The following is a 72,089-nucleotide window of genomic DNA, read 5'->3' on the forward strand; positions in this document are numbered from 1 at the left end:
TTCGCTACTAGTGGTGGAGCTGAAGTTAGAGTTAAAATAGCACACGGCCTTAGATAACCTCCAAATTTACTTGTAAACAGCAATTGAATGCTGTAATTGGAAAACTTAATCCACACAGAATAGACAAAAACTATTGAAATACGTGGCGCAGTAGAGGTCTAAAGCAGTGTGCATTGGAAATGTTTTACTTATCCATTTTAATCCTCCTGAATTTTTACTCTGATTCAATTGGCACTATTTTTTTTACCAGCAGGATGTAAAAATGTGCAGTCTTTTAAGATATGGATCATGCTTGCAATTTGGCTGGAGTTTAACAAGGTGTCACCCATGGGATAATCACACCATGGGCTGTTGTCCAGAAGCTGATCAGTTGGATATTTATATCATTGCAGAGTGTGTTGTTCATCATACTGAAGAGACACAGAGACACAGAGATTCGGCAACAATAACAGTATATCTCGAATGTTAAACAGACAAGCCTAACAGTAATGCCCTCTTTCCTTGGCTATAACTCTTTCCATAAACACTGCATAGCTCTCATTCCCCACAACTGGCCTCTCTGCAGCTAGTGAGGAAGTAGGAAATGAATAGCTAGGACCCTGCACACATACATGTTACCACCTGCAGCACACATGTCTGTGTGAAACCCCCAACACATTAAGATTTTACTTTCCTTTAGCTGCGAAAACTTTTCCAGTTCATTTACAAATGGTAGATGTCTTTATTTCTACCTGTGCATGTTTGCATCGCAGTCTTTCTTGGTTTTACTGAAAGAATAATCTAGTTTCCCTTCAAATCCATTTTTGTTGTTGTTGTTGTTGTTGTTTTTGTTGCTTCACATCTAATTTACATCTACAAATTTGTTTCATGTAACAAAATGTGGATTTGTTTTGTGTCTATACAATATCACAAATGGTCTGATTAAATTAAAGTGGGCAGAACCTGAAACACTGAATGAATTGTGTGATTCTGGCAGGGCTCTCCTCTGGTATTTCCTGTTCCCTGCTCCCAGGTGTAAATAATTTTAAGTTGAGTCAACTTAAAATCACATAATCTCCCTCTGCTGCTTTAAAATGTGACAACTAAACTAGCTCAGTAATTCATGGATTTTTTTTTTTTTACGAGTTTTCAGGTTCTTGAGAAAACAGTCTCTTTATGTGTGGATGGGGACGAATACTAAACTGTACGGTTCAATGTGTTTAATTACCATGGTCATAGAGAGAAATGTAGGTTACACAATCATTGGAAAAGGCATTTATGGTAGGCTACATGGTATATCCAGTTACTGTAAATTTGTATATAGCCTACTGTACAACTGTATAATGACATCTCCACTCTTTACGTTCCATGGATTTGAAAACTGTTTTGAATCCCAATTATTTGCACAACTGACGGTGGAATTTGTGCTCTTCAAAAGCAATCTGGCATCAAGTTTCTCTAAACCTCTACCCTGAAAATAGAAACCACTCCTTTAATGTGACATGAAGAAATCAGCTTATGGCAAATCAGCAAAATCCATTTTTTTTCTGTAACTTTTACACCTGTTGGATACTTTGGCCTATCACTGCTTAAGGCGTACTTTGTTCTTAATCATACTAACACAGCTTTATCAAATTGCATACTGTTTGAAATTCTCCATAATCACTACTTGGGGTTTAAGTGTTTTCCACACAGGTTTATATTCCCGTTTTTTACGACTAAAAATGTCATATTTAGTTAAATTTCTGGCATGGTGTCTCTGTATGTCTCTGTAACTTTGGTGCCATTACCTGTAATAATCATTCCGATTTTTTGGTGGTGAAATGAGAGTTACAGAGTTACATTACAAAAGATTATCATCAAATATTACCAGAACATGAGCCTGCCTTGTGTCTGTATAAAACACACCACTGGGTGGCAGCAAAACCTCACATAAAAACAAGGTTTTCACAAAGACTTTTTCAGACAATTTCAGTTCTTGATCAATCCACTCAGGGGCATGTTTTTCCAAAAAAAAAAAAAAAAAGAAAAGAAAAAAAACGATTACACCCATCCCTTTCTGGAGTTGTGATCGAAGTCCCTGTGATTAAAAGGAAATTCATAACATGATTTTGAGGCAGCTGAATAGGCTACACGGCTCTCCAGTGATTATTCAAGAGGAAATAAATGTGTATTTATTAGAGAACAAAAGAGAAAGGGAAGAACTGAATGTAAGGCATTGTTGTAGGTCTGTGTATCAGGATCAAATACTCCTTTTACCTTCATCTACGTAAGAAATTTCGAGCGTGTAAGATGAAACATATAATTAATCACTTCTTTGAGTACAGCCCTCTGTGTAACAAAACACCCTTTGCTTAAAAGGGCAGAGAGAGAAATGTAAATTAATACCAGGACTTGTGTTTCCTGGTTGCCTCAGCATAGTTATTTATGTTGTAGTGTTAGAGAAAGAAAGCAAATAATGTTATCACAAAAAGTCATTTTAAAGAAATTCATCTTAGCTTTAGGTTTCCAAAGAAACATCTCAGGATTTATGACAGCAAATACAAAAAGGTCATCAAAAGGGCTTCGTAATGTAGTAGCTGTGGTTGCTGCGGCCAGGCCATAGCAAACGGTGCAGACTGTCTGTTGAGCGGTTGAGAAGGTCTTTCAGTATTGCGCCTGGCTCAGCACTGAACCATATTGATCTAGGGTGATTTTCTTTTCCCCCGGGGACTGTTCAGAAACAGCTACTAGAGACTCTGCCAGAAGCCAATAGAAAGGATCTACAGATAAAGTGATTTCCACTGAGTGCATCGTAAATAGCTAATCAAAAATAGACCTATCTATCCAGGTACCTTATTAAGTTCAACAGGTTCAATATGCATTTCAATTCATATATGAAAATGAGAGAAAAAAAGACAAATTTAACACTGTACATGATTACTCCAAATTTACATTCACACATACATGTCGTATAGCCTTAAGCAAAGCAATTTGTCATCTTTATCAAATAATGTTTCTGATATTGTGCGATAAATTTTTGGCTAAAATTTCAGTAGTGGTCAGAAATGAATCAAAACACAGTTATATTTGTTAGTTATTTTGAACAGTTACTTTTTCCCCATATGCAATAATATTACCAATGCCAAAAATGTCAGTCTATCTGTTAAGGGTTAAAGATACAGGTGAAACTGTCACTGTGAAACAAACTCACCCACAACTTGTCACGTGTACTGATAAATCCTAAAAGATAAATGGCAGACAATGCTCCTCAGGCACAGGTTCATAGCTGGGGCTTAGCATCAGTTTCACTATCATAGGTGTTACATTCCTGGACACTGACTGGACTGTCACGTCTAGAGACAGATCTGCTTCTGGCAGATGACAGCAGCACAAGGCCAAATATGTCACCAAGCTAGTCTTAGGGGTGGCACATAAGGCTCCTTTAGGTGCTTCTTTGTTGGGATATTATATCCCTTTAGAAAGAGCAAACCATTGTTTCTTCAGTCACCTAACTCCCCTCTCCCCCAACAATCTTCATTTAAAAAACTGCAAATTGTAGAGAAAAGGTTCAATTACATGTAGATCACTGTTTGTGGTGATATATCATTATTTCTGATTGATGATAATAGTGGAGGTATGTACTCCAGCACAACACTGCAGGCTTTGTCACAGCACAAAGCATTTATTATCCTCATTGTGGAGAAGAGGGGAAATAGTGCTCATGCAGCCACTTTCCTGCTTATCTCAGACAAGGGGAAGGCGCTTTGTAATCACAAGGCGACTGGATGTAAGACCGCAGTAGGCTATCTGAAGTCCAAGCTCAAGACGCTGCACTAATCATCTCTGTCTCATTGTTTTCTCTCTCTGTCTCCATTTCAATCATTTGTGTGCAGGCATAAAAGTTTCACTAAATATTGCCAAATAAAAGTCATAAAAAAGTGCAACATCTCTCTTCCTGTTTTGATCTTTCCTTCAAATTTCAATGACTGTAACAGTGCTTTTGGATGTCAGTCTTTTCTACAGCAGTGACTACTTAACGTTTAGTTACTGTAGGTGTTTCCATTCCAAAACAAATTGATCTTTCCTTAGTCACACAGGTTATGTACAACTGGCCTTTAAGGTGGTTGTCATTACTTAAAAAGAAACCGCAGATAGATAATTACAGACTTCAACCTTCCATTCATCTGTAAGATCCTTGAGGTTGTCCTAGACCAGCTGGGCACCGGGCAGTAACAACCTTTTTGAGGCTTTCCAATCTGGATTTAGAGCACTGAAACAGCACTGGTAGAAGTCTCACAATCTCATGAGTCACAATCTAATAGCATCCGATAGGTCTTGTCTCTGTGCTCAGGTAACCCCATTTTTATGCTGCCATACGGTTAGACGGCTGGGGTGTGTGCAGGTTACAGGGAGCCTCCTCCCCTCTCTTCTGTCCTCATGCACATTTATGATGTGCCCATCATCAACATTTCCTTCTTTCATTGACTGATATGCTTCATTTGTGCATAAAGACAATGCAAGAACATTCACCTGCAGGACAACAAACAAAGTTAAAATAAAAATGTCCCCCGTTAATAACTTGAAGATGGTGAGCTTTAGACATAATCTGCCTTCATACACCAATCAAGGAAACTGCAGGAAAAGACAGAAAAAAATTACCACTGTAATTTGTACACAATTGTGATATCATTCATGGACATAGGCTATGAGGAAAAAAATGGTCAGTTGTCATTTTGATATAATTTTGTTGTCTCTTTGCAGAAGCTACAGTAGGCTACTTGGTGTCATTATAATGACTTAATGACTTAATGTTTTTTGTTTTTGTTTTAGTCATTGTGGATCTCTCAGTCAGCCTTTTTGTTTGGGGTTTCCTGAGAGTCACTACAGTATAGCCTATGTGGCTCTATAGGCTAATTTTATTTAAACTCCATGACATTCAAGCAGAAATAGCTAGGTGCAGTTGCCCATAAAGTTGGAATAAAAGTTTTTATTTTACTTAGGCTACTTTCTTTCTTTCTTCTTCTTCTTCTTCTTCTTCTTCTTCTTCTTCTTCTTCTTCTTCTTCTTCTTCTTCTTCTTCTTATTATTCATTTATACTTTCTTCTCGCTGCTCAGCCAGTATTCATCTGGCCCAATAATGTGGACGTTGTTATTTAACCACCACTTTAAGCAGTAAATGGTACAAATAGTACAAATTTTACTACTGTAGGCCTACTGCACTTTTAACATTCCTGGTTCCTCCAACCCAGTCATTTATACATGGAAGATTTATGATGTGATTGTGATTCATATTGCATCTTATCTTTGCCCCCACCCCTCCACCCCTCCACTCCTCCAGCTCAGACCACTAGTTATAGGCTATGGGTGTTGTAATGTAGCCTAAATTCTGTGAATAAAATCAAATCTTATTATTTTTTTTAAAAAAGTACCTTGAATTCATCGACAGTGCCAGACCAGTTATATAGATTATAACTTATCCCAATTTGAAGGTGAAACGTGCAGCACAGTAACATATGAGTGTGTCCGTGGTTTTACCTACCCTTCGCCTTTGTCCCTCGTCGCTTGCTGTGAGGTTGCCTGGAGACGGCGCACACGTCCGGGAGGCGCTGCAGCGATGGAGAAGTATGAAAAAATCAAAGTTGTTGGAAGAGGAGCTTTCGGGTAAACTCCGAGTTTATTTGGACTTCTTAGCTGCTCATCCTTTGTACACATCTGTTTGTTTGAAATGAGGGTGATGTCAGGCGTGTGCTCAGAAAGATAGAAGTTCGTAAAGGCCTTTTTCTCCAAAAAATGTAACGGGATGCGTCAAACGTGCGCCGCCCTTCTGAAGACTTAAAAAAAAAGTAACGGAGCTTTGAACAGAGTTTATATAAAGATTAGCCTACCACTCCTTGAAAAAATACATTAAGGCAGCTGTGTGACAAATCTTAACGCTAAAGTCCCTCTCGGTGTCTACTTTCTTGAACAGTTTAAAGCTATTATAAGAAACGCTTTAGTTGCCAGGTTATGGAAAACCCTCGTCCAGTAAGTTACCAAACTCTTATGGTCCACATTCATTGTTTCCTATTAGTGTTTTACCAACACTTTTTCTGGCTAATGTCATAGTAATAGTAAACGATGTCTGATGTCCAGTGGAAGAAATCAAGGTCACATAGTGTTGTTTCTCATTGTGTACGTTAGTATCAGAAGAAACAGGGGAGAACAGAAGCACACAAGTACCATCAAAGCACAGATTTTCTGTTGTTTTCATTAACTTTTCTATCATCATTTATTTAATTACCGGTAAGTCATATACATATTAAATTGTCCTAAACGAAACTAGTGATGTTGCTCAGTAACGCTGCACATCAGATCTAAGTTGCTAGAGCCCATCCTACTCTATTGTTTAAAGAACAAAATACATGTAATACATAGTTTTTTTTTTACTCCCCTCCCTTGTCAGGATCGTTCACCTGTGCCGCAGGCGCAGTGACGGGGCTTTTGTCATCCTGAAGGAGATCCCAGTGGAGCAGATGTCACGAGACGAACGTCTGGCAGCTCAGAATGAATGTCAGGTGCTGAAACTGCTCAACCACCCAAACATCATAGAGTACTATGAGAACTTCCTGGAAGACAAGGCTCTCATGATAGCTATGGAGTATGCACCAGGTAAGCTTACTGTAATATCTTATTACATCACCCCCTTTTGTTCATTGTACAGCAAATCACGTTTCCCATGGTTTAATGCTGTAGGGCGCCATACCACTTTTCATTCCCATGTCAGGACAGAAAACACTGCATGATAAAATCTGTCTACGGTATGTGGTGCTGTTCTAGGGGATAGAATGATTAGCTAAGTTTTAGGTTACATTAAACGGTTTGTGAGTCTAAATTCATACTTTTTTACTACCTCATAATAATCTCAAATAAGGTAGACAAGACTACACTAAACTATATATATATGTGTGTGTGTGTGTTTACTGGGGTAGATGATTATTTTTTTGATCCCTTTTCTCTTTTACCCTGACATCAACATTTTGCAGCAGCATACATCCACATCTTAATGGCTTTGACACCATCTCACAGCTGAACTGAACTGTTACTAATGTTAACATGTTTGCAGAGAATAGAAATCATCTTTACTGTGTATTTTCTCAATGTTTCCTTTATGCAGGTGGTACTCTGGCTGATTACATACAGAAGCGCTGCAACTCTCTTCTGGATGAGGACACCATCCTTCACTTCTTTGTGCAGATCTTACTTGCTTTGTACCATGTCCATAACAAACTCATTCTGCACAGGGACCTCAAGACACAGAATATTCTACTCGACAAGCACCAGATGATTGTCAAAATTGGTGACTTTGGCATCTCCAAAATCCTTGTGAGCAAAAGTAAAGCATATACGGTGAGCTAATTTACCTTTGCTTTGGAACTGTAAGTACTTCACCAATATACATACAGTACAGTATATTGAGTCTTGCTAACTTATCCACCTTTTTTTAACCATGCAGGTGGTTGGGACCCCATGCTACATCTCCCCAGAGCTGTGTGAAGGAAAGCCGTATAACCAGAAGAGTGACATCTGGGCTTTGGGCTGTGTGCTCTATGAGCTTGCGAGCCTTAAGAGAGCCTTCGAGGCTGCTGTACTGAAAACATTTTTTAACAAATACAATCCAATGTTTGTGGTAGCTTTTGCAGTGTTATTATACATATTCTGTGTGCAAAGGGAATTATATGCTATATTCACCATGGGAGATGTATTATTGTAATTTCTTTCTTTGCCCAGTGTCTTAACATCTTATTTATTCTCATTCATTTTGCTTACAGAATCTACCCGCCCTCGTTCTGAAGATCATGAGTGGTACATTTGCCCCAATTTCAGACCGGTACAGCCCAGAACTCCGACAGCTCATCCTCAACATGCTCAACCTGGATCCATCCAAACGACCCCAACTCAATGAAATAATGGCTCTCCCCATATGCATCAGGCCCCTGCTAAATCTCTACACGGACATAGGCAATGTCAAAATGCGCAGGTGAGACCTTATTGCAGAGGTAACGAGATGATAGAGCTTTTCAAGGGACATGGATGATTTGATTTGAGATTAAGATTTTAATATTTTGCATAATGTTTTTTTTTCTTTATTGAAATTGTATAAAAGTAAAGATCTTCTCTGGCTTTTTTCAGGATTGAGAAACCACTGTCAACTGTACAAACTCCTCAAGGGAGAGCAGGAGGCAGAGTTCCTACCAACAGGTCAAGAGGTGAGGCACATGATGCCATTATTTGACAACAGAACAAGATGTACCAAACAGATTTCAGTACAATTTCACAAACTCAATTGTTATTTCTTGGACTGAAACAGATGCATCAGTTGGTCTGGGGTCAGGGAAGGTGCACTCACTTCCCTTGTCCTCGGTATACACGTGGGGAAGTGGCATCTCAATGCCTCTTCGACTGCCAATGCTCAACACTGAGGTGCATCAGGTGTCTCTGGGCCGAACTCAGAAGATGGGGGTCACCAAGTCAGGCCGTCTAATTACATGGGAGGTCGGTGTAAACCCTTAAAGGATCAAAACAAAACAATGTTTCTTCATAAAAGTTTACAATTTTGGCTAAGCTATTGTGTAAGATTGCTGTAGATTGTGCTGATGTTTGTATGTACAACAGCAACATGATTCCTTTTGAAGCTGTTATCAATTGTAAAAACATGCTTTTGGTGTCAGCTTCTCTGAAAATGTCTTTGTAGACACTTAAATACCTCATTAGGGAGAAAAACAGTGGTAAGGAGGCAGAAATCCTAAACCAGCAGTTCTGTAATAGTGCAGACAGTCACCACCAGTGTGTTGAAAGTAACACATCATTATGCATTTTCAGGGCTCAAGGAAAATGTAGAAAATCAGTAACTGGTGTAAAATTAAATGAGGCAGGCTGGAGAACATGTTATTTGCATTCTCACTCTCCTGACATAAAACCTAATTATCTCTCTAATAACTATTAATTATTGCAGGCTCCATCGGTGGGGTCTGGTGAGGCCAGTCTGCCTGGTGTAGTGGAGCAGATGCAGCCCCAGTTCATTTCTCGCTTCCTAGAGGGTCAGTCTGGAGTCACCATCAAATCTGTGTCTTGTGGAGATCTTTTTACCACCTGCATGACAGGTTGGTGGACCATTCCTTTTTGGATCGCCGTAAGCAAGAGGCTCTGCTATAGGAAATCAATGTTTATTCTCTGTTTTCTTCCCTCACACACAGCTGTAAAAAAAACCATGGCAGCATTTCAGCATGCATGTGGACACAGTCAGCTCTTTCTCCAGACTTAAACAGATAGTGTGGGTCCATTGTCGAGTGAACCTCATCATTCCTACTTAGAAGTTTGGAAGTACAATTTTGTTTTAGCTTAAATTACGGTGCTGTGTTAGTGTTTTAGAAAGCGGTAGCCAGCATATGTGTCTCTGCAAAGCAGATAACACAGGATTAAAGACCCTTCTTCTCAGCTCAGTTTCCTCCCTTACATCACTTTTTGCTGTAGTGATGCCGATTAGCCTGTGTTAGATAGGGAATAGAAGCATTGTGTCGGCCCACACAATAGTACACCTATTCCCATCAACAGTACTTTTAATCCCTTCTTTTTAATTTCAATGTGCAGACAGGGGCATCATCATGACATTTGGAAGTGGGAGCAATGGCTGTCTAGGACATGGAAACTTCAATGATGTAACACAGGTACATGTTGAACTTTCAAAGGAAAGTATTTATAATTTACAATAATATAAAAAGTAATGCTCGTTAAATGTACAAATTCAGTCTAATACAACAGTTCTGCAATAAACTAAGAAACAGCACTACAAAATGCATCCTCCAGAAACACCATGAAGTTGAATCGATACCTCCCTCAAACTGTTTTAGCACAAAGTGATTATTAGTCTACAGGCTTCATGAAGCAGGATTTATTACGAAACTCTTGTATTTTACTGTATTAGTCTCAGCTAAGTGCCAAAACAGACCTTCAGTGCTTTGTGATTCCCAGTATGCTTTTGTTTTTCTCAGTCATACTGGCACATCCGTAAACATATTTTTTAGTGCATTACAATGTGCATACATACATCCATGTGTCATCCAAAGGATTTTTTGCTTGACACTGGTTGTGCTTATGAATCACAAATGATTAAACATTTGGGAATATTGGAAGACATGGAATCATGTTCATTAAAAATATTTTGGTCTCTTTACATTTTTAAGATATGAATTGAAAGAGGGCCATCGCAGTTATATTGTATACCAATTACACACAGGATGCTGTGTTGCTGCACAATTTAAAAAAAAAGATAGATATGCAGTATATCTGAAAAATAAAAATTACACTGATCTTTCTCTCTCTCGTTTTTTTTTTTTATTCAGCCCAAGATAGTTGAGGCCCTCCTTGGCTACGAGCTGGTTCAGGTCTCATGTGGTGCTTCCCACGTTCTCGCTGTGACCAATGAAAGAGAAGTATTTGCCTGGGGAAGAGGAGACAACGGTATAGTAAATATAATGGTTGTTTTCTAACTCACTCAATCTCTCATGGTATTCTCCTTTTGTTGTTTGTTTGTATGTGACTTGATTTATGACAGCGGCACATCAGCACGCAGATTGATTGCGGGGTCTCTGGCCTTGTTTGTGTTGCTCTTTCTGGAAGGACGCCTCGGGCTAGGCACCCAAGACACCCACAACTCTCCGCAGCAGGTGTGTCTCCCAGTGGAATTTGAGGCCCAGAGGGTTGTGTGTGGAGTTGACTGCTCCATGATCATCAGCACTCAGTACACAATTATGGCGTGTGGAAGCAACAGGTAATTGTTCAATATTTTGAGCATTTGTCACAGTAAACAGTTACTGACAGGTGCTAATTATCAGCAGTGAATCATGCCTCACTTTAATGTTTAATGAGTCCTTACTCCTGTATGTTTTTTCATAGAGACTCTTGTGATAGTGATCCTACGTAGTTACCACCCAGTAAAATGATACCTCCTATTTGCTCACTGTGTGCTATTTCATGTGCGCGGGGGTGTTTGTACATTATGGACAGAGAAATATGTTCCATGTGCGCAACCAGTGAGACAGCATTCTCCTTAAGTGACAAACACTTTTTTTTTCTCACATTGTGAATCCCTCGCTCTCAGAGAGGTTAAGCACAGGATGTGGAGCTGTGTGTAAGTACACATTTAAAACCGGCAGCTCAGCAGCTACCTCCATGAGAAAATAAAATGGGAACATATGCTCATGAGCTGATTATCTAAAACATTCTTGAGAAATATTGAACAAATGCTGTTATTCTGTGTCAGCAGACAAGTGTCTCTGTTATGAATACTGACAGGTTCAACAAGCTTGGTTTGGATAAGATAACAGCTGGAGAGGAACCAAATCCATCAAATCAGGTGGAAGAAGTTCATTCTTACACCCCTGTCCAATCAGACCCACTCAACAGTGAGAAGATACTTTACATTGATATTGGAACAGCCCACTCTGTCGCAGTTACAGGTAAAGAAACTCCTGAATATTGTTATCAAGGCACACATTTGTATCAGTACATTACATCTCTGATTGTCCCCATGATGGTGCGAAATAGGAGAAGGTCATGGTTTTGTTTAGTGCCAGACAAACTAGTTTTTAAGATTGTTCCAGTATCATATTTGTCATAAGATGTGCATTCACCACTTTCCTTCACATTGTGTTCTTAAGAAAGAGGTCAGTGTTTCACCTTTGGCAGTAACCAGCATGGCCAGATGGGCTGCAGTTCCCGTCGTAGCAGCCGCGTGCCCTACCTGGTACCCAGCCTGCTGGGTATCTCCATGGCTGCATGTGGAGATGCTTTCACCTTAGCTATTGGATCTGGTGAGTAGTTATATGTGACACTTTAACCTGCTCCACATGCCTTCTCAGGTGTTTTCAACCTCTTTTGGCTGATAAAACCTGATATGTCAATAACAGTGTTATTTGTCCAACCCTAACAAGTATCAGATATCAGTCAGGCACAGCCTTAACACACCTACACACAGACTTTTAGCCACAGTCAGACCAAAACTCAGACGATGGAATATGCTCATATGAAGAAACCAAAAACACCAGGGAGAGATGTACAGTAGTTAGGTAGGTTATACACATAAACCGCAGTTGCATGGTTAACAACAGCAATCCACGGAGATGTGATTCATGCAGAGTTTTATCAAAGATGTTACTGTCATTAACCTCATTACTCACTGCAGCCAAGCTGCTACCTGCATTGTGTCGCAATTTAAGTATAAAACAAGAACATAAGCAAACAGGTACTGTACCTCTGTGAGATGTTATTTAGTCACAATCAGGTGTTCTGTGAGAATAGCAGGCTTTAGTTTTTTGAAAATGCATATACTGTACAACAGAAAATGATAATCATGATCTCATAATTTCAACTGTTAGAGATAAGTCAGATTCAACAAAGTTGAAGATGAATAGAAAGCCAATTTTGGTCTGCCTGACTTTCAGAAAGGGACAAACCTTTTGTGTGTGTGTCTGTGTGTGGATCTCTCGCTGTAAAAAGGTTAGGGTTGTGTAGCAGACGCATGAGTAAACACCACAGGGTCCACCTCAGCTCTGAGTGGAGACAACATTTCTCAGATATCTGTGGTTAAGCTGCTTTGGAGGGAAAGAGGAGGATTCTGAGATACAGGCCGGGACACTGCATTTTTAACTACAGAATGTGATCACATGACTGTAATGTAACTTTGAGGTCAAAAACAGCAATTTAATGTTCACTGTGATGGGTTTTGTCACTCGTGCATGTTTCAAGGCTCTGGAAGTTTATTTTAATGTAAAACCAAGAGTTGAAAGTTTAAAACTAATGGTTACATGGAACATATGTTGTGCTTTGGAGGACCATTGGCAGACATGTAAACTATACAGGGGGTTCAGCTAATGGGCTAAAACCATTAGTATGGTCCTTTAAACACTAACAAACAGGTAACAGATGTGTGTGTGTGTGTGTGTGTGTGTGTGTGTGTGTGTGTGTGTTGTTCTTAAGGCTGATGCTAAACTGGAAAAATGTCATATTGTGCCAGTGCTTGACTCCCTGGGGTGAAAGCCAGCAGTGCCAGCCGTCCCTGTAGGTTCTCTTTGTTAGAGAAAAGCTTTGTTCAGCTTCCTATGGATGGGCCCATTATGTTGCCACCGCAGGAGAGACGGAGCCGTCACTTAAAGATTTGTGTGGATTAATGTTAAGAACCAGCGACCAGTTCTGCGTTCTCCTGTTTTTCTACAGAAGGGGAGGTGTACACCTGGGGAAAGGGGGCCCGCGGCCGCCTCGGTAGAAAAGAGGAGGATTCTGGGATACCGAAGTCTGTGCAGCTCGACGAGAGTCACCCGTTCACGGTGACATCAGTGGCTTGTTGTCATGGCAACACTCTGCTGGCAGTGAAACGTAATATTTAGCTTATTACCCTTTGTTAACAAACACTGTAAGATGTTAGGATGTGGTAAAATCTGTCAGAGAGGTTACTAATCCTCCAGATGAAAGACACAAGACAGGCTTCCCGCAGAGAAGCATGCTTTCTGTGGAGAACTGTGAAAACGTTCATTTGTAAATCTGAAAGCTCAGTGGCTAAAAACATCACTAGCTTTTGTTTCAGGTTGTCAGGCAGCTTGTTTACTTGTATTTCCTTTCAGTCATATAGAATCTGCATGCCAGAAGTAATAAGTCAGTCCAAAAATTAGCATTGAGGTTATTGATTTCAGACTGAACTGAATAATGCGGCCACAGGCCTCTTACTGAGACAACATTAATTCAGCAATTTGTGGCTCTTTCCCCCACAGTGATAGTTCACGAGCCAGAGATCCTGATATAAACTGAAAAACAGTGCAGGTTGGATTAAATCCTCCCTCTACACTCCAAATTGAAAATAGCTGCAGATTTAGAGATTAAACTGCACCACAATTTAATAAGTAATAGAGATGTTAATAATCCTTGCTACAGGCTACAGCGGCTGTTTGGCTGAGGTACCATCTTTAGATTCCTTGTTTTATCCAGCCACCAGTCCAAAACTCAAACTCAATTCAGTTCACTATTACAGTACATAACCTTTTGGCACTTTGCTGAAAGAAGACTGAAACATTTATCAAAATGGGTTCCAATTAATTCTCTGTCAATCAGCTTATTGATAAATCAGTTAGTAATTGTTTGTTTTTCTAGCCTTGTAATTTTCTCCCTCTTGTTTCAGCTTTGCTCGAGGAACCTGTCCCAAGATGATTTTGTCCAGAAGACAAACCCACACAGACTCAGCAGTCGTCGAGAAGCCCTGTGGTGGTGTGAGGTGAAGGGCAGCTTCCTCTGACCCCCCACCCGCCCCCCTTGAGGCCCATCTGCACTGCATTTGAAAGATTTCTTTTCATAGTGCAGCTGCGGATTCAGATTGTCACTTGGTCTTTCCTCTCTGCTCTGTTTTTTGTTCCTTTCAGGGATGAATGTTTGTTTCATTCTGCGACTTGATATCATAGAGCAAAGGTCACAACCCGGCTGTTTCCGCAGGTGTAGCTCACAACAGGTTGGTTAAAGGGATGTTGTAACACTTATTGAAACTGGATTGCAGGAAGTCATTAGGCAGCTTTCATGCGGTGAACTATTGTGCTCGTTCACGTGCAGGGTAAGCATGATAAACCATGAAAGGCCAGTGAAAGACAAACTGGTTTGAGCTCTCTTGAGCAACTGGTGAATGTGATGATACAATGCACAGAAACGACAAGAATGAAGCCACTTGAAAGTTCATCAGTCAGCTGAACCCAAACAGTGGTCACATTGTGCTTTATTGGATTAGTCCTCCAATACATTTGTAACTCTACAGCAGTATTCAGACCAGACAACGACGTGTTGTTCAAAGTTAGACTGGACCAAGACTTTAAGGTATTATAATGTTAAAGAGACTGTGACTGGGCTCTAAATCACTCCCTTGTCCACTCGTACACCCCTCCCTGCCTTATAGTTTTGTCAATAGTAAAGTAAATAGAGGATTTAAACATTAACCTGTATGAATCTTTATATTCTTCTATTTACATTTATCTATGAAATGTGACCACTTGGACTGTGGGATTGTTAGAAGCAAATGCTTTCTTCAGTCTGTTGTAGAAGTCTTTCAGGATATACTGAGTGTGAATGTCACACTGATAAATTGGGCTCTCACAAAAAATAGCAGTCACTATAGTGAGATTGCATATCATGCTGCAAACTGCAGTTATAGTGTGACCAAAGACAGAGAAAAGAAAACTGCCAGTTAAACTGCCCCAGTACAAACATATTAGCAGCAAAATATACTCACAGCCTTGCCTAAATTTAAAGTAGTTATATCATACTGTATATGTGTATGCATTACAAATGTTGCAGCCAGTAAAGGCAATGCTAATTTTAAGTGCTATCTTAATCTATATATTGTTATATTAATAGACTGTATCTGCAATTAAATTAAATAATTATTTTCCATTTGAATTGCAGAGAAGTATAGTGTACTAAAAATACTTCGGTAAAGTACAAAGACAGTACCTTCCACCAGCACTGGTGTGTAGTGAAGACTTTGCAGCATATGATGTATTTACATATTAGCATTTTTGATTGTTGTCTCCATGTGTTGTCATTTTCCAGTGTTATATGTTATATTATATGCTGCATGTTAGTGTGGTAGACAAGAGGATGGTTAAGGCATAAGCCTTAAATTAGAGATGATGTTGTCCTAAATAAGCCATCTCATAATTCATCATAATGAATGCCTTAAATTTCTCAGAGAACATCCAGAGACTTAGAGAATCTATATCTGAACTGAGAACTTCAACCTCATATATCACCACTTTAAAATTACGAGGTTAGTCTGACTGTCTGATTGTTTTATACTGCCTCCACAATCGTATTCATACATTAATGTCTTGATTCATTATGTAATTTATTTTATAATTAGATTAGAGTAATTGATTTAGCAGTTGGTATGTTTATTACCATTGTAATTATATATTCATTAATTTATATTAATGTACATTTGTCCTTTAATTGTATTTATGAAGGTTCTAGATGTCATTGCTTGTTTTTCCAACTGTAATCGCATTGCAACAGTAATTACTGCTTATTTAAGATGTGTTCACACCATTTCTGAGGTCATGGATTATTTATCATTGTTGTCTTGTATGATGATGTAATGATGATGTAATCTGGTGGCAATACAGCAGGTGAAAAGTGATCTAAATGTGAGGACCTGCTTTTAACAAGCATGCCCTTTTTGTTATTATTATGATTTATTTTCTTTTTTATCAGTGTTAAAGCCAGGGTTGGTTTTCTTCATTTATAGAGTCAACATTTCATCATGAAATACTGAGAAAATAAATTCTAGATTGCTTCATTGTGTGTGCTTTCTTAACCACCAGAGGGCATCCATCACCTCTCACTGCTCCAGGCTTCTGAATGAGGCTGATTTTCATTTATATTGTTTATTTATTTCATTTATTTGAAACCTTAACGGTTCAATGCTTTACTTCTGATTTCAGTAACCGAGACTTCATGCACATTTTTTTTTAACCATGTCCTTAAGTTAGGAGCAATTAATGTGTAGGTTTACTGAGAGAAACTGGGTTTTACTCGACAAATAGCCTACATGAGAAAATATTAAATGTAGGCTCAGGAGAAACAAACAGCGCATCTCATTAGAGACCACCAGCCAGACAAAGAGGCCAATTAAAGACCTATAAAGGGAGATCAGAGGGATAAAATGGTGTGAGCAGTGTTTCAGCTTCTTGACTCCTCCTGCGTGGTGGAGGAGGCGGGACTCGGTGCACCTAAACAGACGGAGGGGTTATGCATTGTGCTCAGTGTGTCAGTACTGCATCCACAGAGGAGGAGAGACGTAGAGGGCCACACAACAGCACCGCCGGCCAGAATAAAGCCTGACTTTGCAGAGAAAAGAGGGACGGACGCACGCACGCACACACACACACGGGATCAATCTGCGATCACCTCGGCACCGTTCATCTGGACTGTGTTTGTCTTGCGCATTGGCTGCCATCAGTCTCCGGGCTGCAGGAGGAGAAGCTCGGGGAGGACTCGCCTTCTCTGAATAGCCCGATCTGTCGCGGTGGCGGAAGGGACGTGATATGAACCCCTCGTCGGCTTAAAACGGCAGTGCAGCTGGATACCCCCCCGCTTCTGGAGGATCGGACAGACATTTAAATCCTTAAACCTGCAGCTGAAGGCCCGGTAATTACCCACAGAATCTGCAGCGATGCCCGGGTTTGACTACAAGTTTCTGGAAAAGCCAAAGAGACGGTTCCAGTGTCCGCTCTGCAGCAAGGCGATGCGGGAGCCGGTCCAAGTGTCTACCTGCGGACACCGATTCTGTGACACCTGTCTGCAAGAATTTCTAAGGTAGCCTACAATGTGTGTTTTTTTTGTGTGCATGGATGCGTGTGTGTGTTAATCAGTGTGTTTGTGTGTAGAAAGGGGGAAGATCCACCACCTCTCTGAGGGCGATACCGGAGTCTACAGCCTTGTGTAGTTTCGGTCGAGCAACAGTAAATAAAGGATGTGTAGGTGTGTCCTCTTCACCTTTCCACATTAGAGTCCCACAACACAGCACAATACAGTGCGGTTTGAGCCCCCTCCCCCTTAGGTTCAGGTGTGTGCTCTCCAAACATCCTCTCTCCTCATGTCAGACAAAAACAACAGTGGCCATGAGCCATGCAGGTCTTTGTTATTATGACAGGTATAGCCTAGGAGGGTTTTTTCTTGTTAGGACCAAATGGCGCACGATATTTGAAATTGTGCAAATGATCATTTAGGCTACTGTCTTTTTTTTCGTTTGTCTGTCATGCTGTGGTGTCTGTGTCCTGTAGAGGGCTCCTGCCTCCTCATCCTGTCTATGTTTTGGCTCAGGGGTGGCTGAGTTTGTATGGGTTGTGGGTGATGAGGTGTGTGTGTGTGTGTGTGTGTGTGTGTGTGTGTGCCTTGAGTCCAGGATTAGACCTTCATCAGTGTCAGTCAGATCGCTGGGGGGCCACTGAGGGACCTTTCACTCCGAGGTCACCTCCTAATCTGCAGAACACTGAAGTCTATGTTAAGACTTGTAGAAAGAAAGTCTTTGTTTTAACTTTGAGGATGACATCGTCTCAAAACAGTCACTAATTTTCACACACTAAAGAGAAAAGCATGCAATGTACAGAATTAAACTTTTCATACCAATGGCAATGCAGGCAATGCCCGCAAATCACCTGAGGTCACATAATTAACAGATTTTCCTGGCTTTTGCACTGTAAAGTATCAACTTGGGCTGGAGTAAACATGACAGTTTTTTCAGAAAAGTGGTCAAATTGTTTGCACTTTTGTTTAAAATACTTAAAGCTTCAAATTTTGTCATCAAAACGGCTGCCGAATCATTTTCTGTCAATTGACTAATCAGTCAGTCCTCTATTCATGTAAGTTCTAGTGTGCTGTGGTCTATGGGTCCCTTATTAAACTGTTGTTAACAATGGAGGTCAATAGGAGGCCTGATGACAGATTTTCGCCCTGTGGCACCAATAGGAGGTTAATCAGGACATGAATGGAGTCAAGAGCTTCATGTTGATTTATCTCTTCATGTGTTGTTAAATGGGACACATTTGCCAGGAGGAAACAAGCTCTGCTCTGTCTTTGAGGAGATGTACATACTGTTTTATATCAATTAGACTTTTATTGTCTCGTCAAAACGCCTGAACTAAGAACATATGTGCATCCAAAAAAAAAGTTTGTCTTTGAATTGTTTTGTAGAGTTAAAGATGTTGTCGATGTATATCAGTTCACACGTGTCTAGTTTACATATCCTCTCATTCTAGAATCTGGAATAAGCAAATATTTGACAGTTGAAATTTTCAATTTTCTCTTTACTGAAGCCTTGATTTGACAAGAAAATGTAGGACTCAAAATAGACACTGCCCTATTCCTGTACTGTACGAATGACACAGCAATAAAAGCTTCATTCATTTATTCATCTGTTATGAATGAATGTGGATATTCCTTATTCACACACACAAGCGTAGCAATGTTGTTATGGTTACTGAATCATGCATGTCTAGATAATTTACAGTAGGACAGCAGGCCCTGTGTAGTATTCACCAGTGTTGACATGTAGTGTGATATGTATCAGAGCTTACGAGATGACGTGGAGAAAGATGACTAGAGAAAGACAAAACAAAAACTGTTTGCTCACCTTTTGTAGATAAGGTGACTGTCTGCACTTCCTAAAGAAGCGTTTTGCATCACATTACTTCTCCTCAAAGCTTTAATGCTCCAGAATACAAGTTCAATATAGCATTTTTATTGTTAGATTCAGTTTTACGTGTCATGGAAATGCTGTGGTTATTTTTCTTTGCCGGATATCTACTTAGAAATCAGCTCAGTCTGAGTGGTCTGCAGTTGTTTGGAGTTTCATTTCATTTACAAAATTGATCTTGCTGCTGTTTAGCTAAAAGTGGCACTGAAAAAAAAGATATCGAATTATCTTCAGTTTCACTTGATGAAACTTGAATATACCCTGAGGGAAACTCAAATAAAGAAACCAACACTTGGCATCAGGAAAGTGGAATTTCTAATGAAAAATGATATCAACGTGTTTTGCTTGTCACGACCCTCTGTCAGGAAAACAGACAGGAGGGAGGTGGAGATGTGGACTACTGCTGTGTGAATACATTAACCACTCTGTCGTGAGTTGGTGGTTTGTAGCTTGAGTCATCAGGAAGCCTCCTCTGGTTTACTAAACAGCAGCAAATTGCATCTGGCTGAAAAGCTGAAATTTAGATGAATAAAACGAGCGAGGGAGGATCGGCGCTCACTGCTGATCAATGAGTTTGGCCTGACGCTTTGTCTTCCTCATCCTGCCCGCCTCCGTGCTCATCCTCCAGTTTATGCTCCTTTCTTTTTTGACTCCCACAGAGTCACTGAATTTTACCAAAGTTTCACAATTTATGAAAGTTTTTAGTTGAGTAATTGTGTGCTCCTGTTTTGCTGTCAGTGCAAATGTGATGATTCGTCCCTGTCTGTCTGAACTTCATGAACCCAAGACAGCTGCAGCAACACCTTGAAAAACAGCAATTATAGGTCATTAATAAGAAGTTTTGGGTTGCCAGGTAGTGAAAACCCTCATTCAGTTGTGACTGAGTGTGCAAAAGTCCATTTAACAATATAAAATGACAATAACACTCTTAATTAAGTACTATAATGTCTCTTGTGGACACCCATGTGTAAACAGCTGGATAAAGAGATAATAAATGACAAATGCAGTAACACACTCTGGTAATATAATTTTTTCACAAATATCGTGCATGTAAAAACACCTAAAATGTCCCTATGTTTGCACATAAGTACATTACAGTAAGAAAATATATAAATTCAGTGACGACTGTTTAAGGATTATTAACACTGAAGCAATGTCATGCAGCAGCATTCTTCTGTGGCTTGTTGCGACAGAGCGCTGAGTGAGCTCTGGAGACGGCGGCACAGCCATCAGTGTGAAAGCGGGCAGACTCAGCTGGCAAGCCTGGACTGGATGTTACACAGCCTTCAATAATTACAGCAAAAAATAAAAAAACCCAGTTGCACAATGGGCAAAGAATTAGCTAACGACTGTCTGTCAGCCTCAATAAACTTGAACTCCCATCACAAAAGACGCAGGCGCTCGTTGGCCAAGAGAGCTGAAAGTGGCCTCGGCTGGCACACTGCATCAATTAAAGAGAAGACATTAATTGGTCTGTATGACAGTGTGGCTGAGAGTAGAGGAGCTGTATCTACTGTAGTCACTTTTTTTGTATAAACTTTATTCTACCTCAGAGGTAAACCTGAAACTGAAACAAGTTGGCCTGTGACCTTCTGATCTTATTGATTAATAGCAAATCTGAAGTTACTGTATACATATAAAGTCATTAATAAAGATACATAAAGAATGTTTTATAATGTTCTTACATCTGTTTAAAACCGTAATACAAAGTTTGTCACTATACTGCCAACTGTTATCCTCTATATATCAGTTTCCACCAATGGGTATCCACAGGAGGAGTTATAGTTGTGGACAAGTGCATTAATAAACACTTACGCTCACAACTATATTATAGTCTTTTAAAAGCCAAAGAGTGTCCATATACAGTATGGCATATAAATGCTGGGTAGAGGGAGTATAAATACTTTCAGAAGAAGTCCATCCTGTATTTTTGCTTCAGAGAAAGTCCAAATAAAGTGAAGTATCCCTGAGAGGCTCCTGAGGAAACACATGAATTGCTCTTACTTCACTGTGTCAGAGCACTGAAAAGAGCTGGTGTGTGCTTCTGTGTCCACAGGCATGTTAGCATGTGATGCTAATGGGCTGTGTTCCCACCCTGGGGAGGAATGTCTAAATACTCTGCAGCGGCAGCAGCGGCAGCAGCAGTCCTGGAGGCTGCCCCCGCTCTGAGGGAGTCATGGGGTAAAAGCAGCCCGGCCCTGTAGCTTTAACACAATCTGCAATCACATATGAGTCACATGCTTTAACAATTGAGTGTGTGCTGAGCGGGGCGGGCCTTTGTTTTAACAACACTGCCTCTTTAATAAAGGAGAATAACACTTAATGGTATGTAACACAATTTCCTTCTCTGTGTGCGGGCTAAGTAGGGCTTATTGCCGTGCCACACATGCCAGGTCTCATGGCTCATCAGTCCTGGGTCTACTGAGCCAGAGTACTGACTCGCAATGTGACAGTGGTGTCTCTGTGGGGATGATGCAGTGCTGTGCCACGGCCTTGACAGGGGTGTAATTGGTTTGTTCGGCTCGGGAGCTTCTTCCTAGAGCCCTCCACGTAGTCGTATGTAGTGCAACTGCTGACTTACCCGGAGTCACGAGGAGCTCCGAAGTGGGCCAATATGAGAATTTTTCATGGCTCGATTATTCGTTGTCCAGAAGCCAGGGGAGTGTTTTTTGGAATGAGCAGTGATTCATTTTAACTTTAGTAGTTTTTTTTCTCTCCTCAGTGATGGAGGTGATACTCATTTCTTCTGCTGCGCTCTCCCACGTTTTTCTAGTCTGAATGCCCTGGCTCACAGTCAGCAGCATTGTGAGCACCACAGCTGAAAGCAGCCACCCCCCCCCCCCCACCTTCCCTCCTTACTCTTCTTCCAACAGCAGTTGTCTGTCATTTGAATATGTGTGGTTTGATGTAGTGGGAGAAAAAAATTATACTGGGTTTATAAGGTGAGACTAATGACTACAGAGTCTAGTGATTAGCTTCATTATTTATTTATCTACTGGTTGTTTCATCACTGAAATCCAGAAATCATAATTCCCTACATGGCTTCTTAGAATAGAAGTAAGTAAGTAATTGTCTTAAGTGAGATGCTCGAATCAGAGACTATTTTAAGTTGTTTCACTAATTTTGCTTCAAAAATTGTTAGGCTAATTAATCAATTACCAAAACAGTTTCAGGTAATTTTCTGACGATCATCTAGTCATTGCTGTTCTATTAATAGCTTCAGTTACACATAAATACTTGAGACACAGGGAAACAGCTTCCCCACTTCTGCACAAAGGTACAAAGGAAACAAAATCCACCTCCCAGTCTCAATGCTAAGCTGAGCTAAATGACTGCTGACTGCAGCTTCATATTAACAGACATGACCATCTCATTTAACTCTTGGTGAGAAAGTCTTTCCTTAAAATGTTGAAAAGACAGCACACAAGAATTTTTTTTACATTGTTCGGACTGAAGAGTTGTTCTTATTCATTGTATGTAACTGATCCATAAAGGATTAGTTAATTATTTATTCACCATTAAAGTTTAAAATAGAGGGAACCTTTACAAAGGCTGCTGTATTATACATGTGGCACCAAAAGAATCTAAGAACAGATGTGATTAGAGACGCGTTTAGTTGTCTATAGCCAGATTTATCTTCTCTAAACACATGATAAATCCACTTCTGTCCATTGTGCATGCAGCCGTGCAGAAGGACGTATAGAGAGCGACACTTCAGTCACTGTGATGGGGCGTTTCTTAAAGGGCTAAATGGAGCTGTGTTGCATTGGTGCCCAATGTTGTGTGTCAGCCTGGCACTTGAAGCAGCTGGGGCTTTGTGTCTCAGTGGGTATCTGTATCTGAATAGGACCAATGCCACGGATGGCTGATAAATGACTGTGTGTTCATTACCATCCCCGTCCCTCAGCCCCATCACAGAGACATTCACAGTCCCCCGCAGGTGTCCTAAAGGCTGCACAGGCGTCCTGGGTCCGGATCCGGAGAGTTCTGGGGGACCTCAGTGTCCCATCCTTCTCTGACGACAACGGCGGTCAGTGAGCTGCGCACAGAGAGATGCTGTGTTTAGCTGAGTGAAAGCCCTCAGGCCTCTCCGCTCTGCACTTTGAGCTCTGTGAAGGCCTCTTGGAGCTGTGCGCTGAGGCTGCTGTCAGCTGATGTACTTGGGGTGACAGAGTTGGAAACAGCTCAGTAAATTTTAACACATCAATGCATAGAAGGAGCCACTCACTTGGAGAAGGGAGGACAAAATAAAAGACGCCTGTGAGATACAGCAGCATTTGTGTGAAAGAAGAACAGTCAGTGCTCTATACTCTTGTCTAAACATCGCTACACTTCCATGATGCTCAGCACCTGTAAAGTCAAGGGACAAACATGCTGTGAAACTGTGCCGCCCACTCTTTTCTCTTTATCTACCTGAAGTGAAAAGCACGGAAGTTAGTCAGTGACTGAACGCTCCTGAACTTTACACGCCACCGCACTCCTGGACTTTGAAATGTATGATTATATGAGAAGTCACTGATCTTTAAAGTTTAACGTGGATGTGTTTACTTCCCCCTGCTTCAGACGTATTACTCTAATCTGAATTAGAAATTATAGATCTTGCAGGAAAGGCCCTTTAACACCAAACCTGATGGAGTTTTCTTTCAAAGTATGGACTGTGTGACTCATGATCTTTGGTTCAGGTTGGGTAGTATTAAAAGATATTCGACTTGAATCAAAGAGGACTAAGAAAAGCTGAAAAATATTTGCAACTGAGGAGCTGGAACCCAGAACCCAAAAAACTCAGTTTACCATGATATGAAAGTTAACAAATTCTAACACTCGAGAGAGTGAATATTGGACATGAAAAATGAACTGTGTGTCGTCCCTAGTAGGAATGATGGTATTTTAGCTTTGATGTGAATTAAACAAAATGGGCCCAAGTTGAGCCTGGGAATGTAATCCAAGCAAACAACAGGAAACGACCCCAAATCACAGTGTTTTATGGATGTAAGGAAATGGATGTTGACATCCGATAGCCAGTAATTACCCATGTTTGGAAGGCATATAAGCCAGCATGAAAACTGAACTAAAACAGCAGTTTTGACCCACAGCTGGTTTAGAATTGGTGTGTAAACACCAGAGAAATTATACAGACAGTCCAGTATTTCAGTCACTGACTAACTGTGTCAGCTCTTTTGTTTACATGCCCTGTTTCACCTGTAAACAAAGAGTCCACTTTTTCCCACTGTGATTTTAAGTAAAGAAAAGAAAAGAGAAACACTTTATTTTGTGGTCTGTAAATTACTAGAAAGAATCACAGAATTTGAACAGAATTACATTGAAATATAGAGTGATAAATCACTTTCACTTGTTACTGCACTAACTTTAAGCCTTTTCCTGTATGAAGAGGATCGCAGGTGATGTAAACTGGCATTGAAATTCATTTGGAAGATTACAAGAACACAACTAATTAAACAACTAATTTTTTAGACATTATCAAGACATTAACAGGAAATAATGGGCCTCTAAATGTGGTTTAAAGAAAACAAAGAATTATTGTGACTATACTGTACATTTGCAGAGGAAACTTGCTTTACTTTATGCACTTGTAGTTTGTGGATTTTCTGTGAAGCGTTTGTTCTCCTAAGCATTTCCACTGAGCTGTCCCTCCGTCCGCCCTCTGTCACCCCAGAGACGGACAGATACTGTAGATGTTAGCTGGTGTGCTTCAGGATAAGGTAATTGAGGCAGTCTCTGGGGAGGAAGCTGAGAGGCTTTAGAGATGCAGCTGTGGTGATGACATCGTTGGGAGAAAGTGTCCTGACCATTTCACACAGCTGCACACAAGATGTTATTGTTATTATCATGGATGTACAGAAAAAAAGGAGGGGCCCTTTAAATTCTCACGTGGCTTTCCACTAATTCATCTCTAAAATCAATTTAATGTGACAATCCCAAACGCTTCGTGGTTCCAGCTTTTCAAACGTGAGAAGTTTTCTTAATCATTTTCATAATTTTGACTGTTTAGCACAAACCAAAGAACCCATTCATAAAGAAAATAGTCAAGATAAATCCATAATAAAAGAAACATCAGTTGCAGCTCTAGTTCAACAAAATGCAGAAATGCTACATGTGACTAACTGCTTCTACACAATGTGCTATAGTATGTTTACTTGAGCAGGATATCCGAGTACTTCTTCCACCACTGATTCTTCTCATCGGTGTGACGGGGCGTCTCTCAGTGAGTCACTTTCAGGTCACATTTTCTGTTGGCTGAGAGGGAGTTTATTAGTGACAGCCCGTTCAGGCATAATTCTGCTTTTCAAAGACTTCTGAAAGTGATTTTATTTGATTCTTGAGCAAAACAGCCTTGAGACTTCAGCCAGTTGCAGCTTTACAGAAAAAAAAACATCGGAAACACTTGCATGTTTTACAAAGAACCCTTGTTGACTCCTACATGAACCGTGACTTTGTCTAAATCTGTGACCGCACGAAGTGTCATTTCACTTGCTATGTGGTTGACAAAGGTATGAAAGGCAATTTGTGGTTTCAGAGAAAGTCTCAAAGCTGTGACTCAGCTTCCACACACCTGAATCACTCGCAACTTCAAATTACCATTTGACCGCATGTTACTTGCAAAGAGCTGAAAATGACATCTCGGTGGTTTACAAGCTGGGTTACCAGTTGAGAAAAGCTCCCACAGGCCCCCCAGTGCCCTTAAACTCCCATGTTCACCAGGTGGCAATTTAAAATGTGGTAATGTAATGAATTGCATGTTTTGTTAACCAATGTTACTATATCAGGGCAGACCTGCAACTAATAAAGTAAATTTATATAGGCTACATATTCCTAAATGTAGTGGTGTTTTACCAAATTACCACCATAAGGGCAGAGTGTTACAAAATCAGTAACATGGCCATAGAGGTTTGGTTGTTGTGTATTTGGATTTTCAGTCTTACGTTCGGGTTAAAGTTTTAGGCTATTGATTTAAAACAAAACGTTTTAAATTTGCAATGTGGGCTCAGGGAGACCCTGATGGTTTTTGGTCGGTTTTTGTTCAGAGAAAATAATTAATCAACTAATGAACTGGAAATTGTCATCATTCCTGAAATGGAACGTGTAGAGGTAAACCCTACTCTTTATAGGTTTTAATTTTACTCATAATAATATCCATAAATAGGCTACACAATGTGCATTCAGGTGCCAATAAGAGCCAGTTATGGACATGCCCCAACTTGCCCTCCTCTATAAGAGCTGCTTTAAAATTAATCTCTCAGCCTTTTGGGCCAAACAAAGACGGAAAACATTCCAGCTATGCAGTGAAGCACCTTGCCCCTCACACAGCGAGCATGCTGGGACCCAGCCGCCAGACCCAGCCCTGCTGCTGGATCGCAGCCAGTTGGCCCAAATCTGAGAAGCATGGCTAGTGCTTACACGTGCCTGGGTATGCATGCTATGTGAAGCAGCTTAGATAAAGGTATGTTTATCATAACACATACTACATCCTCGCTGCCTGTTCCCACCGCAAAACCATGTGAGCCCCCTCCGGAGGTGTGTGAGGGGTGTTAATGACCATTTTAGGGTTCAGCAACCGATATTGGAAGGTATGAGGGTTCAAATCCATTTCAGTGCTTAGCGTGGTTATTTCTGCACTCTACTCGCTATTGTGTCAGTTGACCCCCCTCCAATCTGTTTGTCTTGTGAACAGGTCACTGAGCTGCAGAGAACAGACAGAAGCGGTGTGCACACATGTCCAGACTCCCACAGAAATTATTGCACCTTTTTGTTTTTTTGAATATAATTAATTTTGTCCCAAACTGAGGCTTCAGTGTTCATCAGGGCCAATAAATTAATTAAATCAACACCTAAACACAACCTACCTACTGTACACTTCTGAATTGCTCGGTTTTCTCACTTTTTCTTGTTTGATGTGACGATAATTTAAGTATCTTTGGCTGTTGATTGGGGAAAAAAAGCTATAGCAACAGCAACAAAATCTTCTTTGACCTGTTGTGTTATTATTGCATAGTAGGCCTACTGGAGAGATTTGTCAATGAATATGAGATTTATCATTTTTAAGTAAAATTGACAAATGTTTGTTTTCTTCCAGCCTCTCAAAAGTGAAAATTATCTTATTTTCTTTGTCATACACAGTAATAAACTAAATACAGTTGTATGGATTTGAATGATTCTCACATGAAACAGTTTCTCATTTAAAGAAATGGATGTTGAAATATAGATGTTCTGAGAAATGAGCAAGTTTATGAGGTCATTTCTCTTGAACTTGACTCAACTGATGATCCAAACAGAGGTGATGACTTCTTGTTATTCATATAGGAAGTGAAGTGTACACATCAGCTACTTCTATGGGAACTTGCCTGGGTTAATATATGGAAATTAACAATACCCAGTTTAACAGTAAACCATCTGATGCTGCATAATTCTACACCATGTGGACTGTGTCATGTGAAATGTTCCTGTGATGAGAGCCCCTGTTTGTATTGGGGAGTTGTCTTTAGGAGCGGTGGCCGCTGCAGTGGTTGCTGAGCGGACAGGAAGGCATGTGAGGAATCTGTGTCTGAGGTTTGAAAGGCGAGCAGCTGGGAGCGGAGCACGGAGCGAGGGGAAGTGGGCGTCTCGCTGCCGGGGCACCTGTCTTCAGTGAAAGGCTCCTCTGTAGAGCTGAACAGGTGTCGGCAGAGCAGTTAAGCCCTTCACTTGAAGTGAACACACTGTGAATTATCGCCATTTATCCACAGGGGCCACATCAGTGTTAAGGTCACTGCTCAGTTGCCCCTCAGCCTTTCCGCCCCATTTTTTTTTTTTTTTTTTTTGGAAGCAATGGGAGCTTCCTTCCTGCCAAGACTCTTCCATCTTCCCCTCATTAGCTGGTCTGTTTACTGTGGTGGTCCTTTAACCAAACAGCTCAATGACAGTGACAAGTGCATTAACTCCCTTGTGTTGGTTGTGTTGGGTCTCAAGTTCTCACTCGCAGCTCATTTTCAGATATGTCAACACAGCGTTGACGCTCTCAAACTCCTTCTTCCTCCCTCAGCGCGGGCCAGCTATTGATCCCATGAAGGGAAGTCGCTCTGTCAGGTGCACGTCCAGATGGATCATTCAGTCTAGTCTTTCAGGATGAAGGAGCACTTGTTTTCTGGACTCTGCCAGCTCACCGGCCATGAAAATTAATTGAGGCGGTAAACACCTCATTTGGTAACTAGTGATTGTTTGTGGCATTGATTAATCTGCCAATGACTTTCTCAGTTAATTGAACTGAATCAGAAAAGTACCAAAGTTCACTTATTTAAAAAGCTTTTTGCTGAGCTGATAATAATGAAAGCATTCACAGATAGCATCAAGAAATTGTATTATTATCCTTTAAAAAATAATGACATATAATCTACTCATCCTTTTAGGTATGAAATTAAAACACAGTAAAAACAAACAAAACAGTCAAATACATAGAACTCAATCACACCTCTGCTTATGTAAAGAACTTGTTGCAGAAAGTAAATATAATGAAAGAAAATTAAGCAGTTGTCACAGTGCACCTTATAATTAAGCTGACAAAATGAAAGATAGTCAATTTTCAGAAAGAATCTCCTTTTTACGCAAATGGTTTATTCTGACGAGGAACGGGTGACATCTCTGTTTTTTGCCAATTCCTCTTTTCTATTTCCTTCTTTGGTCCCCCTCTGCTCTTTTATGCGCTAATTGAAAAATCTTGTCATTTATCTCATTGTTGCTCCCAGCAACAGGAGCAGGTTGAAGAATTCACGCTAGTCGAACAATGCAGCTGAGGCGTTGTGAAACAAAGGAGGCGATTTGACGTCAGCACCTCGCCTCACTGAACAAAGAAATTGCATCCGCAAAGCTGAGAAGTGGACAACTGCAGGAGGCACAGCTCAGAGCTGGCTCACAGTCAGTCAGAGGAGGGCATGTGCATGCTGGGGGCGGATTCTCTATTGTTTTGGATTTTATCTCTGCGCACTCTACACAGATTCAGACTGATGAGGAAAAAGCAGGAGCCACAGCATAGCAGCGGTGTTATCGTAGCAGCTTGTGAGATGAGCAGCGAGCACTGATTATTTATTTTCTGTGAATTAGTGCATGTCTGTGTGTTCATTGTCTCACAACGGCTCCCTCTCTGTCTCTCTCTCTCTCTGTCACAGAAATACACACACACAACCCTAAAAAGCCCTCACCTTCCCTCCCAGTTACCATGGACACAAAAGCACAGGACCTGAAATTGTCACTGCTAGTGATGTGCACACCTCACATACCCGAATCAGCTCAATGACAAATCAGGAAAAGGAGCTTTTCCCTTCACAGCTCAGTGGAAATGCAAATAAACTGGAGGCTGAAATTCACATTATATAAGTCTGTTTTCCTTTTTGATACCTCAGAAGAAAGTGAGGCATCACTCTTTGAAGGTAAGCGGCATCCAGGAAGAAAAGTTAAGACGAGGCTGAGAGGAAGAAAGTTTCCAGTGTTTCTGCCTGAGAGGAAGACAAGTGACTCATGACACATCAGACTCATGGCTGTTCTTCTGATAACGGTGAATCAGAGCGAGGCAGGTCACAGACTTTGACAAGGGAAAATCCAAACCATTATCCTATCTCTTTTCTGCAGTGTGTGCAGTTCACCTCAGACGCTCTGACACAGTTCATGTGATGCAAAACCAGGTGTGCTAATCAGTTTCTTTGAAACAATCAATACATTAGGGTTGGTCACTGTGTGGATGTAGACAAACTATACTGGTTTCAGTGGTAATTGGACTCTTCGGTAATTGATGGATGTGTCACCGAGGGCATCGCACATTTTTCCAAAGGTGTTCTTGTGGGATCAGACCAAAATAACTCCCTCACACAGCAAAGCTGATAATGGTTTACCCACACCTGTTATCTCACACACACATAGCAGGTCAACTAGAGAGGTATGTTTATGGAGTGGAGGCCTCATGCAGGGAAATTAAAGGCTTTCTGACTTTCTGCTATTACAGTACCAGCAGTTTTTTTTAACTAGCAAACTGTAGGTATGATCACAGACTACTGTGTGTCATTTCCTTTTCCGGTGCGCAGGGTGAACAGGTGCAGGTTAATTAAAAGCTCTCTGGTCCATAAGTTGTTAGTGGTCAGTGGGATTATCTGTGCAGCCCACCTGCTGCTGGTGGTCAGAGAGGAAGGGTTCAAAATGAGGTGAAATAATCTGGATCTGATGCAACAATTACATTCTTGTGGTCTGTATTTGTTGAGTGTCAGTCTGGCCGTAGATACCTATTGACTCAAATAAGGGCCAATAAGGTTTTGAACTCGTTAAGCGATCTCTTCACCATTCATCGCTTCACCGAGGCAACCAGACTCACCCGATGTTATACCTCTCTTGATACTCACAAATAATTCCTCTTTGTCGTTGTAAATTAACCTTTGTTTCCCTGGAAAATCAATCTCTGGTCTTTGCCTGCAATGGGCTTAGGCATTAAAAATATAGATTCCATAAAGAAATGAGCTGGGGCACTCTGCTTACCAACTGCATAAAATGTGATTTATGACAAGCGCATGCAAAGCCACGGCTTGTCGTTCTACTCTCCTGGTGCCATGAGTTCATGTGTCTATAGGTGCTAAATCGTGAAACTTTACCTTGAAGTGGCTGTGATTAATGCCCTAGCTCTGGTGGCCAAGTGTGGAGTAAATTCTCATTAAAGAGAAACTGTCCCACTTGGCTTCTGGGCTGCATGAAACAGATCTTGGCGGTTTCGAAAGCCATAAAACAAACCCCATGGAGAGCAAAAGGAGGCCGTTACACAGGAATAATGTGCCGTTAGAACCAGCTAACAAGCCATTGGCATATTCCTCTTCATTCTTCCACAGGAGCTTAGAGTGTCTTGACAAAAAGACATCTTGACACTTAATTCGCGCTGAAATCCACACCACTTAATTTAGGCAACGGCTCGTGAATTATCCCACTATGGGATGACCTCATACACAGCGTCTTAATTGGGTAAAGGAGCATGAAACCTCTGGATGTAAAACCCTTTTTTAAATTTTAATGACTTTTTAACACAAACGCCTTGTGGGATTTTGTGTCAGGATTGATTTTTTAAATCTTTATTACTGTGAGGGAGCATAACAGAAACACTCCAAGCCGGAACCAGTCATGACTGATGAGGTTTTGTATTTCAGGATTGCACCTTCCCTCTTTTTTTTTTTTTTTTTTTCAAAGGAGGTTAAATCGAAAGCAACTGGACTTGGTTATTTGTCTAGGAAGACGTTTCACCTCTCATCCAAGAGGCTTCATCAGTTCATGTACGCATCTGACCAGGCTGGGACTGGGACTCGCTTTGCGTGCTTGAACGCATAGTTTCCTTGAATTTATGTGTGTGACTGATGTCTCAGCTACAGTAATATAATAACTTATCAAAGAAGTGTTATGCTTTGTAATAATGATAATAACTCTGGTACCTTTCTATACAAAGTTACAAAGTGCTCCACAGAAAAATAAAAGCATATAAGACAAAGAGCCTGAGCATAATAGAGAGAAGGCTAGATCAGAGTCAGGCTATAGCTGGTGCTTTTCTTTCTTTTCTTTTTTTTTTATAAACTAAGCTAACTACTGAGTTATCCACAATGTGCAAAAACGTCAATACACTTAAAAGCCAAGTGATTGCTTTTAATAAATGAAGAAAGAATATAAAGTATGATACTGATGCTTTGTGAATAACACACCTTTATTATTGCAGAATGACTGAAAATGCATAACATCCTCTTTCTCTTACTTTGATAAACAGTTTGTACAATAGCCTCAAGTGTGCTGCTCCTTCCACACTTAATCTGTATCAGTGCTGTGATTTCACGCTGCGCTTCTTGATGATTGTGACTCCAAACGCTGATTCATTAATGCTGTTTGAAGGAAAAATGAGGCGCCTGTGTCTAGCACTGCTTTTCCAGTGCCATATGCATACACTTGGCCAGCAGCTCTCCTTTTAATAGGCCAGGCGATTCCTTGGCAATCTCAGAGCCCCTCCGTCCAGCGCAGGCATTCAACAGGATTAGTGTGGGAGTGCCACAGCTCCTCGAAGCCAGCCACTGTCGCTGCAGATCGCCTGTTTGAGCAGAAATCTGCCCTCTGAAGCTGAGCTAAAATTAGACCAGCCATCTGTGATTAAAACAGCTAAAAGTCACATGTGTCTGGAGAAATTTGTAGCATGTAACTTCTTTCATTTTGGCTCAATCGGTGAAAACCAGTCGATCCCTCCTGTTCTTTTACAGCATTTGAATCTTCACCAATGTGTGACAGTGGGTAGTAAAATGGAGATTGGGGTGTTTCACACCTACTGCAACCTTGACAGCAGCTTTTAGCGCTTTTTTTTAACAGACCAGTAGGTCCTTCTCACATGTACGAGATGTTAAAGCTCAGGACTCTCATTGATCTCCCTGCACAGTCCTCCACCCACTCCGTCCCTCCACAAACCGCCCTTCAGCCAGATCAAACGTAAAGCATCTCCTTTCAAGCCCTACTTTCCTTTCATGTTCGCAGTGCAGGCCCTCATGCGTGTGCGTACGCCTCCATCTTTTTGCTGTGTACTGCGTGGGTGAGGGTGACGGCATCATGCATGCATGAGATCAGCTCCCGGTACAATTGATGGGATAGACTAACTCTCTGCCTCTCAACCCCCCACCCTACATCCAGATCAGCAGCAGTTAATGAAAGTGGATTGATTTTTCTGCATACAGCGTATAATTTGCGGGATGAAATCACCAGGAAAACAAAAGATCCTACAGCATCCTATTACATTTTCTGTGTTGTTATCTGATTGCTTGTCCAGCACAGTAGAAAATAATCTGTAGAGGTTTGAAATTGTGTAGATTGAAATCCATATAATTTCAGGCAGTTCTTTTACTATTCCTACTGTAACTGTATGGTAACGTAAAAGACCAGCGTTCACCTACTGTAGTTAAGCTTAGCTTACCAACAAGTCTGGCTCCATCACAAGTGTCAAGTGTAAAACAAAAATGTTAAGGAAGAGTTATTGGCCAAACTATTTCTTGGGGTCGGTGCTGGTGGATGAAATTTCTTGCCTTTTCGCAGAGTGTTACCTATTTCCACAGGTCTGTTTCCTTGCTTTAAGTTAAGATAACTAGCTGCTGGCACTAGCTTCACGTTTAGCAGACAGACATGTGGGTGAACAATTTGGCACAAATACTGTATGTGCATTCCACAAAATGTTGAACTATTCCTCTAAACTGCTATACTAAACAATATTACAGTACTGTGCTATTGATATAGTCCTGAAGCCATAACACAAGACATAAAAGCCCTCCTGAATCAGGAAGATATACACTTTCTTGCCAGGAGGAAATTGAGACACAAGCTTTGATATCTCAAACTATTCCTTTCAGCTCTTATTATCATTGGTGTTAATCAGGATGAAGTCCTGAAGAACTGATAGCTATAATCTCATAGTCAACAAAAACATCCTATGAGCAGCTGGATTAGCATTTCACATTTTAACGCTCCCTCTCTGATAAAGACTCTGTGTCAAAGCTTGATCACACTGATGGACGGAGATGGATGGAGGGATGGAGGAGTGCATGGGGATTATAAATACTTGTAAGCGCCATCTCCCCTCCTCACACACTTAAAGATGGATTAGGGCATCTTGCAGGCTTCTGCTCAGCCTGCAGATGGCTGCTCCTCCTCCCTGTGACCCTCCCTTCATCTATTCATCCATCCTTCCTGCTTCCTCCCTTCCTCTCGCTCTGTTTTTGTTGCCAGCTTGTCCTCTGGCAGGTGGCTCTTTCCTTTACAGTTTGCTATCATGTGCAGTGAGTCTTAAGCTGCACCTCTGGCAATTTTGATGAGTCATGTTCTAATCGCTCACAAATTCAATTTGACTGTCTGTCTTTGCCTCAACAGCTTCTCAGAGCTACTTTAATAATCATGCAAACACAACTATTTTTGTCCAAGAAATGCAGGTCTATTTCAGGAAGGAACAGTAAACATAACAATGTAAAAATGCTGCCTTACCAAGCATTTATAATCGGAGGAAACCTTATTAATAAATTGTGTTAAAAGGATTATTACGCCATTAACAGCAAAATGTGTTTATTGAATGTTCATCATTAGGAGATCTGTTTGCCTATATAGTCTATAGTAGTTCTGAGGTATAGGGACATCTATATGGTCCAGTTGGTCACTACTTTCCATGACGTTCATTTATCTTAAGGCAGGACCCTGCAGTTAAATTGAATGTAATACCCTGGTTAAGGAATGACAGACAATCAAGGCACAACAAGGTCTTTATTATTTATTGCATGGAATTTAGGACAATACATTTGTTGGTCTGGTAATAGAACAGATTAACTAAAAATAAAATAAAAAAATAAAATATCCAGACATCATTGGGTTATTGTTGGGTCAAAATATAAATGAGCTCAATCAAGGTCCTTATGAAACATACAATCAGCACACAGTAATATTACCCTTTATCTGCAGGCTGCTTCACCGTGAGGCTGACATTTAGAAAAAAAACAAACTGAGATTTTGTTAACCTTTGGACGCTTTATAGCTGTGTGAACTCGCTCGCAGATGGCTCGTGCTCACAAATGTCAGCATGGTGAGGTGAACTGCAGGGAGAAATGAATATCATTACATAAGTGATGACGGCATGAGCAAGGATGGCCTCAGGTGTCCTGACTGTCAGGATCTACAGTGTTTGTGTGGTAGTAAAATTATCTGTGCGTAGGAATAGCGGAAACAAAATCCCAGTAGTATCAAAATCCACTTTCTTTTGTTCAGGCTTTGTAGACAGTGTAGCTCGTAGTAAAACCATCCTTTTAATGCTTTTCTATCTCCGTCCACATTCTGTTCCAGTGAGTGTGTTACATGAGGTGCTGGAGATGAAGCCAGGGAAAGAGGCCAGACACCCACCCACACACACACACACACACTCTCTCTCTCTCTCTCTCTCTCTCTCTCGTAGTAGTATCTTTCTTCCACTTGCATCATTTTTCTTTCCTGCTTTGGCAAAGCAACACAATAAAAATAGTATTTCTATGAATAAGGAAACATAAAATAGAGATTTTAAACTGCACTTAAAAGTTTAGCTCTGCTTGATTTATATAAATTTATGTAATCACCGTGAAAGCGGTTTCATTTTTTCTGCCTGTCTTTTTAGGTTCTCTGACACTGAGTCAGATGTAATTTATTTCTCCCTTGTTGATGACCATGACCTGCAAACTGTCAGCCATTGTTAGCCTACTTCACATGAAGCAGCTGCCACCGGCTGTTAGTGACCAGCAAAGGAAGTCGGATGGGATTTTACAGGTGTCATATTCCTGACAGATGTGAGCCTCAGACCTAAACAAAGTAGTTTAGTCCATCAAAAACCTGAATGTAAAAAAATATATAGAGGGCATTAATGTCTTTTTTTTTTTTTTTTACCAGAATTAACATTTGAGTTAGTAATGTATGCCTATCTTTGGCGCATTCATATGATAAAGAAGCTGTAACTCAAATTTATGTACTATCTCAAGCCTGCTTTGCCAGATGGGTAGTTCTACTAGCTGCTTGTGAGAACAGTGGGCAGAATTCAGCAGATGATCCCCATGTGTGGTGAAATATGGTCAGTAATTAATGAGAAAATTCATACCTCACAAAATAAGGACAGAGCAGATTGGAACATGATTAAGCACACAGACAACGACCTCCAGAAGATCTACAAAATTACAAAAGGACGGCGAGTCACACTGGCCCTGTTCTTTCCGGCCCTTCATCCTTAGGATTTAAGTATCCACTACTTAAACAGATGAAAGGGTTTAGGTGCTAACAAGACAAAACAAGTCTTTTATCTTCTGTGGCTCTCTATACAGTAACTTGCTTTGTCTGAGGAAGAAGTGGAGGTTTTTGTGAATCAACCCATGATTGTAACCACTTCCAGTGGATTACAGTTTTGCGGATGATAATTTTGTCAATATTGATCGAACTGTAAAACACTTTCTTCTATTTTTCTTTGTGCAGTAATGGTAGACTTTGCTGATTTTAGTGTCTGATATTTTGAAAGGTAACTGACAGGTTAGGTTTATAGTGGCAAACTCTTGTGAACTCATTTAGTCTGATTAAGTAAGTAGGTTTCTACTACAGTAGGTAGCAGAAGAGACTGTCACCACAATTGTCAGAGAGCTTATACGCAATATAATCTCTGACAAACCACAGGTATGGACAGCTTATCTTGTAGGTATTAAATCCCACACAAGGAGCTGTCATAGCATCTCTCTGTGTGAATGTCCCACACAGAAAGCCTGTGAAGCAGCACTCGATCCACCTGTGGGCTGGTGTGTCATCACACTCTGTGAAAGTAAGACCTGCTCCTCCCTTTTCAGACAAATGAGAGGGCTGCAGAAAGCTTCTCTGAAAGGCGGATCAGCCGTAGGCGAAGGGAGCTCTGCGCTCACGGTGTATCAGGTTCCACAGGTGCAAACACCGCCCAGCTTCAGCCCCATCACTCGACCTCATTTATAGAGCATCTGTAGTCAGCACTGACTGCTCACATGAGGGCGTTAATCCAATCCAGTCATCCAGTCACAGGCCAAACACCTTCAGCTGCTTTATTGTCCTTCTCCTGTGAGGAAATTGTTTTTTATATGATTTGTCAGTTGGATGAAAAGCTGCTAAATTGGATCGATCTGTAGGGGCTATTTGCCGAGTTATTTCTTTTTGCATTGAGCTGAGTAGAGAAAAGTCCTTATACAAATATGCTTGTTCTTTATTTCCTTTCCTATTGTCTCAAAATGCAGCAATGCTTGCATTTCTGTTGTGCGCTGCTGCTCCAAGTAGCTATTTTCATTTGGAAGAAATTAAGGCAAATTGTGGGTTGTGGTCAGACAGCTCCAGAGACAGCTTGGAAAACATAAAAATAAACTATTAAATCTTTGGAAAAACATTTAACTTTCTTTTTGTGAAGTTTCCACAATTAAAGTGGCAGTAGCTGCCCAATGTCACACATCATACATAACTGAAATGTCAGAACAAAATGGCTTAATACACTGGTTTCTCCCATACTCACTGTTTAGAAGTGCCTTATACATTCAGTGCACTAGGATTGTTAATAAAGAACCCATACAGCCATAGCCTTTGCATAATGTGGAACAGGGACATAGTGCAAATTACATTCAGGTGATCCTAAACTATCTCTGTATCCTCACATTAAAACATAGTTGGGAAACTGAAACAGTTTCCATGAACGTAGCTGGAAGGCACTGCAGCTGTGAGCTTAGTAAAGACTGGACGCAGAGGGAAACAGCTAGTGTGGATGTGCCCAAAGGTAACACTATCCACCTACTAGCAAGCTCATGTTTATTATGGAAGTATATCTCCCCAGATTGTCCTTAGAGGAACGGTCAAAGAGCTGCTACAACTAATGGAGCTCTTTTCATAATGAATTATTTTGTTGATCACTAATCGTTTGGTTTCTAAAGCATCAGAAAGTCTTTCCTATAGGTCGAGGTAACGACAGCAAATGTCCTTGTCAGCAACGGTCCAAAACTCAAAAGTATTAATTTTACTATAATGTAAACTAAGGAAAATCTGCCAGTAAAATCCCATCAGAGAAGCAAATGTTTGGCTTCTTTGCTTGAAAAATGACTTACATAATTAACATTCTGTAGATTGATTAAGCAGTCAGCTAATAGTTGCAGCTGGAGCCAAATGAGGTATCATGGATAAAGTTAGACATCACACACTGATGATATAGAAGAATATCAGCCCAGCACTATAATGTCTGTTCTCATTACTGTTTAAAATAGTAGGCTCAGAAGAAGGAAGTCATGACTGCACACAGTCTTAAACACATAAACCCCAAACCAGATGGATTTGGGGGATTACAGCAACTGTATCTGAGATAAAACAGAATTCCTGTTTTCTCCCTGCTTCCTGAGAGGAGACAGAGGGAGTTTGGTTTCAGCTGTGAGACCAAAAGCCGGCACACAGGGCACTAGAGGAATTTAAGGGTTTGTTTGTGTATATAAAAGTTAATCCTGGTTATAACTTGAAAAGACACAAAAGTTAGCATGAGGATGAACATCAAAGCTGGTAGTGAGCCCCTGTCGGAGACGAGCGGGGACCTCACTCAAGGCTCCTGTTTCATCAGTATCAGTATCAGTCAATGAGAAAACCCCTGGTGGGACAAAGGTTAACGCGCCACAGACTAGTTTTTGGTTTAAGTTTGTTCAGTGCGCCTCGACTGTCCCGCCTGTTACATTTGCAAACACAGGCAGGTTTGTTTAGAAGTCTCTCTGTTTGGGTTTCAAGGTTACTCAGTGGTCCTGGTTTTGTGTGGAGGCAGCCTGTCACCTCAGTGTGTGGCCTGCAGCCCAGTCGCTGTCGCTTGAAAAACACCCCTCCGCTCTGCACCGGTGAGATTAAACCTGAGGGATTTGTACTTCTCACCGTCTGCCTGTCAGGAGCCGTGCGCACAGTGACGAGGCATGTTGTGACGGCTGTCCTCGTGGTATCAGCTGGATGAATGGATGGCTGTTTAATCTGCGCCTGAAAAGAAGATTTGAGGACAGGGAGGAGAAGGGGCAATTAGAGGGCGAAGGGATTTAGGGTCCAGAGCAATGATGGGTTTGACTAGTGGGTGCATTTCACCTGCAGACGGGCAAATGTGTTTTCTACAAGCTAACACAGTGTGATAATGTTTACGCTCTTGTCTGGCAGTGCATTCGAGGTGATTTAAACATGATCATCTCTGGAGCAGAGCAGCTGTAGAGCCTCTTCTGCTCTCACGGTATCAGAGGAGGCAATGAAATTTTAATGAGGTGATTGTGTTATACTGTATGCTGTCCAGTCTTAAGCTGCTCCCCTGTGACGTCCCGGCACTGAAACACTTTATTTACCAGCCTGTCGCTCTCTGAATGATCATTGGCTAGACTGTGAACTGAGGCCAGAAATGTGTGGTGAAGAAACATTTATGACAAACTTGTTTTAGAGGATGCTGACTGTTGAGAGGTGCAAGTTCCCACTTGTGTTGTACACAAAGGAGTGCCCCTTGGGCTTTGTCTCACAGTTGTGTTTTCCCTTAACTAACTGTTGTAGGGCCACACCTAACCTACAGATTAAGCTCTATTGTTTTGTTTTTTGTGAATGTATTAATCGTTAAGTCTAGAAGATGGTGAAAAATTCCCCTTCTGTTGTTCAGCTACTGTTGTATTAATCGGTTTACTGATTCAGTCGTTGTTAGTCTTAAGTTAAACCTGTGAACAGAGCAGAAGTTGAGCTCAAATGACTTGTTGTAGCTATCCCTTAGAATAGAATAATCTCTTGATCTATAGAAAAATGTATTGGTAATTATTTGCATCAACTGTAAATTATTTCATGTAGTGACAACACTGGGCAGCCATGCCCACAGCTCAGCGTGAAGCTTGATGCTAACACTAGCATGCTAACTCTCTTGCCTCTTTGTGGAAGCACTCACTAGTCACAGAAAATACTAGTCGGTGAAGATGGTTAGAACTGGACCAGATCTGTGTTGTATCGTCTCTACCTTCCACTGCTAATGTGCTGTCACAAACCGTCAGTGAGTTGGACTCCCGAGAGGCCAAGAGAGCGGAGCGGTATTATCAGCGATGGGGCCGAACACATGACTGTGTGGCTGCAGGAGCTTCTCTGCGACCACAGAATGAATTATCCTGACAGTCTGTGACTAGGCTCTTTTCGCCTGTCTGCCTCTCTGTGCGTCAGATACGGGGCCCAGGCTGGTCGGGGGCCTCTGGCGGTCCCCTGTCCTGAGCTGAGAGCCTGTCGCTTCTCATTTCTTCTTACCGTTGCAGGCGGTGCCCTGTAGCCGATACTTCTCCCACCACAGCCTGAGATGATTCCTCTGTGATGGCGATGAGCACTGTAAATGATTTCACACTACACATGAGATGCTGACTGGGCTCTCCCAGCCTCTAATCGATTGACCCTCTTTTATAGCCCGTTGTGGCTTGTTAATTGGTATCCAGCTCCCTGCTGACACAGTGACCCTAATGGAGGAGAATTACTGCTGTCTCGTCATGCATTAACCCCCCTCCTCCACCCCCCCCTTTCATCAACCCTGGCTCCCTCTCAGGCCTAACCTCTGCTCTCACCCACCCCCCTTCAGCATAGTCCATGGCTTTCTCAGCAGCTGTGTAGACGGAGAGAGGCGCACATGCACAGCCGCCCTGTCACATGTCCCTGTGCCTCTGGGAGCTGCGGTCAGGTGACACGGCAGCCAACCAAATGAAAGCACCAAGAGGCAAACACTTCTGTTTGTATACCGTTGTCCCTTAATTAGTGTAAACATAATTTAGACACTATCTGGGTTATCAGAGGCCTCTTGGCACAGGAGGTCAGATCAGGCCTCAGGGCCTGACTTCTGAACACGTTTCTCTACGTCTTTGTTTGCTAGAACTATAGTGATATTTACATCTCTTTGCTTATCTACGACTTTTTTACTCTTTTTCACAAAACAAAGCATTCATAATCTGTCTTTCATTTTCTTCAAAGGGGTCAAAAAACAAATTTGCCGTCAAACCGTCAATTTGTTTACAATCAAATAAAACTGAGAAGTAGCAAGAGTAGCATTGTTTACTGATATCTCAGAAGATATTGCTTTTTTGATTTGTTTGTCTTTTTCTTAAGTAACTCATTTGTGCATGGGTGTCTTCGCTGTGCAGCCACACACATAGGGTCTGTGCAGCAGCTCACCCCTCGTGGCTGCTGCCTCCATTATTTACACGTGTGAATATTTCATGATGACATCAGGGTAGGGACTTTGGGAGGGAGGGCTGCCCTAATGAGCCATGGCACTCGGTCATTTAACCCTAAAACAGGCCACTGAGGGCTCCTCTGTGGCGCCACAAAAACTTCACGGGGGTCTGTAGTAAAACAAAAGTTCAGGTTTTATTTTGGGTTAAACTCCTGCAAGAGAGGAACAAGGAGAAAGAACAAAAACTTGTCTCGCTCACGCACTGGCAGATTAGCAAAACGTCTGTTTTTCCCGAGGTGGAGCCTCAAGCATGAAGGCCAGGTTTACTCTGCTTTATTCTGAGGAAACAGAAGCCTGCTGAAACTAGCACACTCTCATCTAGACTGTGAAACAAGGGCAAAGTACGTATTCCACACTCGAAGCTGTGGGAGAAGTGGTAAAATTATCTGTGAAGTGGAATCCACAATCATACCTTTATGTAGCCTATTATAGATAAACAGATCAGGCACCAACTTAGTAGTTTTTTCCGCTGTAGTAATACAAGTCTATGCAGACGTGTGCTCTAAGGGGGGAGAAGATGAAAGAACTAATGTCCTTAAAGCCAGTGGCTCAAAGATCTGACTTTGATGTGCAGCGTGTTTGTACGTCACATAGTGTGATGAGTCAGAGAACTTCTCCCATTAAGAGCGTGTTTGATGAGACAGAATGAAACTAATGGCAGAGCAGCTCTGCTCTTCCAGGCTTTTAGCTCCAGTTCCTCAGAGTTAGTAATCTCACTGAGCGCTGAATGCGATTTAAAAAATGGCTGATCGTCCTTGTAAACATTCTGTTATATTTGTTTTGTTGACAGTCATCTTTTATTATGAGTAATTCCTCTAATAACAAAACTTTTTTTCCTGTTGTTTATTGCAGTGAGGGGGTCTTCAAGTGTCCAGAGGATCAGCTCCCATTGGACTATGCCAAGGTGAGATAACATGCACACTTTGGGTAGAATATATGAATGAAATATTTCCCCCTAAGTCAGACAACAGCAACAGCAACAGCGTTCTTATTTACAGTAAAACAATGGAGTAAAAAAATAGTCAGAGCAAATTAACAGCTATTGGCTCCATGAAGCACAGCTGTGCTTTCACCCAAATGCTAATATCAGCATGCTAACACATGCACAATGGCAGGTGAGCGTGTGAGCAGGTGTAGTATGTGCAATCTTCTTATATTAACATAAAAGTATAGAGTTGAGAATAACATTAGTTTTGTAGGTTTATCATCAATCAGGGCAATAGTTAAATTCAAACACTTACCTTATTAAGGTGCTTAAAATAAATCACAGAGACAGTCAGTCAGTTCATCCTCAGAGTATCTTGAATGTTTGTAAATTCCTGGACTAAAGTGGTGAGCCGGCAACGGAGAGCATATAAAATCAAAATGGATTTTAGAAAAAGAAGATTTCAGGAAAGGCTTTCAGATTATGGTGTGATTGAAAAAGACGTCACGGATGTTGCACAATGTAAATAAACTTGTGTTCACTGGTCCAACCTGGAAAAAATGCAAATCAGAGAGGAGAGCAGCTCAGAGAGCTACATAAATATAATCCCACAACAGTGGATGTAGACACAGTTGGGATCTGACATGCAAATTGTCAGATTTGAAGAGGAAAAACATTTTTTGCCAATGAATCTCTGGATGACAAAGGATGAATAATCTTTGTTTTACCCCAATGGAGTTGCATTTCATTTTATTACAATGGGAGAGAAATCTGGTTGGTTGGTTGATCGGATAGAAATATGGAGGACAGGTTATTAAAACCACTACGATTTTCTCTGCCAGGTAAATCTCTCCCTGTCCAGAGAAAGAAAACAATATCCACATTCCACCTGAACTATTCTTTTCCTTGTTTTGTAAAGGCGGGTTAATCAGATTGTGCCTTGGGGGGGTGGAGAGGGGGTGATAATCACTAACTGTATTCAGTGTCAGGGGATGTCCCTCACATGTGTTATCCTCCTGAACTATGCATGAGAGACTGTAAAACCCTATCAACAGACAGTAAATGATTGTCGCTTTCTGTGAGGCTTTTGGCACCGATTGAAAGTAGGCCGCTGCATGTTGTTCTCCCATGCAGTTCGTTAGCTTTAGCCCCAATCAGCCATTGAGCCGTTCACCCGGTGCTGCAGCAGGATCAGCGGGGCAGCAGCGCAGTTCTGCATGCTGCGCTGCGAGCGATAGAGGCGCCTGTAATAGCATGGGACTCTCCACGGGAAGGATGTGCTCATGGCACACCTGTCAGACGTTGTTATTTACCAAGGCCCTCACAGGCTCCCAGTCGCCTGCAAATTACCCCTCGCTGGTGGTCCTCTGTCGGGGTTATTGTGATGTTCGCTGTACACTGTCCTCCCAAAAAAAAAAACAAAGAAAAAAGAAAAAAGAAAGCATGCACAAGTACAACCTTGCTCCAATAGAACAAGAGTTGTGCAGTCATTAAAGGATTGCGCTGCTGCCGCTGTAGTGTGGGACTAACAAAGGCTAAAGCAGACAGAATAAACCCCTAAGTTAGAGCTCCAAACAGCTTAACCCCCCTGATCTGGCTGCGACTAAGTTATTAAAAGGTCATTATTGCCGTCTCCCTGTAGATTCCAAGACTGGAACAATGAGAGAGTGTTTCATGTTTCTTTAGAGGATTTTCTCCCCTCTGTTTCTCCTCAAAGAATGTGATAATGGCAGCAAGATACTGTCTGGTCCCACTGTATAAGTGGCATGCAGCAGAAGTCAAGCATGTGTTGTAATGGTAGATATATCTAAAGAGCTTTAAAAAGCATATTTAGTAAGTCCTTATTTACACTGGCAGAGGCTCCTATCACGGCAGCTACAGACAAAGAGAAGTGGAAGTTTGATTGTTGATGATTGTCCAAATTAACTTTTTAATTTAATAGCGATGGCTCCCATGTTTGGATGCAGGAGGCACGTGAGTGCAGGCGAGCTGGGGCTGAGTTGTTTGTTTAGAGGGCTGTTGTGACATTTTGAGGAAGTGGCTTTTCTTGTTTGACCAGTGCTCTGCTCGTGTGACAGCGATGGGGGATGGAGACGCCGAGCAGAGCTGTAAATCCTCAGGACAGCGGACTGCAGGGGAGGATTTGGGGTGTTTGGGCAGAAAACTGACTCATCCCCATCGCTCAGAGACTAAGGAAAAATAAATCTGCTCCTCTGCTCACTCTCTTTTTCTCTATGTCTCTCTCCCATAGACTCACACAATGTCACTGCAGTCACTGTGTTGACTCACTGCTGCAGTTTGCTAACACAATCACACAACAGTTTGACTTTCCAGTGTTTGGATGAAAGCCTCTTCATGCTGCTTAACAATCTGTTTATATGATTGGATGTGGAAATTGACATGTTGCTGGTCTTTTTTGTATTGTCTTAGGTAGAGTTTTGAAGCATTTTGAAAGGCATGCCTCTGCTTTTTTTTCCAAGATTCGCCAATGTAAACAAATCTGAACTCATAGCTCATAGAAATACATACAGTAGCTGTAGGGATGGAGGATGTATTCAGCCAAGCCTAGTGTAAAGGCTGGAGCCAGGGGGAAGCAGCTCTTGTTTAAAAATGCCCCAACAAACAACTTTAAAACTTGACTTATTTACATGATGCATTATTGTGTTTTACCCACAGATAAACACCAATGTAAAACCTACAATTTGTGGTTTCAGAGGGACTTTAAAGGGATAGTTCAACATTTTGGTCAAATTGGCCCATTGCCATAATAGTCATAGCAGTAGGTTCGTTACCTTTAATTGTCGGTGCAAGTTATTTTTAGAACGGCGGAGCAGAGCCGTGAGCTGCTCAGAGCTACGGTATGGAGGCTCATGGGATTTCTTGGTTTCCCTCGTCAAATTCATCAAATACACAATCCAACAACTCCAAAACGCTCTGGTGGACAAGTTGTGACCTGCATACTCATCACGCTATGAGATAATAACAGAACATTACGAGACAGAGTTGTTTTAGAGGCAAATGCAGAGACTGCCTGCTGAAAAACTGTCCCTGAAGGCAACGCACATCAGCGATTTTGCATGAATTTACCTCTAAAACAACTCTGTCTGGTAACGTTCTGTTATTATCTCATAGCGTGGTGACAACTTGTCCACCAGAGCGTTTTGGAGTTGTTGGATTGTGTATTTGATGAGTTTGATGAGGGAAACCAAGAAATCCCATTAGCCTCCGTAGCGTAGCTCTGAGCAGCTCACGGCTCTGCTCTGCCGTTCTAAAAATAGCTTGCACCGACAATTAAAGGTAACAAACCTACTACTATGACTATAGGGATTATGGCAATGGGCCAATTTGCCAAAATGTTGAACTATCCCTTTAATGTTGGAACTCTTTCCTAGCATAAATCTAAGCAGCCAGTTTTAGTGACCTCAGTTGTGCTTTTCCTCCACAGATCTACCCAGATCCAGAGCTGGAGCAGCAGATCCTGGCTCTGCCCATCCGCTGCATCCACAGTGAGGAGGGCTGCCGCTGGACCGGACAGATGAAGCAGCTGCAGGTGAGTAGCTGCGATATGCTTTCTCTCTTTCCCTTCACCTGTTCCCCCTCAGACACTGATCTGCCGCCTCCTCCCTCCCCTCACCTCTCGTTGTCTTCTGCCTGGTTTAACAGCCAACGTCTTGCTGTATGTTTGGGTCTGATGACACATCTCCGTCTCTCTCTGTCTCACACTCTCTCTCTCTCTCTGTCATCATGTCTCCCTCAGGGCCACTTCTCCACCTGCGCCTTCAATGTGATACCCTGCCCCAATCGGTGCTCCGTCAAGCTGACGCGCCGCGACTTGCCCGACCACCTGCAGCACGACTGCCCCAAGCGCAAGGTCAAGTGCGAGTTTTGTGGCAGCGAGTTCACCGGTGAAGCGTATGAGGTAAACACCCACTCCAGACCTGTTTGTGTTTCCTTTGTTGTGTTTTTCTGGTTGAACTCAGAGAGAAATTGTCGTAAACAACCCAGAGTCAAGGCACATCATTTCCACCCCTAAATGAAAGGTGTCTTTGTGAAAAGCAGCAGGAAAGACTAATGCACGTGTGTGTCAGTGCTTTTGGAGTGTGTTGGTCAATTTTGAAATAACACACGTGTTGGTTAAGGGAAAAAAGCCCTGACTGAGTCTTTCATACAGAGTCTCCTCATGAACAACTCAGTCATTTCCACCAGCCTGCCCCTCCTCTGTTTACTCTGGCCCTGCTGGTCTCCCCACTGCACACAGTCACAAGGGCATTAATGCACCTTTTGGCTTTTACATTGGAATTACACAGTCATTTAAAACCAAAATGATGATGACCTTACTGAGGCTATTATTTTCGTTCACCGATTAATCACAAGATAATTATCCCAAATTTATAAAGGAGGAAGAAAAATGCAGATTTCAATATCTTAAAATTCAAGATGATACTAAACCCAACAATAAAAAAGTGAGAGAAAAACAGCAAATACTCATACGATAAAGCAGTAGTTTTTCAAAAAAAAAAATAAAAATCTACTCTCAACTACTGTACAGTTTAATACAACTAAGATTGTAATAACAAGGCAGGTAAAAGATGAGCGCTGTGAGAGATCATCAGTTTCTCAGCAAGTAATGTCTGGATCTTGATGTAACAAAACAGACATTTTTTGTGTCGTAAGATTGTTTGGAGATTTGGAGGTTTTCCGTGTATGTACTCCCCCAGGTAAAAAAAGAAAAGAAAAGAAAAAGTGTTTTTATATTTTGTTCTAAAATGCAGTTTTGACCTATGAAAACTGTGATGTAGAAACTTTTGGGTGGATGGTATCTACAATAATTATAGCACATCTTGACTTTATTAATCCGCCCTAAATTGTGATCGTCCTTTCTCTCCCAGAACCACCAGGGTGTGTGTCCTCAGGAGAGTGTTTACTGTGAGAACAAGTGCGGGGCGAGGATGATGCGTCGTCTGCTGTCCCAACACAGCATGGCTGAGTGTCCCAAACGCACACAACCCTGCAAGTACTGCGGCAAGGAGTTTGTCTTTGACACAATCCAGGTCAGTGTCATGCAAAGTTCACAAAAGCAAACCAAATGCACTGGAACGTACTTGATATTTTGCAAGATTTTATTGTGGCAGCTGGATGTTAGTGTGAGCTGCTGTTTTACCATCTGGGCTCTTATGTGAGAACACCTGCCTCTGTACACATCTGGCCAGAGGCTCAGAACTCAGTGTCTCTCCCCTTCCACACATTTTGGGCCAAGATGTAAAAAGTCATTGCAGCTCTATTTTCTCAATTAATTGCTTCATTATCAATTCATGAAAATGACCATCCTGACCGTGGCCTCTTCATATCACTTTTTTGTTCCTCCAGTATTCAAACATATTCCGTCCAATGTCATTCATGAAAGCGAGAAGAAGCAAATCCCTTTCACTAGAGAAGTGAGAAAAAGAAAATGATTCAAAGTGTTTTATTACACTGAGACTTCCTGTACTTTCCATGTGTTATTGGCAGCAGGGTTCAAATATTTTCTGCGCCTCAAGGCTACATGATTTGTTGTTTCCTATTTTTTTTCTAGTCTATTTTCCCCCTCATTTTTAATACCACGTGTATATATATTTTTAACATTCAAGGACATTTTTAAGGTACAAACAATAACTTACGGCTCCACTGTGTAGTGTGTGTCCTTATCACTCATTCTGTCCATTACGCAACACACACATTAACACTGTCCCTGACTCCTGCCTCCCCTACAGAACCACCAGTACCACTGCCCTCGGTTTCCTGTACAGTGCCCAAACCAGTGCGGTACACCCAACATCGCCCGAGAGGACCTGGCTAACCATGTGAAGGACAACTGCGGCAGCGCCCTCGTCCTCTGTCCCTTCAAAGACGCCGGCTGCAAACACAGAGTAAGACTGACCTGCATCATTTAACCCTAGAAGATTATTACCGCCTCTGGAGAAACTTTTGCTGTTCACGCTGTCGTCGATATGCTAATCAACTCTCTTGGTTGTTTACATGCATTTTTTTTCCTTTATATTTCTTTCATATCTTTGCCTACTGTGTCCAGAGTAATGATTTTCCTTGCTCCTCAAACATACAGCGCTGTGCCTGTAGGTTCTATTTTAATGAGAGCAACACTTCTGTATTCTGACTGCACATTTCTGTCTATTTTTGAAACTGACATCAATTTGTGAAAATGTGGACACGCTCGAGGAGTAGTGGCAGATCATTCTCTGAGCTTTCGACTCTTGGCTCCATTATGAATCACAAAGCATCTGGAAGCATGATGTATAACATTTACAGATGGTGAAAACATGTCTCCTGAAGAGCAGAGCAGCCATTAAATACAATAATCCAAGTGTCCACATCATCATGTTCAGTATGTGGTGGACACATAAGCGCAAGTTGATCTGTGGATGCAATATTCTGTTGTCAAGAGATGTAAACAAATACACCAAGTACAGTCATTATTCAAATATGACATTTCTATTTTTTCCTACGGCAATATGCCACCAATGTCACACCGCTTCTTGTCAAAATCGTACCTCAGGCAAATCAAATCGCACAGATGTCACATCAAGCACACTGAAAACACACAAAACAGCAAGACTCTGAATTTGTCGAATGTAAGAATATAGTCTAAACACTGATATGTAAATAGTTTGAAATTAAACATATTGTTTGTGCAGTGGAGGATGAGAGTGATGTTTGGTGTTATTTAGTAAAATCTGTGCTACAGCTTCTCTGTAATTTATCTCTCTGCTGTCTCTCTGTTCAGTGCCCCAAACTGGCCATCGGCCGTCACCTGGAAGACACCACTAAGTCTCACCTGACTATGATGTGCAACCTGGTGGGTCGCCAGCGGCAGGAGATCCTGGAGCTGCGGAGGGAGATGGAGGAGCTGTCCGTCAGTCACGATGGCATCCTCATCTGGAAACTCAACGACTACTCGCGCAAACTCCAGGAGGCCAAACTCCGAAGCAACCACGAGTTCTTCAGTCCGCCCTTCTACACCCATCGCTACGGCTACAAGCTGCAAGTGTCGGCCTTCCTCAACGGAAACGGCAGCGGCGAGGGCTCCCACCTCTCCGTCTACATCCGCGTGCTGCCCGGAGAGTACGACAACCTGCTGGAGTGGCCCTTCTCCTACAAGGTGACTTTCTCCATCCTGGACCAGAGTGACCCATCTCTTTCCAAACCCCAGCACATCACCGAGACCTTCAACCCCGACCCCAACTGGAAGAACTTCCAGAAGCCCAGCAGCAGCCGCAACTCGCTGGACGAGAGCACCCTGGGCTTCGGCTACCCCAAGTTCATCTCGCACGAGGAGATCAAGAAGAGGAACTACGTCCGTGACAACTGCATCTTTATCAAGGCTTCTATAGAGATTCCCCAGAAGATAATGGCTTAAGCTCTGAGCTTTGTTTTCTTTTCATGAAGGAAAAAGATGGGTTAAAGACTGAAACTGACACTTAACCTTGAAAACTTCGACACACTTACCCTTTAGATACTTTCTGCCCTTACAGCCTCTCAACCACAGAGCTTGATGCAAGTCTGTTTGGCTGTGTGAGCTGAATCAGAGGACTTGATTTATCACAGAGGAAAAAAGTGTTTGGTCTGCAGAACTGTCACTCTCGGGTGTTTCTTTCTATTACTTTTTTTTTATCTGTTTGCTGACCTTTTATCACAGTCTACAACACAAAGCCTTGGAAATCAAACAGTGCCTAGAGAGTTTATCTTAAGTTATATTTTTGTTGTTATTTCCGTAGAGCAGATGTTAAAGATTATGGATGCGATATATAAAGAAAAGGGTGAAGGGCTTCGCTAAGCCTTTGCACTTAGAGTTAAGAGAAAGTTGGAGGCTGGTTAGAGACGTCCTGTTTTATCTGGAGTGAGGGAGCTCAGCAGACTCATGCTCAAGCCCGACTGCCTTTTGTTTACATGCCCGTACAGTATACTCCCACTGATCCCCTAACAAACACAGAGCCCTAGGTAAGAGACTACTCGTGAGGTTTGTGTACACACAAACAAACAAATAAATGGATGTTTTCCAGTGATTTTTGTGGTTTAAAGGAACAATTCGACGTTTGAAATGAGAAGCTCATCACCACTGTCATGTACGTCTGTTGAAAAAAGAAACTACAGCTAGCAGTTGTGTAGCTTAGCTTGGCATAAAGACTGCAAACAGGTAAAACAGCTGGCCGAAACAGCTAGCCTTAGCTGTCCAAATGTTTCTATGAATTCAACTAACGAGGTGTAACATCTTAGCTTATGAACTTTTCAAGATGCTGGTCCGTATCCAGCTAGAACCAGGCTAACTGTTTCCCCATGTTTCCAGTCTTTATGCTAAGATAAACTAAACTAAATGACCGCCGACTGTAGCTTCATCACTGAAAGAAGAGTTTCAGGAAATGATGCGCCTATACGCTTTCTTACCAAGAGTTAGATTGACAACACTCTTGTGTCTGTGCACTTCAGGAGCGTGGCGATGTACAATACACAGACGTCATAGTGGCCGTTGGAGGCTTCGTATCTCTTGTGAAGTCCGCCAGTAGGAGAGAAAAAAGCACCTTTCGTCAGTCTTCGGATGAGCAGACAAGAGGCCAGTTGTCACAGTACACGTGCATTTTATAGTGAAGGAAAAGCCATGTGGCCTTTTTATACAGTATGTCTTCGCATGAGGGTTTTAGGGGTGAGCAGGGCAACATAAACACATGCATGCTTCATGTGCTACCACCTGGACCACTTTTTTTGTACTGTAACCTGTATTCTTGAAATCCTCTCCCGTTGATGGCTATTTTGTCTCTTTTTTGGACCATTTGAAAGTTGACAAATTGTCAAAAAGGAAAGTTTTTCTTTTGTTTGTTTTTTATATACAGAAAATGTGAACACTGTTGCTAATGTAACCTATAAAGACAATGAACACTTGGCTGTGAAGTGTATTGTTTTACAGAGCCAGGGCATGGATGGTGCAGGGAGGCTGTTTAAAAGGTTGTTAATGACACGGTCTTTGCAAATATGTGGGTGTTTTCGGGACGCGCAGCACCTTTGTCGTTACCATGGCCACCAGTGTCTATCTTCAGCTCGGCATACAATGTGATGATGAGGATGACGGTTGGAGGGAAGCAGCCCTGTGCATTACACCTGTCTCCATCACAGCACCATCAGAGGGATGGAGGACTTTGATGATACAGTACACTCATGATGTATGTGAATACTAATGTAAAAATGCAGAAGCACATTCTGTCTTTTTATTACTATACATGGCAAAATTCCTGATTTCTTGTCATAATACCAGCTGATATTTTACAGTGATTTAAAGAAGTGAGAAGAGAAATCTTTTTTTGTAAGATTCTGTATTTTTAAAAAATACCTAGCTGTTTTATACAAACGCTTTTTGTTGGAGAGTCGGGGTTGACTTTGGGAACTTTCACACCCTTTCGTCTCTTGGACATTTGGATGATTTGTTTGTCCGTGTGGTTTGAGCCTCACATATTCTGTCTGTATTATTTCTTCTTAAAAGTATTTATTTTAAGGAGCCATCATATGAGTTTGCATAGATGGCACAAATGTTTTAATATGTCGACTGATGAGTGCTTGTCAATTTCTTAATTGAAATAAAATACCATATATTATAGTTGTTTTTACCTGTTAATATTTTCTACAGCAGGTAGTCCGTACACACTTTTGCCAACTTTTGCCATTTTGAAACGTCTTATAAAAACATCCTTGCATTTTGTTCTGTGGTACGTTAATCTGCAAGATGAGGTTTTTTGTGTGAAATATTGAAATGTGAAAAGAATCTAAAAATTGACCTAGGGAACAACAATATAACACATTTATAATGTACAGGTGAAAAGTAAATGGTGATGAAAAAGTAGAAAATTGGCTGCTGTTGATAGATGAGAGGCATCACATGAAATCATATAACAAGGATTTTGTATTTCCATCGAGTGCAGACAATGACGATAGTGTTTTTTTTTTCAATCCCAGTAATTCATCTTTGCCTATAATAATATTTTGTTTATTGTACATTTTTGTAGTGTTTCCATCTGACTGACTGCATTGTGAGTTTAGTGTTTTCAAGAGGTAACTTGAGCATGTTTTGTGTCACTGAACAGTCTGAACAGGGTATTGAACACATTAAACACAGGCAGGTGCAGAATAGGTTTCTCACAAATAGAGCACTCAGTACTGAGTACTGAATGTTATTATAAATGATGAATGAACTTCATGATCTTTTCTTGATACAGGAGGTATTGATGTATTCTACCTAATGCAATTATTTCAAAAGCGAACTTATTGGTTTGATTAGAACATTATTGTCAAACAGTTTTCATGGATATGACAAATCTGCCACCACTAAAATGTAAACAAAGATCATTGAACAAGACACTCACCATTTAAACTGAAACACAGACTAGCAGCAACCGTCACAGCTCCACAGTGAAGCTGCTCAACACCAACACAGGCCCACAGTCCCTGTCATGAAAGAAAATATCATGTTTAAAAAAACAAGGGAATAGCTAAAGAAATAAAATTGGTTGAAACAGGCTGAAACTGACAAGATGTGGTGTCAGTTCTACCACAAGCAGCTGTTACCTAAAACAAAGCACCTGTGAAAAAGTGCTTTTGTGAAATCACAGAGCAGAAAACTGTTTAAAATGCAGCACTCAAAGTCTCAACAAAGTTACACGTGTGAGTTTTGACCGCGTTTCTATACACCTGAACCCAATGAGTGGGCAGGTGGGTCCATTATTATCTCAGGTGTGAGACAAAAGCAGGCTGTGCAGTATTGATGTCGATTCCACTATCAAACATACTGTAAACACTGGATAGTTAAATCTATTTTAAAGCTATCTATATATACAGTACCTAATATATAATTCACAATTTTCTTCTTAAAATCAACAACAGGCAACTTCATAATTGTCGTGACAAACACATTTTCCTGTTTCCGTCAAAATAAAATAATTGCATCGGTCTTTCCTGGAAATATTCTTGTAATTTACAGCTAAATGCCAGATAATTATTAGGAAATTTTGACGACAGATTCCAGGCAATTAGCTTTGAAATATGAGACCTGTAAGTGTTACCAGTTACACTTTTCTTCTGGACCCACAATCTGATGACTCCACAGTAGCTAATTTGTTTTATTTCCACTTCATCACCCGCACTGAGATCTAGGTCAGAGGTGAAAGCAGCAGTTTCAGTCCAGATTCTCTTAAAAGTCCCACTGTTACTCTGCCCAAGATGCAGAGGAGTGAAGGAGCAGAGGAGAGGGGGGCTGAGGAAGTGAGGCAGACACCAGTCCTGCTTTGAAGCGGTGCCAGGAGTTTGCATTAGCTTGCAGTTTGGATGACGTTCAGGGGGCAGCAGGATTTAAAGAAGAGGAAAATGAGCTTTTAATGTTAAAGTCACTGAGAGGTCCCCTGGGAGGACAGTCCTGTTTTCCACTTACTGTACAATAGCTGAAACAAAATCTCTCTAAAACATATCGTCAACTGTCTCACTGCACTATTTTTCCCTTTAAAATGAAAACAGCATCTGTTTTATGGACACAGCAGGTCTGTTCTTTGCGCCTGTGAAACATCTTGCTTTTTAAGGATATTACAAATATCCTTGGAAAGAAAAATGCCTATTCAGTGAATTTATTTTCATTCAAGATAACTGTTTTTAACTTTTCCTGCTATGAGGGGGATCATTCATCTCAAGACGGGACGGGCCCTTTGGTCAGGACAATCATTTTTGTCTCTCTTCAGACCAGTACAGAAAGTTACTAGCTGAAGTTGAACCATATATGACTCAAAGAGCCATACTGTCAGCCTCAAACTTTCCTGGCAGAGCGTGTACAACCAACAGTCCTGCGCTGCTTCAGGGCGATGCAGAATGAAAATAGTAACAGCTAATTTCATGTTAGCAAGCTTCATGTTTCCCATGTGGAGCGGGGGTCACGTGCAGCTCAATGTACTTTGGCTTTTCTCTCTCTCAAATATCCACTCGCTTGGTAAATTATTTGCAGGTACAGTCACGTTCTCATACACACTGTGCACACACTTTAATGCCGTTCCTGTTCGGTGAGCTCACCCAACCTTTGGTCAACGGATGCTGAAAGTCAGATGCCAGCTGGGTTAAAGGAGGAGGAGGAGGTGGTGGTGGTGGTGGTAGTGGTGAAGGCGGGGAAGAGCCCAACCCATGAGGCTTTCCTCGCCCATAAAAAACACAACACATCAAAGAGGAGCTGTGGTTTATGAAGCGGTGCCATGCTGTCGTGCCTCGTACTGAAGTTAAACAATTCTGCTTCACAGTGCAGGAACTGAAGCGGGGTGGTGCATGTGTCAGTTGGTCTCTTACAGCAGTGAAAAAGTCTCAGAGGAGGTAAACATCTGAGCAGCGTGAGCACAAGCTTTCTCAACTCACCTGGCAAAAAAAGTGGCTGGTTCAGTAGAAAGGTAGTTCAATATATACCTTTATATAAAAAAATCTTGGCTTTAAATATTTTGAGGAGAACATAAAGATGTAATGTAAATTTCTCAAAAAAAAAGACAGAAGTGCATTTTTGAGTCATGACTTAAATCTAACTCATTTTAACACTGATATGGTGACATTTCTGCTAAGGCTTTAGATTAAAGCACATACAATTGCAATGTTAATAAATACTTTGTATAGGGCATTAATTAAATACTAAGAGGGGTGAGAAGTACAGGGAGATGAGAGCAACTACCTGCGTTTCTAATTAAATTATTACAGTATAGTGTGCTATAGTGCTACATATGAAATGTGAAACAATTACAATACACAACAATAATTAACGGTCTAGTCATATGGTCTGACACAATTTAGTATGTTCCCTTTTCTTTTCTAGGTGGCTACCATTTGTTTTACTGGTGGAAATGAGCTGTAACCTGGACATTTTTCAGCCTTATACCTAATGAGCTAGGTAGCATAATTTACTTTCTGAGAGTATAAATTTGTACTGGATGTCTATGTGAGATCATGCTAAATGGTACAAGTCTCTGGCAAAAGTGTGTAAAATACATGACAATAGAGAAGCAGCATTGTTTAGCACGGACTGTTAGAGATGGAAAACAATAACACAGACATTTGGCTAACATAAGTCATTGGATGTTAGTTCTCAAGGCTTGGGACTGGGAGTAGTGATGTCATGTCCCCATAGTGACCATAATGTGCACTGGGACAATGCAGCCCATCACACGTCATGCTCACAGTTTACTGCGAGGTGTATACTCCCTATAATCTTTGGGGATGAAAGATATTGACAGATAAATTGTTGCATTTCAATATTCATATTTTCTGTCAGAACCACAGAGAAATGCTGGGTGCCTTATAGGTTTGATCTCTTGTCATTGCTGATGATGTGAGTCATTCCTTTAATTTCCAGCCTCTATGTTTTAGGTACCCACTGTGGTATTTATTGTGACATCCCTGGCTTGTTCTGTCTTGATTTATCCAAAAACAAATCTTTTATTGCTCACAGGCAGCTCCACCCCACCGATCCCTCCAAACCAATAAGCATTAGATGTGAATCCCTGACATAATACCACTTATCTGTAAGTAATTGTAACAACTGCAAAGGTGTAATTGGAAATAATTTCCGAGCACTTTGACACGCTGTGCACGTCACTGACACGCAAATTATTAAAAAAGAATGTGAGACACTCAAGTTAGACCCTAACCACAAATGAGTCATCTAATTTAGTGAGTGTCTGGCTTGATACACTCACTGTGCAACATCTTCTGCTGCATTAGATGATATTTTCTACGTGGGGCTGTATGTCCTGTTTGAATTAGCATCTCTCAGAACTCCAGATATTGAGAGGAGTGCTGGATTTCTTTTATTTCTCCATAAACTCACATTAAAAGTTCGCAGGCGCCTTGCTGTTGGAGCACAGATTGAATGACAGATTTATGAGGTCGTCTGAGCGCGCAGACCTAACTAATGACAACGAGGACCCAGTTGGATTTTGTGGTGCAGCAGCTGGACTGCACAGAACCTGAAAACACAGCTGGATGATTTATCATTTCAAAAAAAAAAGAAAAAGAAAAAAATGTCCTCCCCTAGATATTGATTTATGCATTCCCTCTGATGTACATTCACTCTGTCAGTGATTGATAGTTTTCATCTCTTTTTAAAGCCAGTTGAGTAAGACCAGAAGCAGTGACCCAGGTTAAAGGTCAAACAGACCCACCGTGGCTACCTGCCAGAAATACCGTGCTGCTATAGGCCTGGATCAATTACTGGTCTAAATTAATGGATTAATACACACTACACTTGGGGTGATAGACATGGAGACATTTGCAAACCATATATCCACCCCCCACATACCAATAAAATATCTGATTGATCATTATAAATCATTATAGATACTTATAAGAGCAGTAAATCTGGTAAACTGCTGCAGTAAATCCAGCATAATGCTAAAAACACACACACACACACACACACACACACACACACACAGTAAAATGTTATCATTACAAATACTTCCTGACATTACTTGGTGTAAGCAACCAAAAGATTCAAACTCAAACTATTATTTTTGTCACTGATCTCAGTAACGTCCAGTGTTTAAGAGATCAGGGGATTAAGATTGAATGAATTTACTGCAACAAAAAAACTGGCTTTTGTTTGTTGTGCTCTGTAAAGTACTTTGAATTTCCCTGGTGTATGAAATAATAAAGCTGCCTTTCCTTGCCATATCCACTTTAATTTTTTTATCTTATATGTATACACATCTTTGTGTGATGTTTGTATTCATTATTGTAAAAATAACTAGACTAATAAAGACTAAAGACTGATAAATGTAAGCAATATTTCTTGCTAAAACTGTTTGGTTTTGATTTAATGTCACTGCGCTTACCAGCAGACACATTTAGTGAGTAGCTATAGTGTTAATAGTCATATGGTGGAGACCAAAAACAGAGCTACAAAGACAAACATAAGGCTTGAAATCATCAGATGACAAAAAACACTACTATAGATGTATAATAATATTACAGGGATTCAATTATGGCAATTTCATTGGAAATGTAGAAAAAATAAGCTTGGTCTTTGCTGGTGGGGGCAGTGGGGAATGTTTTCTTGCCAACCTTTAATACAAGTTAATCATTGCTTGAATATCAGAGTTTATCAAATTATTGTTACTGAACATGTGTTCTTCGTTCTGACCCTGGCCAAAATTTCATTCAACACATCATATCAAGTAAAAAATGGTCTCAAACCAGTTTCATGAACAAGTTTCTGAAACATTGTCAACAACTGAGGTGATTTTTAAAGCAAAGAGAGGCCCTGTCTGGTATGAGTAGGTGTTCCTAACATATGTTCTCATGTTATAGGCATCTGTTTCATATTCAAACAGATATTAAAATACTATTAGATTAAATTAGTACTACATTTGAATTAATTGCTCCTCTCACCTCTTGAATTAACAACCTTTCTCTCCTTCAGACTTTCAGACCTCATATTTGCTCGGCCTTGATATTTTGAGTGATTTTCAGGAGGCGTGAGATAAAAAAAAAACAGCCAGTATTTGACACCTCTGTGAGGATTCTCCAACAGCTCTGATGCAAATATCCAGAGAGGTGTGAGATTCTGCCAACCTGTGTTTGTATACAGTTGGAGAAAAAGGTGTGTTTTTGATGTCAGTTGATAAACAGTGCAAAGCTCAATGAGGAGGCTGTAATGGGACTTGTTTCTAATGGAGGCAATCTAAGTTAAACTCACTAATGAACAAAACTACTGATCTGCAGACAGAACTTCACCTCTTTTTGGGTTAGAATAGTCACATGTGTGTGGTGGCCCTGAAGTGCAAAACACAACGGCAAATCAGACAACAACGGCCAAAGAGAAAACACAACACAAAAAGAGAAAACACAACGGCAAAAGAGAAAACACAACACAAAAAGAGAAAACACAACACAAAAAGAGAAAACACTACACAAAAAGAGAAAACACAACACAAAAAGAGAAAACACAACACAAAAAGAGAAAACACTACACAAAAAGAGAAAACACAACGGCAAAAGAGAAAACACAACACAAAAAGAGAAAACACAACACAAAAAGAGAAAACACAACACAAAAAGAGAAAACACAACACAAAAGAGAAAACACAACACAAAAAACACAAAAGAGAAAACACACAAAAGATAAAACACAACGCAAAAAGAGAAAACACAACACAAAAAGAGAAAACACAACACAAAAAGAGAAAACACTACACAAAAAGAGAAAACACAACGGCAAAAGAGAAAACACAACACAAAAAGAGAAAACACAACGCAAAAAGAGAAAACACAACACAAAAAGAGAAAACACAACACAAAAAGAGAAAACACTACACAAAAAGAGAAAACACAACGGCAAAAGAGAAAACACAACACAGAAAGAGAAAACACAACGACATTAACCAAACCGGAAAAGGTAGGTACCCTCGGGCTGGTTTAGGCAAAGACGGTTGGTTTAGGCATGTGAAGGGAGTGGTTAAGGTTAGGGTAAGATGCAGGGATAGGCTTAGCCTTGCAGAGGCAGCCAATCAGAGGCAGAGTAAGGCGGGTCTTGGCGTGGCCATAGTAGGAAAAAAAGTATCGCAAGCGGGACTAGCACAGAGGCCGCTATGTATTGCCCAAAATGTTTTGCTTTTGTGTTTTCTGATTTGCCGTTGTGTTTTCTGTTTTGTTGTTGTGTTTTCTGATTTGCCGTTGTGTTTTCTCTTTTTGTGTAGTGTTTTCTCTTTTTGTGTTGTGTTTTCTCTTTATGTGTTGTGTTTTCTCTTTTTGTGTAGTGTTTTCTCTTTTTGTGTAGTGTTTTCTCTTTTTGTGTTGTGTTTTCTCTTTTGCCGTTGTGTTTTCTCTTTTTGTGTTGTGTTTTCTCTTTTGCCGTTGTGTTTTCTCTTTTTGTGTTGTGTTTTCTCTTTTTGCGTTGTGTTTTCTCTTTTTGCGTTGTGTTTTCTCTTTTTGTGTTGTGTTTTCTCTTTCGCCGTTGTTGTCTGATTTGCCGTTGTGTTTTGCACTTCAGGGCCACCGTACATGTGGCTTAGATTTCAAATAGCAAGCAATGTGGGAGTTTACAGGCTATCGCCTACCATTTTTAGATTCTCTTAAGCATCAATGGTCAGATAATATTGTGATAATATGTTGTTAGATAACTGATTAATGTAACTTTTGACTCATCTGGGCCTATACAACACTGCTTTTCATGATACTCAAAGACTTTATATCATATTAAAATGATAAAACACATTAACAACAAATAAAACAGCATAACACATTAATAACATTTATGATATGACATCAGATATGTTTGGGTTGTAAGATCCAGTGGAGGAGGCAGCGATGGGGACTGCCCCGTCAGCCCAGATTCAGTGCTTAGTGTGTGGTGGAGGGAGAAGGTTTGCATCAGAGGGGTGTGGCTGTGGGAGGGGGTGTGGCAGTGAAGTTGGAAGGGGCCTGGTTATGAAGAATTGGTTGGCGGGCAGCGGATGCATTGTGGGGCAGGGAGCCAGTGGAAGTTGTGGAGTACAGAGGTTGATTTGATCATGGGAATGGGAATGAATGAGCAGATGGACAGAGCAGCTTTCAATGTACCTATAGTAGTTTGTTGAGGACTTTGGGTAACGACCCATATATGATGTTGTAGTAGAGGGCTGTTGGAGATGTGGGAAGATGGGGCAGGATGGAGTTATCAATGGTGAGGCTGAAGTTGTAGGTGGTTAAACTGAGGAATTTGGGGCCAATGATGATCATATCTGATTTGTCTCATTTGAGCTGGCGGAAGTTACCCTGTGTCCAGTATCTAATTTCAGCGAGGCTATTTGTCAGTGTGGCCTGAGCTGTTATGGTGATGGATATGGTGGAGATGTTTATCTGGATGTCCATGAGGTAATTGTGGAAATGGAGGCTGTGTTTACATATGATATTACGAAGGGGGAAGCTGTAGAGAATGAACAGGAAAGGCCCAAGCAAACCTCTTTTTTTTAAAAGAGAAGATAAGTCAGTGTTTCTGTGAGAGTCTTAAAATGTCAAAGATGGTTATTAAATGAAGTCTTTCTCACTCCAAATAACACATCACTATGGTTGTAACAACTATACTGCAAACAACAAACGGATGATCAACACTGGGATAATTTAGGTTTAGTTACAAGCATGGTTTCCTTTTCACTCTGGATATGAGTGAGAGATTGATGATTGGCCTGGGAAGTGGGGAGGATTTGCAAACTACAGAGCCACAGGGACCCACAACACACTCATGTAAGCAACAGTCACAGCCGGATCCTTTCAGGTTCACCAACTCAAACCACACACCCTCTGCACACACTGTACGCCTGACCATGAAAGTTAAACATCTACTGTTTTATCTTGTAGAGGTACTTATTAAAATGCCAAACACTGGGAGTGAGTTTCGTTCTCAGACCAACATGGCTTAAAAAAGAATTTCACAGAGGCAAAGGGGTGAATTTTTGGCAATGCAGTGAGTAACTGTTCAACCTCTGACCTCGTTTTTGTCCCACAAATAAAGCTTTGTGCATGATGCATGATTGTGTCATACTTGCAAAAGTCTTTTTAGTCTTGCTTTAATCATTTGTTTACTTACACAACAGAGTCGCAGAGAAATACAGTTGGAAGTCAGCGATCAAAATATCAGGCTCATGAAATGATGCAAAGCAGACTAATTCAGAATAAGCATCATGTTTTTAGCAGCAGAGAAAGAATCAACTCCTCAGGCTACTGACTGTAAAATCATCGAAATGCATTCTTCCATTATGTTTCCCCCCCACACAGATACACATTTATTTTTCATGAAATGGTGTAACATCTAAATACTAATTTAACGACTGACAATGTGTTTTCTGACAAATTTAGGTTGCATTTTATTACAGTAACTATTAAGACAGACCAGCCACCCATGCTGTATTAAAGGTTATTATAGCTCCAGCTCCGATGTGGTTTAGGTAGCATGCAGGTCTATGTCTCACAGGGTTGAGATGTTATCTTTTTTTTTTTTCTCCTAATCCCTGATAACAACTGTACTGTAATAATACGTCGGGTAAATTGGCAGACATCAGCTTTGATTGGTTTTCCCACCACTGTCCTGCTATTGCATGTGCTCATGGACGCAGTGTAAACAGGGAAAAAATTGCAAGATTTCCCAGAAATTCAACCAAAATGCTCATAAACCAGAATTGGCTTAATCTTGGATTTGACTGTTGCCACCCCAGAATCATCTCACTGATACACACAGTGTTGTGTTTGTGTTTGTGGATTCAAATCTCTTTGGTCTGAAGTCCTGCAGATAATCTTAACTCCAGCCTTTAGCTCCTAAGTAATGGCTTTCTGTGGCTCCAACCATGCAACCCATAATCTGGCTGTATGGTAGGCCACATGGCAGATACATGAGCGGAGAAAAGGACTTTAAGATTTTCTAGCCTAGACTGAAATAGAAATTTTATGGTCTTTGGCCTATTTTTACCTCCTATTTTCTGGAGTTCAACTGCACTTTCTATGTAAGATAAGAGTCAAGACAAGCTAGAAGTATCATATAACGTTATCTTTAAACGTGATGAAGCTCCTCTCTTATACACCCATTCACACCCTAAACCTCTTACTCCACAGATGAAGCATTAGCCTAATTATGCAAATGTACAGTAAAGCCAATAACTCAGTGCTGCCTGTGGTCCGTTTGGATGAGTGCATGTGGTCGGTTTTCACTTCATTTACTTGTATAGTTCTACATATTATTTTTCAATAAAAAACTATGATATTTGCCTGACATGCTGTGTTAGGCAAATACCATCCTGTTTTCAGATGAAGAACTTCAGTCACTCAATTGTGATGATGGACTGAGTTTCACATTTTTGCTTTTTTACTTAGATGCCAGCACAGCTCAATTTAATATATTTTTGTATAATAATAATTTACATATGTATGGAACATATATGTTTATTTTTTTCTTATTTTTGAATGATCTGAATAGATCAATGTCTTATATTTCTGGCTCAAGGCAAATACTCCAATATTCTTCGTCCTACCAGTAGTATAATTCAGTGTTGAGTAATGCCCTGTAGCAGCGATGTCACACTCCTGTCAAGCCCAGCTTAATCCTATTACAACCACTTTCATCATCACCAAGATATCTAGATTAAATTTCCTGTGTCAACAGTGATTATACTGGTAGGGGAATGGGATTGCCGAAGCATCCAGATGGGCAGGAGCGACTGCAAGTGATCAGTAATAGTGTAAGTATAGATTATATAGTTCACCACTGGCCAGGGATGCTGCACAAGCTGCCCTTTCTGCAACAAATGCCGTTCAATTATCCATTTGGAGAAGTAAATCAAATCCATGACACTTCTCAGCTGCATTTCAGCACTACAAAAACATTTTTTTTCATCCCTTTCGTGGGGAAAAGAGGAAATCAGAAATACAGAGAAAAGAGAGGAAATCTTGACCAGATGGTCCAGCTAAGATTATCCTCTAAACATGGCTTCCCAGTCTCTGTGAGCCCCCCTAATGGCAACACTGTTGTTTCAACGAAGCGGGGGAGTAAACACACTCAGCTCTGTGTCAAGCAGGTCTCTTCATTGGGGTCTGCATGTTTAGTAACCGATGTGCGTTTGTTCCTGGGCACAGATGTGTGTTTGCTGCAGTGCGGTCAGGGAAGGGTTATTCAAATAAGTGTGGTTTGTCTTTTGGCCCAGCTGCACTGAAACGCACAGCACCACCCACACTTATCCCGAGCTGTATTCCCACATCTGTGCTGTGGCTCAAATATCATCGCTTCCCCCACAAGCATCTGCCATAGGCAGAGGACACTGCTCTGCACAAGCCTCTGCTCTCAGACTGTCTCATGTCATGCTCATGGGGAGTCACCACCCTCATCCTCAGAGATAACTTCATGTAGGCTCTGCTGTTTTGTTGAAAACATGCTGTAAAAGTCACACCCTCTGTAAACTACTCCTCCACAGCACACTGTTTTATTTTAATATTTTTAACAGAAACAGAAGTTAGGCTGAAAAGTTTTCTGTTGCCTCTGCAGTTGGACAGAGGGTAATGGCTGCTATAACGAGAGGAAGGTAAATAGACTGGCACTAGGACCCAGCCAAGGGGCGGAGCCTATAAAAAGGTCTGACAACTCACCTGGGTCGGTTTGAGGTCGACCTCGACCTGGGAGGCAGGAGCTCAGGCCATATAGATTCTGTTTGGTATGGATTTGATTTGTTGCTTTTTATGTATTGTATTGTTTACAATCAATCATACGTTGTGCATCCATCAACTGTCCATTTCAAGTTAAAGGCAAAAGGAAACAAGCTTTGTTTGTTTTCTTTCCCAGGCTTATAGTCACTGGCAGAGTGGCCATGCTGAGTGCATGCTTTGTTGTGTGGTTTCACTCCAGCTTGCTGTTTGTGGGGAACGTGAAGTGATCAGTTATGAGTCAGATTGGATGGTGCGTAGTGTTTGTGTTTTTATTTGGCTGCATAGCTTGTGACAGTTGTGTCTTGTATACTCAACTCCATAAGTCCCCTTATATGGAGAGATTGTGGGTTTGTAGTGAAAGTGTATCAATCATGTGTGCCAGCAGCTTATCATGACTCATATATTCTATCATCAGGTGACCTCTAGCAGCTATAGAGATCATCAGGAGATTTAAGTGATGTGATCTAAAGATTGACCTTCCCAGGCCTTTCCACAGCCCCCCCCCCCTCCAGATTCTGCTTCAGATGTGAGAGAGAACTGACTTTGGTAACTGCACTAATTAAAATGCATTATTAAACATACATTTTCCATGTTTAGATAGGGATGAGGGGTCTATAAGTCAGTATTTTTTGTATGATCCAATGCTAACTATGCTGGAATAATATGTGGTCACTCCCAGGTTACAATAATACATGATGTTCCTATGTCAACACTGCATGGATGCAGCTTTACATTACAACAATAGAAGAAAGCATTTGTGAGTTTTATGGAAGTGGTTAAAAAAAGAAAGAAAATTTACAAAATTCATGACCCACAAAATGCAAGAATATTTTTATAACTTCTTTCCCTATCTTTCCCAGAGATTATACTATGGAAATCTTTTGTAGGCTACATTATCAATGTTAGATGTTGCATTGTTTTAACAAAATCAACTACAGTAATTACATGCATCTGTTACAGTAGCTACAGTATGGGGATCTAAATAACCAACAAAACCTCCTCATGTGACGTATTGAAAAAACCTTGCTATGATGCATGCAGGTTGTAGTGTAAACCCCCCTCACTGCTACATCAGTGTTTACCTCAGTCTGAGCTGTAGGAAAGGCCAGTCTCACTCCACCACTGTCTGTTATTTGTCCATCTGATGTAGGCAGAGAGAGCGGTGTGAGGAGTGTCAGTGAGCAGAGGTAGAGTGGAGCGGTTGCCACGGTGAACGTACTCTGTTTCCACCAAGCTGCCCCCTGATTGGCCGAGGCCATGGCTGAGGGAAGGAAATTCTGCCAATTGGAAACAATTGATGTTTTGTTGCCGGGCCAAGCTGTCCTGACACAAAGCTGACATTTAATAGCAACAAGATGGCTCCTCAGGTTTGAAAAGGTGACACAAAAAGGGGAGGGGGCTCACAGATATAGTCATTGTGCTGCTCTTTAAATAGACAGGTTGTTCCCCTAAATGAAGTAGCAGACTATCAACACAGACCCCAGGACAAAGCTCCCCACCCCTCCTAACTAGGATCAAGACCCCTGCACAGAGACACACAAAACAACTAAGGAGCTTGTGGTTTTGTTTTTCTCTCTTCCTGGTCACTTATATTTGTTGTAACCAATTTACTCACACAGACACAAAACGACTAAAAACAACTAAAAATACCAATGAAATGATATGCCTATTATAAACAGGCCTACACAGGGATTAATTTTTCATTCAGTTGCCAATCCACCAAATCAAACTTCTTTTTAATTATTTCTTAAACAATCTCAATCATAATCCCTACAGCAGAGCCAGATATACTGTTTTGTTTGGGGGGGGTTCCGTTGTTTGTATTTATTTGTTATTTTATTACATACATAACTTTTCATTACCAAAACTTGGCTCCTACATTATCCACAATTTGAGTCTCTTGCTGACAGTTTGGCTTCGGTTAGTGCCTCAAAGCTGGACATAAATGTTTTTAAATTTACACTATGTTAATTTGATTCTCAAATGTGTTTTAATACGTATGAATGTGTACTTAAAAAAGGGAGAGAAAAGTAGTATACATGTTATATTTTGGTATCTCACACAAAAGACTCTTCTCTTACTCTGAAAGTCAATAAACTCTCCCTCTATCATGGAACCAGACCTCCACTATCAGTATCCTTAATAAGGCTGTATATGATTATACCAATTGCAGCAAGGAAATGTTAATGTTATGTGTTAACTGGAAAAACAACATTTATTGAGTGGGTACTCTAGAGTATGAGAGCAAAAACAATCAATGAGTAAATCAAACATGTGCATGGAGTTCATGTGGCATACAAACCCTGTGTAGCATCACAGTCCCTGAGATAAGCAGCTCATGTTTGTGGGAAGTATAAATATTTTATTATAAAGCGTACACTGTTGCAGTTTCAGTAAGATGCTGATTTCATACTTTCTTTATTAAAATAACAGATCACTTTTAAACTCAGCATATGTCATTTAAAACTACATACTGTACGTTTCCGGTTTGTAATATGTAAGATGCATGAATTATTTACACACTTTATTAAATCAGAGCAGTTCATACAAACAGACCCTCCCTGTTTTTAATAAAATCACGTCCCTCTATGATTTCAGGCTGTTTGAAGCTGTGGGACATGAACTTTCTGAACTCTCAGCAAAGGATGAAAAACAATGAGCTCAGTATTCTCCGTGGAGGTTTCTGTTTCTTCTGAGTACACTTACTTTTTATTTCATCTTTTATAATTTGTGTTTCAAAAGAAAAACATATTCAGCAAAGATTTTTATTTCCCTCTTAGAATGTTAAACCATAAACAAAACAATTGTGGCGAGTTGGCGATAAAAGCCCCAAAAACATTAAAACATTGCTGCCTCTGTTCTCATTTACAGGAACTCTTTACACATGTAAGAGTCATAATTACAAACCAACTTGAGAAACATAATTTAAAACGTGTCTTCTCATTTCACTCAACATCAATCACTGACATGTTATTCTGACGTGAACAAGATTTCCCCACCACGTGTTACTTTAAAGGAATCTGGTGTTTCCTTTCTGACGACTGTGCCTGTGCAAAGTCGCCCGTGCGGTAATGCGAGGTGGCAGCATGTCCCGATGTCATTCATTAGTCGTGCATCTCAAACAGCCAGACAGCTATTGTCAGCTGCACATGAGTAATTGGATCGTACGGGCGAGCTTAAACAATTGGCTCTAATTGCATTACTCTTCTGGACCATGACAACTATTGTCAGTCTGAAATTTGCCCCTTCAGCACTGCTAATTGCATATGTAAATCAGCAATATTTGGCCCCTAACATGAGGGGAGAGTTAATGTGATAAAGGAATTCATACACTGCGGTTGATTTACAGCAGGCCTGGCAGGCGTCCACTGGTGGAGCCCGAGGCAGATCTGTTCAGCTTTGTTTGATAACTGAACACGTCACTGCATCGGTGAAATGAGATGGTTTCAGTGGCTCTGCTTTGGAGACTGTGGGATTGTCATTATTGTAGTAGTTTGAGTAGTAGTCCGACTGTTTAATAGGATCAATATGTCAGTTATTAGTGTTCACCAAGTTATTTTAGAGAGGAGAACAGTAATGTTGAATGTATCATTTTATTGATCACTAAAGTGACAGGTTTTGCAGAACAAACTTTATCGTTTGTTCTTCTACAGTTAACTTAACATGACAAGACCTTCTGGTTATGAGATATTTTAGTCTTGATCAAAGTTGTGGACTGACAAGTGTTGCCACTCAGTACATCCAATACATACAGGAGGAATGTGGTAGCTGGAAGAGTCACTATTTTGCTATGTTTATCATGTATTTTGAAGTTTCCAGTTCTATTCTTGTTCTATGAAGATATCCAGTGGGCTGAATTTTTAAATAATCTATTCTGTTTTCATTTGGAGGAGTTTTTTTTTTTTTCAAAGTCACAGGTGGGCTCCAAAGAAAAATATTAATCCTAACCGACAGTAAGTTTTATCCTTCCTCCCTACAGTCAGTTGAAAGCTCGGTGTTCTCAGAGTGAGTTATGTGTCACACAGGGCGGGTGGAGGGAGCGTTGAGGACAACAAGGCGGAGGAGGAGGAAGAAGGAGAGGTCACGTTTCAATTCCCTGCAGCGGTCTCTCCTCCCTCTCAATCTTGCTGCAGAGTTTTCCTCATGTGTTGAGCAGTCCTTCACAGGGAGAGACAGAGCACATCTGCAGCTGCAGCCAAGGGGCCAAACATGGCGCCAGCCCAGCTCTGAGCCAACACCACAGAAACACACACACACACACACACACACACACACACACACACACACACACACACACACACAAACAAACACACACTCGGCCCTGTATGTCCCAACATGCTGCTGTGATGTGGCACAAAAGAGTTTGTTTCACACACTTAACTCATTACTTATGCCTACAGGACTTTAGAGTTACTAAAATGTACATTTTCAGTAAGGCAGTTTCCACTCGGTTCGTCAAAGAGTCACTCCACTTCCTCCAAAAATCCCCCCCACTGAAGTGCCCTTAAAAGCTTCTTAAATTAATCCTGAGAAATTAACATAAGCAGATACCATTCCTTTCTCACTGAGGCAGGGCAGACCCTCATGCATGTTAATTGTTCACAGCTTTTATAATCCAGTCTTCCACATGTGGGACCTGATCCAGTCTGCCTGGTCCTGATTAAGACTCAGCCACGTGGGGCAGGAGATGCTGAGAGAGGGATCTGCGGTACATTTTTCTGGGTTTGTGAGATCTAAAACTATTGTCTTGATTGGCTGGTTAAAACTTCGCTGTCCTGCTCAAAGTTGTGATTATTGCTAATTTCAGATTCAGATTCATAATTTATTGTCCCCGAGGGGAAATTCATTTTCACAGTTCTGTTCCAGACAAAACACCAACACATGTGCAACACCAGAAAAATAATACATACATATATATACAATATAAACAAAAAACCATGACGTCTACCGTCTATCTAATTTGCCCAGCTGAATGAAAATATATACCAAAATACAGCTGAGTAATTACATCTGTGGGAAAAGGCGGACAGCGGGCAGTTCAGATTGGTATTGGTTGATTGTTGCTTTTCATCGGGGGTGGAGATTTTGAAAGTACACCACCCTAAAACTTTAAAACTGTACTGTTTCATGGGAATCCAGTGTTCAGGGACAATGTCAGACCAAGTTTATGAGTAAACATATGAGAGCATATTGTTCAGTATGGTTAACACATGCTTGCCCTGATGTCCACGTCAATCTTTAGCAATGGAGACTTAGGGAGAAGAATGAAAAATGCAAACCACAACCATGTAAAACTAACTGTTTTGAAAAATTCAAGGATTTGTTTTAATATGTTTTTGACTTGTTCAAATAACCTGCAGCAACCTAACAACATTGAATTTTGTAAAGTACAGACATGGTTCCCAGAGGATGAATCCTACTGAAGCTGAAGATCTCTTTAATTTTCCTTTACCGCCTCCAGGTTGACCAATGACCAGAGATTCCTAGTTAATTAGCAAAAGTGTTAGGGAGCAGCTAGCATTAGGCTACTTTTAGTCTTGTTTTTAAAATGTCAAGAGTATTTCATGAGTATTGTTAAAAGTTAATTATTAACTTATGGAAATTATACATCAATAAATGCACTATAGAGGCATAGATACAGTAGGAAGAGACAAAGGTTATCTCACCCCAAAAGGTGTAGCCTGCTGAACAACACAACCACTATCACCATGGTGAAACCTGAGTCAGCTGCTCCACTTGTCAGAGAAGACAGAGACACAGCTGGAAGTTCAGAGATGAACATTTCTGTGTCACAAAAAATGTGTGAAATGTGTGATCTTGACATTTTAAAAATGTACAGCTATCTAAACCGTTCTTTTAAATTAAAGCACTTGAAAACCTATAGTTACAAATCTTAGATACTTAATTTTATTGGCCCATTTGTGGCTAAAGGAGAAATAGCTCTTATTCTCTCTTTTAAAATCTTAATGAAATCAAAGGTACAATACTCAAATTCAGATAATCCACTTTATCAGGATGCATATCTGTCCTTTACCAATGTTCCAACCCCAAGCCGTATTATTATATTATATTTGCTGCTATCATTTGTTTTGATTACACTTTTAATTTTATTTTGGAGGACCCCCATGTAAAGGAGACGATACAACTTAGAGTTTATCCTGAAATGATATGTGAAAATAAAATAAAATAAATGTACTTCAAATTATTTTCTTATTTGTGATCATTTTCGTCTATTTTATCTTAAATACTCCTTCCTCTGATACAGTAGGTGTATGTAATAAGAAGCTGATTTAGAAAACAGGGGGGTCAGGTTTCCCCACGTTCATGCAGTGTGGACTGTGTGTGAGGCTGCATGCTGCAGCAGAGCAGGATGCAGGTCATGTGGGGTGGGGGTGGGAGGGTGGGTGGGGTTGATGGAGGATGATGAATATGTTCATCGTGGCACTGCTGCTCTGTCTTGATGGGTCACTGGGGAGCCCTTCATCAGCAACAAGCCAGTGCGTCCTGTTGTGCCTCCGCTCTGAGGGTGTCAGGTTTCAAGCACATGGAGCGCATCAACCAGACATCTATGTGGCTCTTTACCAGGCAGGGTGACATGGACCACAGTGTCAGGACGTCCCGCTTTGTTTTCTCTACAAACACAATGTACATTTAAGACTTGTTGTTGCAGGTCGGAGCGCATTTACTGCAGCCGCCGAGGCCACCGCTGTAAAGATGCATGAGGAATGGAATGCTGGAATTTGACCCCTATTGTAGAGAAGTGTGATTTTATTAGGAGTAAACATGGTTTATGTGTTGAGGTTTTTAGTTCTCACAAATGGCTGCTGCAAACACAAAGACATCATCTTATAAAGTTGCTATGTCAAACATGTGAGCAAGTTCAGGACCAACACTCTGATTTCACTCTCTGCTCTGGCAGATAAATGTACAACTAAACGCAATTAAACTTTGCTTGTGTGATGTTTCAGTGTTTGAAAGGTAGAGTAGGTACAGTTGTCTTATCACAGCTTGTTTCATGCCCACTGCAGGTAGAGATAAAGTTAAAAAGAACAGTTGCAGTAAATCAAGACAGTAGTTGTAGAATGAAAGACCAAACACAACAAATATTTGTGATCTCATATACCAGTTTCTTTTTCTTTTCTTTTTAAATGAACAAATTCAGTATCACTCCTCTTCTTGAATCTGCTTGGTGGTAAAAGTGAAGTTTTCTAAGAAAGAGAAAAAAAAGAAAAGAAAAGAAAAGCCCTAAACAGCACCCCAAATGTGAGGTGTGAAATACAATTGATCCAGCTGGGTGTGTGGGGGGGTGGGGGGTGGAGAGCAACACATCAGTGGGGTTTAAAATGCAGGGTCAGCTACAGAGCTGTGGTCCAGGACTGTGTGTGTTTTGCTCAAGGACACAACTGAATTCTTGGGCGACTTCATTGAGCTGGTGTGTACACTGCAAACTGACTTCATGGCTTTCATCCTGCCTCACTCAACATTCCTGTTTTTTTTGTTTTTTTTTAATATACTGCAGTGACCCCAGCGTCCTCTGTGTCATTGTCCACGCCACTCGGGTTGATTCACACATTCCATTAGATGCAGACATTTACAGCCAGGGAAAAGAGTAAAACATTAAACCATGTTCAACACGCAGGGACTTTCAGCCTGCATCATGGGCCACCAACGATACACCAGCCTTTTATTAAACCTCTCCCTCTCAGGAAATGGTTTGGCGGTGATCCAAGAGCCCGGATACAATGAAGCTGAAACTACAAGGTGCTGTCCCGCTCTTTGTCACCCAGTTTGTGAAGTGGAATTAGTTAAAACAAAGGTTGTGTGAAACGCCAGTGAATAAAGGGGGAGGAGAAGAATCTCAGTGTGTCAGGACACAACAGTCTAATGCCTAGTGTCCAATTTCAGTCTGCACTCAGGTTGAACACACTGAACTCTTTGCCTGCTTGGGCTGAAAACCATTTTACTCAAAGGTGAACAGCAAGAGCTAATTGAAAGGTTCAGTTCACTCAGTTCTATTATAGAAATGCCATTTTGTTGCTCGCTTCCTATTCATAATGCAAAGAGTGTAGAATTCTGTGGAGACATGTTTCTGTAAAGATACATTGTAGAAATTATTTTTTAATATACTTTTTTTTCGTTTTATTTCCTTTTAACATCCTTTTCCATGAAAATGATTTGGCCTCACTTTATTTATAATAGTCAAACAACATCCACAGTTTTACGTTCAGTTTCCATCTAAATTATATTTAGTCAAACTCACCTTCACAGTCACCCCCACAGTCTCGGCTCTTTCGCTTTGCAGAGGATTTAAAAAACCATTGTCAACCCATAATTTTCTAAAATACACAATACAATCTGGACTGCTAAAGTAAAGACAAAAGGGCAGGACAGGGTACAAATAAAAAGGGAAATTGCAGTTTGCAGCGTGGTTGTGGTCCAGGGGAGGATATGAGCAGTAAAGCCGGAGATGATGTGATCAACACTGTAGCAAAGAAAACTGTGACTTTGTCACATTCCTGTCTATAACCCCTCTCCTCCACACTGCATACATAATAACAGGCTAGACTGTGCAAAGCCAACTGAAAATAGATAATGATGTGTTATCTGTCAGAGAGGCTGTACAGTATGTAACGGTGCCAGTTCCCTGAAGAAAACGTCAGCGAGGAGGATGTCTCACGTTTCCATCATGTTTCTTTAGATGCTCTACCCTGGTAATATTAGCTCTGTCTTATCAACTCATACGTCTCATACTCATACGCATACGTCTGTAACAGTGTCACACTGACAGGATGTACATGTGACGGAAGGAGCAACTGACACTGGCAGGCGTGGGATCTTTGAAACATGCTTATGAGTGACTCAGATGGTTATCTTTAGTCTGGAAAGTAAACATGAGGATGCAGGAGGTCATTCGCATCTCAGACTCTCTCTTCCGCATCAGTGAATGTTGTGTA

The 72,089-nt window shown here is 41.0% G+C and overlaps 2 protein-coding genes across 2 annotated transcripts; both read left to right on the forward strand.

Annotated features, from left to right (window-relative positions):
- Positions 1-5,533: 5,533 nt before the first annotated feature.
- Positions 5,534-16,322, forward strand: nek8 (NIMA-related kinase 8). The gene is made up of 15 exons (XM_085796103.1): positions 5,534-5,622; positions 6,404-6,609; positions 7,115-7,347; positions 7,454-7,585; positions 7,770-7,978; positions 8,131-8,207; positions 8,309-8,493; positions 8,954-9,101; positions 9,589-9,665; positions 10,341-10,458; positions 10,618-10,768; positions 11,293-11,456; positions 11,658-11,810; positions 13,213-13,371; positions 14,168-16,322. Exons 1-15 carry the CDS (start codon positions 5,576-5,578, stop codon positions 14,194-14,196), a joined length of 2,088 nt encoding a protein of 695 aa, XP_085652229.1. The 5' UTR covers positions 5,534-5,575; the 3' UTR covers positions 14,197-16,322.
- Positions 16,323-16,759: 437 nt separating this feature from the next.
- Positions 16,760-51,559, forward strand: traf4a (tnf receptor-associated factor 4a). The gene is made up of 7 exons (XM_085796104.1): positions 16,760-17,343; positions 41,850-41,901; positions 45,368-45,472; positions 45,680-45,841; positions 46,812-46,973; positions 47,673-47,828; positions 48,701-51,559. The coding sequence occupies exons 1-7, from the start codon at positions 17,201-17,203 to the stop codon at positions 49,331-49,333; spliced, it is 1,413 nt and encodes a 470-aa protein (XP_085652230.1). The 5' UTR covers positions 16,760-17,200; the 3' UTR covers positions 49,334-51,559.
- The last annotated feature ends 20,530 nt before the right edge of the window (positions 51,560-72,089 follow it).

The sequence above is a fragment of the Trachurus japonicus genome, chromosome 13, assembly GCF_045865225.1.
Source record: "Trachurus japonicus isolate A0001 chromosome 13, Traja_1.0".
Taxonomy (NCBI): Eukaryota; Metazoa; Chordata; class Actinopteri; order Carangiformes; family Carangidae; genus Trachurus; species Trachurus japonicus.

Bases quoted from the DNA above. Each gene is read 5' to 3' on its own strand.
- nek8 (XM_085796103.1), top strand. From the start codon at position 5,576: ATGGAGAAGTATGAAAAAATCAAAGTTGTTGGAAGAGGAGCTTTCGG. The intron at 8,208-8,308 runs GTGAGGCACATG...GGACTGAAACAG, and splicing joins TCCTACCAACAGGTCAAGAG to ATGCATCAGTTGGTCTGGGG. The intron at 11,457-11,657 runs GTAAAGAAACTC...TGTGTTCTTAAG, and splicing joins CCACTCTGTCGCAGTTACAG to AAAGAGGTCAGTGTTTCACC.
- traf4a (XM_085796104.1), top strand. From the start codon at position 17,201: ATGCCCGGGTTTGACTACAAGTTTCTGGAAAAGCCAAAGAGACGGTTC. The intron at 17,344-41,849 runs GTAGCCTACAAT...TGTTTATTGCAG, and splicing joins TGTCTGCAAGAATTTCTAAG to TGAGGGGGTCTTCAAGTGTC. The intron at 46,974-47,672 runs GTCAGTGTCATG...CCTCCCCTACAG, and splicing joins TTGTCTTTGACACAATCCAG to AACCACCAGTACCACTGCCC.